Source organism: Panicum virgatum, chromosome 3K (genome assembly GCF_016808335.1).
Source record: "Panicum virgatum strain AP13 chromosome 3K, P.virgatum_v5, whole genome shotgun sequence".
NCBI lineage: Eukaryota > Viridiplantae > Streptophyta > Magnoliopsida > Poales > Poaceae > Panicum > Panicum virgatum.
In genome coordinates this window covers 43,538,730-43,609,907 of record NC_053138.1, presented here as the reverse complement: position 1 = coordinate 43,609,907, position 71,178 = coordinate 43,538,730, and the positions used below count along the sequence as shown (strand labels likewise).

The following is a 71,178-nucleotide window of genomic DNA, read 5'->3' as shown; positions in this document are numbered from 1 at the left end:
CATAAACATATTGTATTTTTCAAAACTTGCACGTTCTTCTGGAGAAAATAATTTTGGCATGCGTCCATCCACTGCTACTGTTGGTGATCGTGGAGTTTGGACATTAGATGGAAATTGATCGATGACATTGCACCATCGATGCATGTAGTCTCTAACTGGAATGGAATCGTCTTCCGGATGGGAGGTTGTTAGGTGTTGATCAAGTCAGCTTGGTAATTTAGACTGAGATTCATCCCAAAGTTTCTTAGCTTTTGATTCTTCCCAGAGCTGCTCAAGTTTATCCGGATTTGACAGTCCTTCCATGAAGAGGTCTAGATCAGTCGACCACTCAATAAGTTCATCATTAGGGATTGGCCCATCAATTCCATCGAGACACTCGATGAATGCTTGATCCTGGTCTGTTGGAACAACTCGCGGATTGCACTCCTCGGTTGCCCACGGGTTGATGAATTCTGATTGATGATCTTCGTTAGGCTTTGTCGAGTTGAGGGTGTCCTCCGCTAGTTTGATGCAGTAGGCAATTTTCTCATTGATGTGATCAAGTCCTGAGAAAATATCACCTGTACACTCTGCTTGGAGACTAATTTTCTCATGATTGGTGTTTAATTTTCTCTTTCGGAGGGCTGACTCCGCGAGTGTTGACGGCCATTATTTCCCATTTTGACCGTCAACTTCTCGGGAATAGATTGACCCTTGCACCATGTTCCATACATATTTTACCTAATCCTAACAAGTTCCACAAGTTTTGGTGGTTTGAGATGTTTTGCAGGATTATGCTCAGAATATGCAAGAAACAACACTAAATGGAGCATCTAAAAGGATGGTGAAACATGGACGACACCATTATAAATATAGTCAAATGCCAAATTTGACATTGCCATGTTGAAGAGCTCGTCGAGATGATCGAATTGGACACTTGGATCACCCACTTTGCAGCGTCTCGAGCTCATATTCGCGTGGAAGCTACGACAACCGACCCTCTTGCGTACACCCGATGCCTCGGCCAAATACCGACCTCCAGCTAGTATAAATAGGCCCCCCATCCTCACTCTCAACACACACCAAAGGAGTTCTCTTTTCTCACTTTTACTTTCTAGAGTAGGTTAGGTAGTTGGGAGTTAGAGTCAAGTAGAGCTTGTCTCGGAATTCCGGAGTCGTCATCGGAAGTCGGGTATAAGCTCTTGTATCTTTTCCTTTGACATTTATCAATATAGTTATCTTCTTTACCTTTTCGAGTCAGCTTTACTTTCCGCATTATTTATCTTCTCAAGTTATCTTGCTTGTGTGCGGAAGTAAGTTCCTCTAGCTTAGGCTTTGTATCTTTCTTGTTTATCGGGTTCTTACCTTACGGGTTTTCTCGCCCGAACTAGGGAACTCAAGTTAGGTCCCTAGGTTGAGGGGGATTTCACTTGCCTGCAACAAGAGAAATCCTAACACCGAGAACGGACGTGGTGTCCGAGCTTAGTGTTAGCTAGAAAGTGTGTTCCACCCCACGGTACCGTTGTGGTAGGCGGCAGGTAATGACAGCCCTGTCCGTCCCTTATAGTCCACCACGTTCGGGTGTTTTCATAGCAGTAGTGCCGACTGCCGTTGGACTCCCTTCTCACCCTAGTCTGAGTCCTTCCCTGAGGCCGCCGAAGTAAGCTCTGAGTTCCCGATAACTAGTTAGAAGCAAGGTTTAGTCTAGAGAGGCTAGCTCGATAGTTTAGAAGTGTTTTAGGAGTCTTTCTCGCTCGTTGTCCTCCCAGCTGCTTACCTCTCTAAGGATTAGAGTCTCCTATGTCAGACGGTCATTTTTGGCCATTATCTTATCTTATCTATCAGGCTTACCCCCACTAAGTTAGTCGGTTCATATTTCTAGTAAAGTTTATCATTCGATTCATCGATACTCTTTACTATAGTGCTTCCCTGAGGAAAATTACGATACCCTGGAATACTCCAAGGTGAAGTGCTACAGCGGTGATTCTGTGCGCTTGCGGAATCTACATTCTATTGAGCATAAGAAACACCAACAAGTATTTCTAGCGCCGTTGCTGGGGAAGCAATTGACTAAAGATATCGTCGAATAGTTTGATAAAAATTTACTAGTTTATCACCGCTAATTTTAGCTGGATTACCATTGCTCTCGGTATCCTTGTGATTTCTGCAGAGCAGTGCAGGGCCAGAATTGATCTATCATATTAATTCAACTCAGATTCAGAAGAATTGGATGAATTATTTGACGCATAGTCGTCCTACCAGAAGGAATTTTCTTAGGATCAAGGTTTGGCAACGCCAGCTTCAATACCCATGGCTCAGAAGACACTCCGTTAGTTCTCAGCCCCGTCCAATAGCCATATCCCTACTGGACTGACCAATGACCAAGGCATTGATAGCCTTGAGATAAAGACTGGTCTTGCCAACATGGTCCAAGCAAGTCCCTTCTGCGGAAAGGCATCAGAGGATGCCAACACTCATCTATAGAATTTTCTGGAAGTGAGTAGCATGATCAACCCAAGGGGCACTACTGTAACACCCGGTTTATAAAAGGACATAAACCGAGCAATCATATACATGCCAGGATCAAGTCACACGTATATACAACAGAATGAACAATATATCACAGCACATATCACATAAAAAGATATAATAAAGCAAGTACGAATGTTATTTATTACATGAATGACAAAAATGCCTAATACAGCGGAAGCGTAAAAACATATACATAAACTCTCGTCGAAGCTGGGCACCACAGGGACGTCGACTGGGAGACGACTGCCTAGAAGTCCTCGTACTCCTGGTAGCTCTGGGTGAACTCCCTCGCGTCGGCAGGAACTGAGCAGCAGTAAAGTATCCCAAAAAGAACAAGAGGAAAAAGAGTAGATGAGGCAAGTGTGAGTACACAACTTGTACTCAACAAGTATAACACAAACTATGAGGCTCTAAGGTTGGCTGACTCAACTGCATTAGCTTTTAATCTTGGCAAAATTTTATTAAAGGTAATTACTACAAGTGGATGAATTACCATAAACCCAGTTACACAGTAATTAATCAAAATTAATTATGATACTACCGAGAACCAAACCGAAACCACCAAGGTAACCCCACTAATCAAAAGGAGGATCCGGGCCGCTCATGACCGTGAGCACGGCTAGTATACCAGTTTTACACTTTGCAGAGGTTGCACATCTTTACCCACAAGTCGTGGGCTACGCTAGTTGTTCATCACACTTCCTTAGGTGAGATGGCTAGCAAGCACACTATGAGGCCGTTACAAAGAATCTAGTTGGTAAGGAGTAACCGCGAGGGTTGGATCGGCAACGATGGGGCCCACCTCACGGGGGTACAAGACACGGAGCACAGACCAAGCCGGAGGAGCAGGGACCATTGAAGCTTACCACCCTTGTCCCGCAGGTAAGTTACTCCAAACAAAAAAGACCTAATTAGTAAGCCAAGACCGTCCCATTCCAGTCTTGTGGTTGCGTGGTTATCCCAGGTTGTCGCTCTAATGACGTACGGTCCTTATGGAGAGTAGCTAGCACAAAACACATTGCGAGCCCCCGAAACCAAGTTTCTAGAAAAACCAATTTTTAAACGAGACGTGAGCCACTCAAGCGGGCCACTCCCAGAATTAAGTTGCATATACCATTAATCAAATTAATTAAAAAGGTCTAAGTGTGTTATAGCGTAGCAACCTAGCACAACTAACCAAAATGCAACTCAAGGGATATATATAAAGTAATAAAGTGGCTAGGAAAGTCCTTATAGGCATACAGTATTAAATGCAATATGAAAATGTATTTAAAAGTGATTGGTGTTGTTCATGTTATACTTGCCTTCCTCAAAGTTCTCCTGGTGCTCAAACTGATCTGAAGATGGTGGCTGCTCCGGATACTGGTACTCCTCCGAAGGATCAACGTCTACTCACGATCGCAACGCCAAAACAAGTCTAGCACATACACATACATGCAAACAAAGGCAAAAGCTAAGAAATAGTATAACAATACATAAAAATAGCAAGCAAAACCAAGCTAGAACTATTCTACGCATTACAACGATCGCGCGGACATAAAGAACGCTTAAAACGGAGCTAGAACGCGAAAACTAGGGCTAAAATAGGGTCCAGGGGTCTATCTGCAAGAAAACTGAAGTTCCAGGGGGTTCTGAGCAAAAACTAAGGGATTAAACATAATTAACGGGTAGATCTAGGGTCTAATGTGCAAAAACAGCAGGTCTGGACCGCGGGTTCTAAAAGAGAAAAGCGCAGGGGCCTAAGTGCTAAAAACAGGGTCAAACTGGAATTTCTTTTGAACTAACCAGGACTGGGGGTTAATTTCAAAGGAGTTCGGGGACTCTTTAGCAAATCTGCCAGGCTGAAGCGGTATGGGTGACTTTCGGCCGTTGGATCGCGATCGGAGGGTTCTGGATGAAGGGGTATGTTTGATCTAATCCTGGGCGCGGGTTCTGGATCGGACGGCTCAGGGCCATCGTGGGCTACGGCGGCGGCGGGGATCGCCGGGAGACTCTTCCCCACGGCGGCGCAGCTCGGGAGTTCACCGGAGTTGGCCGAAGTCGGTCGTTCGGGGGTCAAATCGACCAAGGTTTGGCTCTGGGGTGATCTACGCGATACGCGTAATCTACTGGCGGCCTTGGCTGGGCTCGGGGAGGCCTGCAACAGCGAGCGCGGCGGTGGCGGTGGGTCCGCGCGGCGGAACACGCCGGCGAGCGCGTGCGCGAGCACCTAAGGGGCACTATGGCCTACAACATCTAGCGTAAAAGGGAGAAGAGGTCGGGGTGTGGCTCACCGAGGTTTGGATTGGGCGGAAGCGTGGCGCATATGTGCCGGCGGCGAGGTCGGGCGGTGGCGTGCAGGCGGAGCTCGGACGGAGCTTGAGGAGGAGGTGATGTGGTGGAGCTCCAAGCCTGCTGATCCGCCCAATCGATCCGTGCGGGTCCTGCGGAGGTGCAGAGGGGATCAGGGAGGTTCGGGATCGCCGGAGGCGAGGAAACGGGCGGCGGACCAGGTTACCTTGCGGCGGCGCTCCGAGGAAATCCCGGCGCAGGTGTGGACCGGGGTCAGGGCAGCGAGCTCGGGGAGCTTCCTGGGCTCGAGGCGGAGATGTGACGCGACTCGGGGGAGGCTGTGGTGTGGCGGAGAGGCGAGGCCACGGCGGCGTGGGGCTCTGCTCCGGCGCAGAGGTCGCGGGGTGGTACCGGGGTGCGGAGGTGGCAGCTGCGGGATTGGAGGAGGTCCAGGGTAGTGCGCGGGGGCGTTTAAAGGGAGGAGCCGGGAATCTCGGGGAGGCATGCCATGGAGGGCACGGGCGTGATCCCCGGCGAGACGCTCGGGCGGACGTTGCGCGCTAGAGAAGGAAAGGAGGAAGGAGGGCGATGACAGGTGGGGTTGGCGCGTCAACGGGCGAAGGGCGAACGGGTGAGCGGGCTGAGGAAAGAGAGCGCGTGTGGGCGCCCTGTCTCTGGTAGGTGGACCCGGCTGGTCGGGCAGAAAGGGCGCGCCCGCGTAGGGGTTGCTGCTGTCGCTGGCTTGTGGGCGGATGGGTGTGCGCGCGGAGCGGAGCGTGTGCTGAAGGAGGGCGACGGGCGCTGACTGCTGCTGACCAGTGGGGCGTTGCGCGTCTGCTGCTGCGGCTGCCTGCTGGGCCCGGGCGAAACGGGAAGGGCGCGCGCGCAAGCTGGGCCGAAGCGGGGAGCGGCGCTGGCTGTGCGCGGAGGGCGCGTGCTGGGCCGCGAGCGGGGCCGCGCGCTGGGTTGGGCCGGGGGAAAAGGAAGGGGGTTCGCGGGCTGAGCTCGGGCTGCTGGGATGTATTTGTTTCTTCTCCTTTTCTTCCTCTTGTCTTTTTCAAAACCACTCAAACTAATTGAATTAAAATTCAAATTTGAATTCAAACCCTACCACTCAACCATATAAAACTCATGTACCAGCATGAATGCACAAACAAGTTTGCCCTAAAGTAAATTTTAATTTCTTTATGAAGCAAAAAAAAATTTATAGATGCAAGGCTAAGCGAATTAAATCCTAAAAAATTAAATAAAGCCAATTAAATTTTTATTAAATACTAAAATTTAAATTAGGGTGTTACAAATCCTACCCCATTACAGGAATCTCGTCCCGAGATTCTGGGCTGGCTAGCAAAGAGAAACAAGGATGTGATTAAGTTCTACTCACTCCTGAGTTGGATTCTCATACCCACATGCCTTGAGTTGGAAGTATGTTGAACCTCATGCTCAATTTGCTCTCCTAACGAGGTCTGGACCTTTACAACTCTTTTGGTAGGCTGCATCACAAGTTTGTTTCGAACTGACCAATTTTGACCAAGAATGATGTCGATTCCTGTTGACTCCATTACAATAAGGTCCTCAGGGAAGGTTGCCTCGCCTATCCTCATGCTGACTCGAGGACATATGTAACTGGAGATCTGTTCTTTTCTTGATGATTTGACGACCATTCTCTTCCTCATGGGAAGCTTCAATATCTCATGCTTAGCAGCAAACTGCATGCTGATGAATGAATGTGTAGCATGGGGATCTATCAACACTGAGGCTGGAAATGAGTTGACTAGAAGCATACCAAGAATGACTGGACTATCATCCCGAATGTTTTTTGCTGACACATGGTGAACTCTACCCTGGAGGTACTCTTTTGGTCCCTTCTTCGATTGCTCATGCTTTGTACGATCACTGCACCCTGGTACACCTGCTACTGATCCTGATCATTCTGGGCGCCCTGCTTGGAGCAGTTCCCGGAAATAAGGTGGGTCTCGTCACCACTGGTACGCGGGATTGGTGAAAGGTCCTGGACTGGTGCTACCGGTGACAGGTGATTCTGTGGACAACTTTTGGCATAATGACCTTTTTGTTTGCATTGGTAGCACATGCGGCGGCGGTGAATGGCGCTACTTGGTTGACCTCCCTGTAAACTTAACATCCCATCTTGCATTATTTCTGCTGCTTGCTTTTTTTGGACTCCTTGCGACCGCGTGGGAATACCGATGTTGAAGACGGGGTGCTGGAGGAGGCCAAAGAATCCAACACCATTGCTACACAGGAAGACCCCGTAGAAACCCATAGAACTTCACGGGACTGTCACGATACAACCGCCTTACCGTTTCTAGAGCGGAGAAGGAGGCCGGTGGCCGACGAGCAATTCGGCAAGTTCGTCGTGGTAATCAAGAAGCTTTATGGGAACATACCACTTCTTGATACTATGCAGGTTCCCACGTACGCCAAGTATCTCAAGGATATCCTTGGAAGCAAGAGGGTCCTGCCAACCACCGAGGTCGTGCAGCTTACAGAAGAGTGTAGCACAGCTATACTCAACCCTCTCCTGGAGAAGAAGAAACCAGGATGCCCCACCATCACATGTTCCATCGGAGCTCAATACTTTAAGCATGCTCTTTGCGATCTGCGAGCAAGCATCAGCGTCATGCCGAAGGTAATTTATGATAAACTTAACCATCATGCGCTTGCTCCTACTGCCATGTGTTTGCAGCTAGCAGACCAATCGGTTTGTCATCTCGCGGGGATCGCTAAGGATATTCCGATGAAAATACGGTATTTCTTTGTCCCCGTTGACTTCGTCATTCTCGATATGGAAGTCAACACTAAGATCCCTCTCATATTGGGAAGGCCATTCTTGAGTATGACAACCGCACACATTGATGCAGGAGTTGAAGTAATCCAACTCAACATCAATGGGCAGAAGGAGAGATTCGGCTTCAGACCGAAGGATAAACAATGCTCACAGATCAAAAGTTTCAACCAGAAGGAATCCCTAAAAGAGCTGGAGAAGCCATATACCCCATCCATCTCTACCATGATCGAATTCGTGGAGAATCTTCGAACTCGAGAGGAGATCAAGGTGTATAACCAATGGAACGTGAAGCAAAATATCCAACGTAAGAAATTTCTGGAATTTGGGAAGAAAGAGATCGAAGTAACTCTTCCTACGGCGGAAGAAAGTGTCGCCACCATCTCCATCAGGTGACGACGACCAAACCCAAGGTATGGATAGTCTCTCACGGGACGAGAAACTTGAGCCCTTGCCATGAGGTACGTGGTAGTTATCCATTCCTGCATTTGCATATAGGATAGTTTATCTTTTTGCATAAGTTTTCCCTTTGACATCATGGCATGTTTAAATTCTCGCAAAAAGCATTCTTTCAATTTTACATTGCATACAAAAAAAATCGGCCAAGATGGCACACCTACTGAGCTTCATTCAAGCTTGCGGGGACGCCAATGTATCCAGGTAAGTCATCTGACCTGTCCTTTCATCTTCTATAAAAAAAATAGTTAGTTTGAGTCATTCAAAAAAAGAGAGAGAATAAAATAAAATAAAACAAAACACAAAACACAAAACACAAAAAAATGTTTCATGCTTTGAATAAAACTCCCAGCACATATTTGTGGAAATCTGTGTAGGCTCTTATCATGGATATGATGAATAGTTGCTCTGTCCATGCTTGCAAGTACCTCGTATACAACCTTTTACTCTCCTAGTACTCGAAATGTTGGCTCATGGAAAAATCACTAAAATTCTGGTTTGAGTGGGAGCATGAGCTTGATTTCCAAGTCTAAGTTGTTGTGAGATTTGAGATGGCCCGAATCAGAATAAAACTGCTTTCTCTAGTAGGAAACCTCTCGAAATTTCTCTAAAATAAAACATGGTAAAGATTTCCCCTTTGGTTCACATGTCCTAACCAGAGCCATAATGTTTTCTCATATGAACCGATATAAGCTATCTTGAGTTATTTTGAGCTTTGTCGAATGGTGAGTCCGTTCGAGGAAGGTACTTGTCATCTACCGATCTTTCTCCTTTGCGTACCCATTGTTTTCCTAGCCTCAAAATGTTTGGCATGTCAATTACCTACTATGAGTATTGATATCCACCTTCGCCAGACAATTCCCCTCACAACTAAACCACAAATCTTCACAGTGAGCCTATCCATCTCAATTGGTCGATCCAAGCAATGCTACCTTCCAATAACTCTATCCTCATGGAGTATGGGTCATCTTCTTTTAAAAAAAACTGAAGCAAACAAAAAAAATACAAGACCCATACCTCCACTCAAGAGAGTTCAAATAAGGATCTCAAATAAAAATACTAAATGTTTTCTAAGTGTGAGTCCATTTCCTCCCTCTCCCTTGAACATTTTACCTTCCATAAGATCGGGATTTGATCGAGCACCAACCTCCTGCGAACCACTCTTCGGATTGGCAACACAGGTAACCCTACACTCTTCCTACCCAAAACTCCACATATCAGCCTTAGAATAGGAAAAGGATGGTCAAAATTTCCGACCATGGTGAGGATCATACACCTTGAGTGATTTGAGAGTACCATTGGGGAATCTTAAACCACTTTTCAAAAGCTTGAAAAATGTTCCGAGATGGGAACCTGAATAGGAAGCAGGAAATATTCCGGTAAAGGTTGTTCAGTCTCTCAACCGCCCAAGACGAGGGATGAAATGCCGATAAGCACCATATACCAGAAACCAAGGTATGAGCCAACTTATTCAAAGTACATATGGGTTAGAGTAATATATTGTGCATAAGGTTTCTGCAAGGTATGAGCATTGATGCAACTCCTAATTCACCGAGCCTCAGCTCTAGCTTTGCTCGAGGACGAGCAAAAGTTTAAACTTGGGGGGTGTTGACGGCCATTATTTCCCATTTTGACCATCAACTTCTCGGTAATAAATTGAGCCTTGCACCATGTTCCATACATATTTTACCTAATCCTAACAAATTCCATAAGTTTTGGTGTTTGAGATGTTTTGCAGGATTATGCTCAGAATATGCAAGAAACAACACTAAATGAAGCATCTACAAGGATGGTGAAACATGGATATGAGATGACACCATTATAAACATTGTCAAATGCCAAATTTGACATTGCCATGTTGAAGAGCTCGTCGAGATGATCGAACTGGACACTTGGATCACCCAATTCGGAGTCCGAACGCAAAAGTTATGCAAATCACAAGTTTCGGACTCGTGTTGCGCAGAGGTTGCAGGCCGGCCGGCCCAGCACCTTTGCCAAACACATCTCGCCTTGCCACAAGACCATTAGGGACCCTCCAATGGACCCCTATGAATTGGATATACAAGCAAATACAAAAATTATGACCGAAAGGCCTAGCACATGGATTAAAGGACCCATTTTCAGCACTTGCAGAGATCTTTTGGACCGGAGCACCACTATGGACTTCATACATATGTTGAGCAAGAAGTCGGTGAAATGGAGGGCCGAGATGTGCCAACTCCCGGCCGGCCGGCCGGCCTACAACTTTCAGCGTTGAAGCCAAGCAACCTCCATCGACATCTAGAGAAGATCAGGAGCGTCCACGAGAAGGTCGGCGCCGAACGGAGAGAATCCCAGGCTGGCCGGCCTAAGGGAGGCCGGCCGGCCCCACTTTGCGCGTCTCGAGCTCATCTTCGCGTGGAAGCTACGTCAACCGACCCTCTTGCATACACCCGACGCCTCGGCCAAATACCGACCTCTAGCTAGTATAAATAGGCCCACATCCTCACTCTCAACACACACCAAAGGAGTTCTCTCTTCTCACTTTTACTTTCTAGAGTGGGTTAGGTAGTTTGGAGTTAGAGTCAAGTCGAGCTTGTCTCGGGATTCCGGAGTCGTCATCGGAAGTAGGGTATAAGCTCTTGTATCTTTTCCTTTGACATTTATTAATATAGTTATCTTCTTTACCTTTTCGAGTCAGCCTTACTTTCTGCATTATTTATCTTCTCAAATTATCTTTCTTGTGTGCGGAAGTAAGTTCCTCTAGCTTAGGCTTTCTATCTTTCTTGTTTATCGGGATCATACCTTACGGGTTTTCTCGCTCGGACTAGGGAACTCAAGTTAGGTCCCTAGGTTGAGGGGGGTTTCTCTTGCCTGCAACAAGAGAAATCCTAACACCGAGAACGGACGTGGTGTTCGAGCTTAGTGTTAGCTAGAAAGTGTGTTCCACCCCACGGTACCATTGTGATAGGCGGCAGGTGGTGACAGCCCTGTCCGTCCCTTGTAGTCTACCACGTTCGGGTGTTTTCATAGCAGTAGTGCCGACTGCCGTTGGACTCCCTTCTCACCCCAGTCTGAGTCCTTCCCTGAGGCCGCCGAAGTAAGCTCTAGGTTCCCAATAACTAGTTAGAAGCAAGGTTTAGTCTAGAGAGGCTAGCTCGATAGTTTAGAAGTGTTTTAGGAGTCTTTCTCGCTCGTTGTCCTCCCAGCTGCTTACATCTCTAAGGATTAGAGTCTCCTGTGTCAGACGGTCATTGTTGGCCATTATCTTATCTTATCTATCAGGCTTACCCCCACTAAGTTAGTCAGTTGATATTTCTAGTAAAGTTTGTCATTCGATTCTTCGATACTCTTTACCATAGTGCTTTTCTGAGGAAAATTACGATACCCTAGAATACTCCAAGGTGAAGTGCTACAGCGGTGATTCTGTGCGCTTGCGGAATCTACATTCTATTGAGCATAAGAAACACCAACAGCGAGGTTGATACAACTTGCGGTACTGTCGGAGACACGATCAATCCCACCAAGTAGATCAGAGTTGTTTACTCGAGGGCGCGGAATCACCATCAGATCTTTGAAATAATTCTCAATCATTTTTGTTGAAGCCGTGTTGACTGGTAGCTCTGTTTGAACAATATCCTATTAGCATTCAGACATAGGAGCCTCTCGATCAATGATGGCTTCCTGTCTGGTAATTTCTAGGAGTTTTTTCCATATCTTCTTCCATCTCAGAAAGAGTTTTCGGTGTAGAAGTGTTGAAATCGGGTTGGCTTCAGACTTCATTGACGTGGACTAGGAATTCAATTTCGTCGAGTTGATCCACGAAGTTGTTGATTTCCCGACGTCGCGTGACTTCCGAGGCTTCTGATGCGCTCGGGTCGATCAGATGGCTGTCGAAACCTCCCAAGCCATTAGCAACGAAAACCCAGGATCCCAGGTAGAAGGTGGTGCCTTTAGCAAGCACTGCGTTGTTGTCGAGAGGTGCCATCGAATTCTTTCGATGATCGCTGGGGAACCCCCTACCTGGCGCGCCAGCTGTCGGTATTTAACGACCAAGCTTTCCAAGGTATACCCCGAGGTGATTGATTGTAGGCAGGGACTCACCGGGATCAGATCGCGATGGTGCAAGGAACATAAAGATTTAGATAGGTTCAGGCCGCCGGAGCATAATACCCTACATCCTGTGTGTGGTTTGTATTGTCTTAGGTGTTGTTCCATATTTTGAAGGGGTTCCTGTCCGCTCTTATATAATCCGTGGAGACAAGATTACATGGAGATTTCTAGCCGAGTACTATTAGAGTCTTACTCCAACAAGGTCGAATAGTTTCCTTGTACATCAACTAGTCCAACTACTGTTCGAATAGTTACAAAGAGGTAAGGTATATTCCATGTACTATCCCTTACTCTAGATATTCCACGCCTGTGAGCAGTCCCGCTGCCTTGAGTCTGACAACATGATCTTCGATCTACTGCTGCAGGAGGGGCAGATCAAATTGTCTGCGAATCAAACGATTCTGTCAGCTGCCAAGTTGAAGAATCGCAAGTACAGTAAGTTCTATAACATTGTTTCACATAACTTACAAGTGGAGGATGTTCTGCAAGGAGATTCAATCGACTATTGAACGATGAAGAATCATGTTTGATGTGCCTGGAAAATTAATGAAGATCGACTGTCATCCTTTTCCCACCATCATGGTGGCCGTGAAGGATGAAGATGCCAAAATATGGTGCTTTGCGTACATAAATGCTAATTTCAATTAATTTGTTTTTTATAGTATAAAAAATGAGAATTTTCCAAACCTACAAAATCGCAGTTGCCATTTGCAGCTCTCCAAATATAGTTAAAAAGAGAAATTCCATTTATACCCCTCCAAAGTCCAAAAGAAAAAAAAAACACAACAAAATCCCCATCCTCTCGTCTTCCCCTGTCTTTCTCTCTCCTCCGTCAGTCTGCCCTTTCTCTCTCCCCTCACTACCCCCAAAGCAGCAGCGGCAGCAGCAACAGGGCAGCAGCCACTGCAGCAAGCTCGAAGCAGCGGTCAGCGAGAGCAAATTCCCCAAATCGCCCCTCCCAAATGCGAGTCCTCGCCTGAGGAAGTCACTCCTGACCCCTTCGTGCTCCCCGCCGCCGCTGCCATGTCGCCGCCGGCGGTGGAGACGCCGGAGTGGCTGCGCAACCTGCCCGTGGCGCCGGAGTACCGCCCCACCGCCGCCGAGTTTGCAGACCCCATCGCCTACATCCTCAAGATCGAGGTCGAGGCCTCCCGCTACGGCATCTGCAAGATCGTGCCCCCGCTCGCGGCGCCGCCGCGGGAGGCCACGGTCGAGCGCCTCAGGGCCTCCTTCGCCGCCAATGCGGCCGCCGCCAGCGGCATCGACGGCGCGGCCCCCGCGCCCACCTTCCCGACGCGGCTCCAGCAGGTGGGCTTTTCCACCAAGAATCGCCGCCCCGCGAGTCGCCGTGTCTGGGAGAGCGGCGAGCGCTACACGCTGGAGGCCTTCCGCGCCAAGGCACGCGACATCGACCTCCCAAGGCACGCGGTGCCGCCCAAGCACGCGACGCAGCTCCAGCTGGAGGCGCTTTTCTGGGGCGCCTGCGCCGCTAGGCCGTTCAACGTCGAGTACGGCAACGACATGCCGGGCTCCGGATTCGCGGCGCCGCAGGAGCTGGAGCTGGACCTGGAGGGCGGCGGCGGCGGTGGCGGCGGCGGCAATGCGGCCCTGGCGGCAAGGGACGTCGGGGAGACGGAGTGGAACATGCGGCTGGCCCCCCGCGCGCGGGGCTCGCTGCTGCGGGCGATGGGCCGGGACGTGGCCGGCGTGACAACGCCGATGCTGTACGTGGCGATGCTCTACAGCTGGTTCGCGTGGCACGTGGAGGACCACGAGCTGCACAGCCTCAACTACCTCCACTTCGGCAAGCCCAAGACCTGGTACGGCGTGCCCCGCGACGCCATGCTCGCCTTCGAGGACGCCGTCCGCGTGCACGGCTACGCCGATGAACTCAACGCCATCAGTGCGTGTGCCCCCCTCTTTTGCCCCTTTTACTATTGCTTTGGTTTCTTGCATTCATGCGTAGCATTTCCACACGAGTCTTTTCTGCTTCCTTCTTACTGACAAAGTCAAAACCTTTTTCTCCATGGTACCGTTGTCCATATGACTGCACGTCCAATATGAGGCATTTTGCATTTCCAATACAGCACTGTGCCAAAACAGGTTTCTTCAAAGGGGAAAAAAACTGAAATGGTGTCAGTGACTCCAAATGAGGCATTTTGCATTTCCAATACCGTGTAAATTCTGAAACCAGCGCCCTTTAGCAATGCAAGTTTATGACTCGAGGAAATCATTGCCCTTTAGTAGGGATCAATGTATAAGCTATTTTGGGTACTGGAGGTTGTGTTTGAAGTACTGATGAAGTTGGAAATTAAAAACTGAATTGAGCTGTGGCAAACTTAATCAGCATAGGACACCCTCCTGACAGCATGGAGCCAGGGATGCCAGGGAATGGTTCATAGCAGAGAAGAGTTTGGGGTATGGATGGGGAGACTGGAGCAGCATGTAAGAGGTTTTAAGGAGGGTTATTTTCACAGGAGAAGTAAGCACAGTTTCTTTACATAACTGACCTTTACATTAGAATGACTTGAGTGAATCTTATGACAGAGCATACTGCATGTACAAGGATAAAGTTTGAGGTAGGATCTTATCTGTGACAGTCAGTTTGTTTGGGTCGACTTGTTACGATGGATAAAGTTCCAATCAGTTGGTATTAAGGCAACCTAGCCCTGTATAAAAGCTACAAGTTGCAGATTCAAGCAAAACTGAATTAGTCTTTGTTAGCCTAAAGTTCCAAGTCTCAACCTATAGCTGATCTCTCTTTGTAAATAGGGATTGGAGTTGTGGTTTAAGACTTAGAGTCTAGAATCAAAATGATTAGGCTTAGTAGAACTACACTGAGTATGTGGGACTGGGGGTGCAACTTCAGTGCTACTAGACACGAGGAAGGAGATGTTACTTTGGAAGATCAGGTAGTGCAAGAAGGATGCCTTTCAGAGAGATATGTTGTCCATAGAATCAGAACAGGGTCTATGATGTGGCGCTAAACATTTGGCATTCTCAATAATGAGAAGGTGCCATATAAGCGATACGGTAAGTTCTGTAAAAGGACAATTAGACTTCCAACATTGTATCATACAGAATGTTAACCTACTAAAGGCTGACATGTTTAACGGAAATGCATGTTATGTTGGATTTGTGGACTGAGTTCAAAATGACTATACGCATGCTAGCGTAGGAGTAGTGGTAGCGCCAATTGAAGAAAAACTTAACAAAAGCATTGGTTGAGATGGTTTAGACATATCCAATGGAGACCTCCAGAGGCAATGATGCATAGCGGGATACTAAGGGATGACAATAATATAATGAGAGGCAGGCACTTGCTTCTTAATGAGAGGCAGGGTCAACTGAACCTGACATGGGAGGTGGTGGTAGAAAAGGGACTTGAAAGGGTGGAAGGCAAGCATAGAATTATCCATGGATAGAAGCCCTTGGAAATCAGCTATCCATGTGTCTAAATCATGAACTGGTGCATAGCAGGATCTTAGGGGACAGCAATAATGTAAGGAGAGGCAGGATCGACTGAACCTGACTTGGGAGGAGGTGGTAAAAAGGGACTTAAAGAGTGGAATACACCCAGAGAATTGTTCTTGGATAGAAGCGTGTGGAAAATGATTATCCATCTGTCTAAATCGTGAACCATATCCCCTAAGAATGTTATTATTCATGCCTTTGTACTTTTTGTTTGGCTTCTTTTTCCCTTCTTGTTGGTCACTCATGTTGGGTATTGTCTCTAGCCTATCTCATCTTGTTTGGGACTGACAGACTTTGTTGTTGTTGTTGTTGCATAGTTAATCCCGCTTTCTAATGCCCTAATCCCCTTCAAACATGTTGTCGGCCCTCTTCCCTCCGTTAGCTAACCTATGATTTACAACTAATTCCATCACCTAGGCTCTTGCCATGACATTCTTTCATGTCCTTAACTGACAGATGAAACTAAGTGGCACCCTACCAAACTGGTACTAAAATTTTAGAAAGTGAAATGAGGCAATCAAACATGTTTAAGAATTGCCACGACATTGTTTCATGTCCTTAACTGACAGATGAAACTAAGTGGCACCTTACCAAACTGACACTGAAATTTTAGAAAGTGAAATGAGGCAATCGAACATGTTTAAGAACTTACGGGCATTTTTCTTTTCTGTTCATAAACAACTATTTACTTTGGGCTGGAGCATTTTGATTCAGGAAGAAAGATGTACAGTTTTAGGTTTCTCTGTATGGTAATTGATCGCAGGACTTTTATTTCTTCTTGATATTATGTGGTGGGTTTTCCTTTTTGAAGGAGCATTGTTGATCATAAGCATTCTTGGTTTTGTAAACTTGATGTTTGACTGAACTAATGATTACGCTGTTTGATAGTAACTAGTCTAGGTATTACTTTTATTATGAATGTTCCAATTTTTTTTAACTCAAAAGAGAAATATTCTGATAGCTTATTTATCTCGGTGCAGTGGCCTTTCAAACACTAAATGAGAAGACAACTGTCTTATCTCCTGAAGTGCTTCTTTCTGCTGGAGTTCCTTGCTGCAGGTGTTACTATATTTCTTAACATTATTTTTTGTGGCATTCATTCCTGGCCATTTTTTGAGTACTGGGTATAATGATTGATAGATAATTCTCCAAAGCAGATTGGTACAAAACCCTGGTGAATTTATTATCACGTTCCCTGGAGCTTATCATTCCGGTTTTAGCCATGGTATGCCATCTAACATATCATATTCATATAATTCACTTATTGGGTTAGTATGATCTAACTTGGACTAGCTATCTGTTTGTTCCTGTATGGTTAGTGCAATCCAGTCCTTTCAGTGACTACTGTGAGGAAGAGTTGCAATTTTCTGTTAACCTAAGAAGTAAATTGCTGTCCATGCAATTTGAGGTCTATGATACAATGTGTTTATGGGTGTTTTTTTTGTTAATGTAGGAGAGAATAATGGTTTGTATTCCTCCAAACCCTAGAAGTGTGGGATATAAAGATCCTATACATGGGCTCACATATACACCAACACCTCCCCGCAGTCTGAACTACCGGCGCAGCGGTGTTCAAGACTGGACAACAAGAAAGCCAACCCCCCTCCCCGCAGTCTGAACTACCGGCGCAGTGGTGTTCAGGACTGGACAAGAAGAGAATACAAAGAGAGTACAAATGGCAAATACCCCCGCAGCCACAACTAGCCACCGACTACGTTGAGGCTGGAGCGAAACTCCGAGAAGGTCGAGGAGGGCAGTCCCTTGGTGAAGATGCTAGCAAACTGGGAGGTAGTCGGGACATGGAGTATCCGAACATCACCGATGGCGACTTTGTCGCGCACGAAGTGTAGGTCGATCTCCACATGCTTCGTCCGCTGATGCTGGACGGGGTTGGTGGAAAGGTACACGGCGCTGACGTTGTCGCAGTAGATGAGCGTGCTCTTGGCGAGCGGGCTGTGGAGCTCCGCCAAGAGCTGTCGGAGCCAGGACGCCTCCGCCACGCCGTTAGCGACAGCTCAGTACTCCTCCTCAGCACTAGAGCGGAAGACAACCGGCTGTCGCTTGGACGACCAGGAGACAAGGTTGCCGCCCAGGAAGACGGCGTAGCCGGAAGTGGAGCGGTGAGTGTCCGGGCAGCCAGCCCAGTCAGCGTCAGTGTAGACCACCAGCTCAGAGGTGGGAGAGCGGTGAAGAACCAATCCGAAGCCAACAGTGCCACGGACGTAGCGGAGGAGACGCTTCAGTGCAGCAAGGTGAGACTCCCGGGGATCATGCATGTGAAGACAGACCTGCTGAACAGCATAGGTGAGATCCGGCTGGGTGAAGGTCAGGTACTGCAAGGCACCGGCAAGGCTCCGGTAGGCAGTAGGATCAGTCACGGGATCACCCAAATCAACAGACAGCTTCGCCTGAGTATCGACAGGAGTGGAGCATGGCTTGCAATCAGTCATCCCAGTCCGCTCCAGAATGTCGAGTGCATACTGCCGCTGGTGAAGGAACAGACCAGACAGGCGAGTCTCAACAGTAACGCCCAAGAAATGGTGGAGCTGACCAAGATCCTTCATAGCAAACTCCTGCTGCAGATAGGAGATGACGCGCTCAAGCAACTGCTGACTGGAGGCTGTGAGCACAATATCATCAACATAGAGCAGCAGGTAGGCAGTCTCATCCCCACGGTGGTAGATGAACAGAGAAGTGTCAGCCTTGGCCTCGGTGAATCCCAAAGTCAGCAAGAACGTGACGAACCGAGAGTACCAAGCCCGAGGAACCTGCTTTAGACCATAGAGGGGCTTGTTGAGCTGACAGATCATATCCGGACGACTTGAGTCCACAAATCCCGTTGGCTGAGAGCAGTACACTGTATCTGACAGAGTGCCGTGAAGAAATGCATTCTTCACATCGAGCTGGTGCACAGGCTAGGAGCGAGAGAGCGCAAGCGAGAAGACCGTGCGCACCATAGCGGGCTTCACCACTGGACTGAAGGTCTCATCATAGTCCACACCAGGCCGCTGAGTGAAACCCCGGAGAACCCAGCGAGCCTTTTGGCGCTCCAGTATGCCATCAGCCCGACGCTTGTGCGTCTAGATCCACTTGTCGGTGACCACATTGCAACCAGACGGACGCGGCACGAGGTCCCACGTCTGGTTGGCAAGGAGAGCCGCGTACTCCTCTTCCATCGCGCGACGCCAGTGAGGATCCGCCAGGGCGTCGCGGACAGAGGAGGGTACCGGAGAGACCCGCAGCTCGTCCTTTGTGGCGGAGAAAGTCGCGGCCTGAGACGCCATCCGCCGAGTCACATGGGATGGATATACCGAGGATCCCGATGGACGACTGGCGGGTGGTACACCTCCGGCTCGACTCGAGAGCGAGTCGGCGGAGGCGGAGGCTGCAGCGGCTTCGGTGTAGATGGCGGCGGTGACGACTCCGGTGTAGGCGTCGGAGGAGTCTCCGGAGCCAGAGTCGGCGCCGAACGACGCCGGTACACGTGCACCGGCTGAGCATACCGCAGCGGCGCCGGAGTCGGCGCCGGACGACGCTAATACACATGCACCGGCTGAGTGTACCGCGCAGGTGCAGGGGAAGGCACCAGGGCCGCACGTGGCGCAGCAGGAGACCGGGTCCGCGCGCGGCACGACCGGAGGTCCGGGGGCCGCGCGTGGCGCGACCGTGGGCACCGGGGCCGCGCGTGGCGCAGCAGGGATCACCGGAAGCGGTGCCGGTGTGCCGGAAAAACCTACAGGGAAAAGAAAGACAGGTAAAGGTGGCTGAACCATCGGGTCAGTCGGAAACAGGGACTCCAGCTCGAGGTCAGGAGAAGGTGTGGAGGAGGAGTAGGGAAAATCCGACTCGTTAAAGACGACGTGTTGGAAGATCAGGACGCGATGAGAGATGAGGTCAAAGCATCGGTACTCCTTGTGGTCAGGGGAGTAACCAAGGAACACACACCGAGTCGAGCGGGGCGCCAGCTTGTGAGGAGCAGTGGCGGAGGTGTTAGGGTAACACGCACACCCGAAGACCCGAAGGTGGTCGTAGCGAGGAGGGGTACCGAAGAGAGCGTGGTGTGGAGTGGGAGCATGAGAGACAGTGGACGGAAGACGGTTGAGCAAGTAGGTGGCAGTGTGGAGGCTCTCAGCCCAGAAACGCGGGGGCATAGAGGTCTGGATCAGAAGGGTGCGCACAACGTCATTCGTCGTGCGAATCATCCGCTCAGCCTTGCCGTTCTGAGGAGAGGTATACGGACAAGACATAAGCAGCTGAACACCCCGAGAGATGAAGAAGGAACGGGAGGTGGAGTTATCGAACTCCCGCACGTTGTCACACTGGACGGCCTTAACGGGAAGCCGAACTGAGTGGACACCCAAGCAAAGAAGTAGATGAGGGTGGGGAAGGTCTTAGACTTAGCGCGCAAAGGAAAAGTCCAAAAGTAGTGTGAGAAGTCATCAACCACCACCAAATAGTATTTGTAGCCAGGGAGCCTGAGAACAGGAGAGGTCCACAGGTCACAGTGAACAAGGTCAAAGGCATGCGTCGCATGCGAAGAAGAAGAAGAAAAAGGGAGCCGAACATGCCGACCGAGCTGGCATGCATGGCAGATGAGCTCAGCAGGAGCCCTAGTACCAGGAATATCGGTACTACGACTGAGCTGAGCCAGAACGTCACGGCCAGAGTGACCAAGACGGCGGTGCCAGGTGGTGGAAGACGGCGTCGCGGCAATAGCGGCAGACCAAGACGGCCTGGGCGAAGACGAAGGCGAGAGTGGTGCAGCGGAAGAAGGAAGGCGAAGGGTGTAAAGGGGTCCCGTGCTGTCACACCAAAGTAGCGGACGCCGGGAGGCCGAATTCTTTATAGTGAGGCCAGAAGAATCAAACTCGATGGAATAAGAATTGTCAGCTGTAAACTGACGAATGGAAAGAAGGTTATGAACCATCTGAGGAGCAATAAGGACATTGGGAAGACGAAAAGAGACAGGAGCAGAACTCACGGCGGTGAGAAGAAGACAAGACCCGTCACCAACCATGATAGAAGAAGGACAAGATGTGTGTGGGGTCGGACAGAAGAGAGGATACCGGCATGTGGGGTGGTGTGGAAGGAGGCACCTGAGTCGGCGATCCACTCGGTGCTGACCGGCGGCATCAACCCCATGGCGCTGAGGGACTGCGCTAGTGCGGTCTGGTCCCACCCCCCAGGCCAGGTCGGTTGCTGGCTGGGTGGAGCGGGCGGGGTCCAGAACGGCACGAATAGGGGAGCAGCAGCGGCGAGCATGGCCGCCGGCTGGGGCTGAGGACGAGGGCCCCCCTGACCCTAAAACGGCCACATCGGGATGCGCCCTGGCCATGGGGCGCTGAAGGATGGCCAGAGCGTACTTCCAGGGCTAGGAGCAGGAGTGGGAGCCGGAGTCGGGTCCAGAGTGCCCCGAGCACCACCACCACGTCCCCTCCACTGACGACGCCCTCGGCCTCCCCCACCCCCGGTGTGGCCGGTGAGAGGAGCACCAAGGAGAGGGTCGGGCGAGGACGAAGCGCCGTGCTCGGTGAAGGGGACGGCGGCGGCGGCGCCCTGGGGCAGCCACGCGCCGGTGACGGCAGCCTGCGCGGCGCACGCGGAGGCGAGGGAGGCAGCGGTCCGCGCGGGGTCCCTGGGCGCGACGGCCTGCGCGGCGGCGAGGGAGGAGGCGGCCCGCGCGACTTGCGTGGCGGCGAGGGAGGCGGAAGCCCGCGCGGCGGGCGCGATGGCGGCCCGGCATGCGCAGTGGGCGTGACGGCGTGCGCGGCGGCGGCGCCCAGGGCCTGCCAGCTCGCAGCGGCGGTGGGGGGCCTGGGCCACGCGGCGGCTACAGCGGCCGCGGAGCACTCGCGCTCCCAGAGGAGGGCAGCAGCGCGAACCCGCTCCTTGGCCGCCGCGGCCTTGGACTCCACGGCGAGGAGGGCCGCGGCGAGAGCGGCGTCGTTCGACGCCGGCCAGGGAGGAGGAGCAGCGGCAACGGCGGCGGCAACGGCGGCAGCGGCGGCCTCGGCGCTCCCCCCAGCAGCCACAACCGCGGCGTCCGCGGCGTCCGCGGCGCCCGCGGCAGCCATAGGAGGAGGCAGCGGCCCGTGGGGATCTGGGGAGGGCGGACCAGGGGGTGGCGGCCCATTGGGCGCCGGCCCACGAGGGAGCGGCCCATCCTCCACTCCAGTAGGAGCCGCTGCGTCCGCTCCAGATAGAACGACCGGGACACCCGCAACAACCGCAGTCGCGTCGGGGAGAGTGGAGATGGCGACCAGGGCGGCGGCGCGGCCCTCTGCCGCCGGAGCTCCGGCCCTGGCCGCCCGACCTGTGCCCGCCGCGCCAGCAGCGCCCGCTGGTGGCGGCGTTCGCGGGCGGCAGCGCCCGGCGGCGGTGGATCCGGGGGCGGCGGGAGTAAATCCGGTGGCGGCGGCCCCGAGGGCGGCGGATCCTGCTGGTAGGGAGGCGGCGGCGGGCTGAATGGTGGAGAGAGGAGAGAGAGGAACCCTAGGCTAATGATACCATGTAGGAGAGAATAATGGCTTGTATTCCTCCAAACCCTAGAAGGGTGGGATATAAAGATCCTATACATGGGCCTCTATACATGGGCTCACATATACACCAACGGTTAATTATAGTGGAAAATATTAGTTTCATTTTCTAACTTAAGTCACTCACATTTGCACATGGTACATCAATTTTACAGAAGAGAATCACTCTATATTGTTGAAAAGAATGTAAAAAAGGCTAAGGTGCTATATATTTTATTTCTGCAAGTTGACGTCATCCATTAAAACTACTAGATCTCATTTGAATAGCTTTTTATTCTTGGTTAATAGTGTAAAATAGTAGTTTCAGTTTCTAACGGAAAACACTCATATTTGCATAGCTACTATATTACCCACCCTTCTAGGGTTTGGAGGAATACACACAATTATTCTCTCCAATTGTTCTAAAAGGTAGTCTCTCTAAATTGTTTAAAAGAATGTGATAGGGCTCTAAGTTGTACTATTTCATTTCTGCAAGTTGATGGTATCCATTCAAACTGGCAGATAACTATTCAATTTAATAATTTTTCATTTCGTGTTTGTTCTTCCGAACAGTTAGGAATCGTAGTTCTTGTTTTGGAGTTAAAGATCACTCCTCTGTAAGCAACAATGAATTTATTTGATTATCCATGCTGCACAGGATTTAATTGTGGAGAAGCAACAAATATTGCAACACCTCGCTGGTTGCAAGTAGCTAAGGAAGCTGCGGTCAGGAGGGCTTCCACTAATTGTGGCCCACTGGTGTCTCATTATCAGCTGCTTTACGAGCTAGCGCTATCATTACGTCCAAGGTGTGCCTGCAATAAATATTATCTCAATCGTTGTTGTTATAAAACCTTTTGGCTGTATAAGAACATTGTGGAGGGTAACATCCTATTTATATATTTTGCATAGTAACTCAAAAGCAACTAGACATTTTTCGTACTTCATAATTCAGGATGTATGCATTTTAATTTAATCTATTTAAAACAGACTCATCAGTTTCAGCACAGCCTCTAAAAACTGGATATCAAATAGCAATTTTCTTTGTGTAATTGTTAGAGTTATCATGTTAGTGGAGATGAATTTATTTTTGAAACGAAATTTGCCTTTTATAGGGAGCTTAAGAATTCTCATGATGTGCCAAGAAGCTCTCGTCTAAGGGACAAGAAGAAGAATGAAAGTGAAATAATGATCAAAGAAACGTTTGTTGGAAGTGTGATCGAAAACAACAATTTTCTTAGCATCCTTCTTGATAAGAGTTCATGTGTAATTATCCCGGAGATTGAATTTCCCCTTCCATCCTTTCCCACAATGATGGTACCTGAAGTCACTGTTAAGCAAGCATTGATCGCTGGTCCCTGTAGTAATAGCCAGAAAAAAGATGAAGATATGCTTGCTAGTGCAACCACATCCTCTGTGTGTAATGGAAGAAAGCTCTATGAAACGAAATTTGGAACAGTTAATACTAGTGCTTTCTTATTAAATCCGGAGATTCAGAGTGGAGTGATTGAAAAGGGTAGATCGCATCAAGGAGGTGGGCTCTTAGATCAAGGGCGGTTGCCATGTGTTCAATGTGGCATATTAAGCTATGCGTGTGGAGCCATCATTCAACCTAAAGAAGCAGCAGTCCAATATGTTATTTCTCAGGAGTGCATGTCATCAAGTGCGAAACATGGAGAAATTATGAAATCAGATGATACCTCAAATTGGATAACGATCGTTCCTCCACAAGGTTAGGGAGCCTTGGATCTTACTCATACTATTAATACCCTGTTCTCAACATATCCCTTTAACCTTATATCATTATCCATCCTTCCCTGCTTTACATATTGGTTTTGAATAGTGATAGTGATGGTATTACTTTTTGATCTGCTATATATCACCTGTCTTCTTATTCTTCTGGTCAAATGGTATGTAAAAACAGACATTTCGTACATCAATTGCTATTGCTGTCATGCACTTCTACAATATGAAAGATGGATCTGCCAATTTTTCTAGTTCGATAACCCCTGCCGTAGCAACTTATAATTGGCAGTCATTTTTTTGACATTGACACTGCTGTCAAAATAACATTGACCATCTGCTCTATGTATTCACAAAACTCAATAAGATAGTGTATTGTTAAAGTAGTTTCTTAGACAAAGCTACCAGATACGAATATCATTTTCATATGTCTGATCTTAATATTCATAAAATATTTTTGGTCAAACTTAAAAATTGTTTGGTTGATATATATTTTTGTTGCACCTTATTATGCATATGGTTTTCTTTTCAGGAATGAATTGTAGGGTGAATGGTGTGAATTGTATTACTTGTTTCCAATTTTTTATCTTTTAATTAGTTTAATTTAGTTGTAATCACTTTTCTCTGATGCTTACTCAATAGATTGCAATGGTGTTTCTTTAATATTTTTTAGTGATTTCTTCTTACCTTCTTTGACCGAATGTCATCAGATTGCAATACTCAATATTTTTTAGTGATTTCTTCTTACCTTCTTTGGATGCCACGATGTAAACATAATGTCTTTTTCAACAGGACATTCTTCTGAAACGGATGATTATATGATACACAGTGTGAGTTCAGCCCACATTTCTGATCGGTGTAGACAGCTGTACACCAGCAGCACCCATGGATGCAATTCTGCTCTTGGGCTTTTGGCTTCTGCTTATGACTCATCAGATTCTGATGAAGAAGCAGAAATGCCCAATGAAATAGCAAACATTAGTGCAAACAATGATGCAGAAAATGGAGTCACAAATGTTCAGTCCTCAGGAACATCAATTCAACATCAAAATACAAATTTGCACTTGTCTGAAGAGGAATGTGATCCCAGAGCAACACTATCTCAAATGAAACCAGTAGACGATAAGATTATTGCTATGACTCAGGCTAGTATAGGAACAGATATGACCCGTCTTGCAGACCTGGGAGAGTCACTAATTGCCTATGAGCAGTGGTCTGGGTATGTTGATTTGGATGATGATCAAACTACGTCAGGTGCAAAAACCTATTTAAATACAAGTTTTAGCAGAGCTAAAGGTGCAATGGAACCAGATGCCTTGACTTTGCTGAAGTACAGCAAAGATTCTTGCAGAATGCATGTGTTTTGTCTAGAACATGCTTTGGAGACTTGGACACAACTTCAACAAATTGGTGGCGCTAATATCATGCTTTTGTGCCATCCAGGTATTTCGACTCTTCCCTAGTTTCTGTGAAGTTCCTTGTGCATTTCCTTTCATATTTATCCTTTAGTATTTCTCTTAGTATCCTGTTTACTTGTTATACTGGTCGGTGGCATACATGTTTAATGATTGTGACGATGATGAAATATTGATGTTATTAATATGTGGTGTTAATATCAGTATCAAGAAACCTGAACAATATTGCCATATCGTAATATTGTTGAAGGTGCCATGCATCAAAATTCTCTGTGCTTCCAGATCTTGTTTTGTAATAGTCACATTTATCTTTGTCTGCGGGAATATGGGTTACATATAAAAATAATGTTCCTATTCTTTGAGTTATCGCTGTTAATGCCTTGTTAGAGTGGACAGTCGTGTTTTTCGAGGGATGTCTTAATCCTGCAATCTTTTACAACATGGAATTCCTTCATTGCTAATTCACAATGCATTTGCAGAATACCCTAGAGCAGAGTCGGCTGCAAAAGTTATAGCAGAAGAACTTGGTATGAAGCATGCTTGGAAAGATATCACTTTCAAAAAAGCAACAGATGAAGACATTGGAAGAATTCGATTGGCTCTGCAGGACGAAGATGCTGTACCCACAAGCAGTGACTGGGCAGTAAAAATGGGTATCAACATATATTATAGTGCCAAACAGAGTAAATCTCCACTTTACAGCAAGCAAGTACCATACAATTCCATCATTTACAAGGCATTTGCCCAGGAAAATCCTGACAGAGATGAGGAACGACAGCAATTGCGCACAACAAAGAAAAAGGTGGCTGGATCGTGGTGCGGAAAAGTTTGGATGTCAAACCAAGTTCATCCACTTTTAGCTTGTGAGCGAGAAGAAGAGGATCTTGACTTGGTTTGCAGCAAAGCGATGGTCCCTGTTACTTCCTATGACAGAATACAAGAAGAACCACCAACAAGATCCACTATTCTGATCAACCGAAACCTATCTAAAAGAATATCCAGAAGAAAAGAGGTGGACTCTGTTGAGCAATCTAGATCCAAGAAGAAGAAATACACTACTTCTGATGTAGCTACTTTTGACCAGCCTAGAAATTGTGATGATCATGACAAATATGAAGATGGAGATGAAAGTGAAAGTGAGGATGCACGGAACACTCAGCAACATCAACAATATGAATCACAAAAGATCAACAAGAAATCAAGTTCTAAAAGGCAAAAAGACGATAAAAGAAACAACTTTTATGAGCGACACAGTTACCATGATGACATTGATTACAGGTTTGGTTTAGACTGGGATAACACTCCGCCACAAGGGCTTGATGTTGTAGAAGTGAAATCTGGTGCTCAACTGCAAGGTAGTAAGAAAAAATCTAGCAAGTGCAAGGCAAATGATGATTTATTAAATGTAGAAAAGAAATTGCAAAAGATGGGCAAGAAAGTAAGTACTAATAAGCACAAGAATGATAAGACAAATCAGCAGTTTCAAGGAAATCATAACGAAGATAACAATGTGGATTTGCTTCCTGAAGATAATGGAGATGAAGCTACACAAGAAAGCTGGGATGGAATTCCTAAACACAAAACAAATGATGTGAAAGTAAAATCTAGGGGCAAAATGCATAGTGGTAAGAAAAAGGCCAACAAATGCCAGACAAGTGATGGTTTGGACAATGTGGATTTGCTTCATGAAGATAATGGATATGAAGTCACACAAGAAAGCTTGGATGAAGTTCCGAAACAGAAAACAGATGATGTGAGAGTAAAATCTAGAGGTAAAATGCATGGTGGTAAGAAAAAGGCCAGCAAATGCCAGATAAGTGATGTTTTGGACAATGGAGATAACGAAGCCATTTTTTCTTGTGACACAGCACTGTGTGATAGAGACAAAGCCACAATAGATGACTGGGAAGAAATTCCAAAAGAAAAGGCTGATGATGTGAAAGTGAAATCCAATATGCAAAGTGGTAAGAAAAAAGCCAGTAAACGTCCAGCAAGTGATGGTTTGCGCAATGGAGATAAAGGAGCAAAATTTTCTTGTGATATAGAAGGGTGTGATATGAGCTTCAGCACCCAGCAGGACTTGGCGTTACATAAGCGAGACATTTGTCCTGTAAAAGGATGCAAGAAGAAGTTCTTCTGTCATAAATATTTGCTTCAGCACCGCAAAGTGCACCTGGACGAGAGACCACTCATGTGTTCATTCACAGGCTGCAAGAAGACATTCAAGTGGCCATGGGCGAGGACAGAGCACATGAGGGTGCATACAGGGGTGCGACCATATGCATGCACAGAACCTGGCTGCACTCAGACATTTCGGTTTGTATCGGATTTCAGTCGCCACAAGAGGAAGACTGGTCATTCCAGTGATAAGAAAAAGAAGAACAGTACATAACTTCTAACTGCTTATGTACAAGTACAGGTTTCTTCTCTGACGGCGGTTTGAAGGGGATGCTAATGGAATAATTGCATCAAATTGCATTGATTGTGGAATTAGTTCGCATTAGGAGTCTAATTCATTTCATTGTTAGCCTCTGCATAACAGCCGATTTTCTGTCACTTTAGGTTCAACTGACCTGATGTTGACTGGGATTATTCCATGTCAATTGTATCGTTCTTTCGTTCATCCTGAGAAATTGGGAAGTTTCTGTTGTCAGCAAGGTTAAATTTAGTGTACTTCTGTGGTTCAAAGGCATGTTAATCTGTGATTAATTTCTCCTGAATAACAAAATGGCAAACCAGGGTTAAGAATTATTTGCATGCTATATTGTCACAGCAGCTTTGGTTTGGCAAAAAGAAAATAAAGGTGCTAACTTTGTTGGCCTATATATTATTCTTTCTCTCTCTGCACTCTTAGTTTCCAATACATGTGATGAATTGCATGGTTTTTATGCTAACATATGGATGCGTAGACATCTCCAGGTCCCCAATGTACTCGGTAGAATATGGTATTTGTATTGATAATGTGTTTAATACACGCAGCTCAAAATGTAATTGTATGGTTTTTGATACTTTGGTGCCACATTCCAAATAACCCCACTTTTAAAATTTCTACTGAATCTTGAAGCTGTCTGGAGATTGTGATTGGATTTGGGCAAGATTTGTGGTCCGTTTTGGATTTGGGGAAGATCTGTTGGTCTCGATTCTAGACTTTGCCCAGTCGCTTGTGAGCAAATTGTTTGATTCACTTGTGATTGTTCTCTTTGCATCATGAGCTAAAACTAAACGTTTTTAGATTTCGTTATGTTCTCATGAAATTTACCTGATACTATTCTTTCTCTCTCTTGTTTGTGGGGCAGCGGTTACGAGGCACTCACGCCAAATGCAAACTGAACCGTGTTTGCGCCCTGAAATAGAAGAACCAGAACCCCGAAGGAAGGGACAAAAATCCACGAATCCCCTCCCGAGCACGCTCCACCTGCTTTCTCGGATGCTTCCCGCGTCCGACTGGTGGGCCCGGGCAAGCGACCCGCCCCAGCCCGTTCCACCGGTCTCCGTGCCACCCGGGCTCCTCCCCGTCTGGTCGTCTCCACCGTCACCCGCCGGTCTCCCTTCCTCTGACCGGCGCGTGGGCCCCGCGTCGCCCCCGCGGTCGCACGCTAGTCAGACCCGATGCGCGTCCGTCACATGCGCGCAACTGCGCAGTCCGCCCAGCAGTCGCCCCTTGTCCTCGCATCCCCCTCCCTTTTTCCACCCAGCGCCCCGGACTCCTCAATATCACAAAACCACCCTGGGGGCCACTGTCTGAGCCTTCACGTACCACGTAAAATGCAAATATTGGAACGATGAAGGATGTTTCTCAGAAATACTGGGCGCTGTAAATTTTAAAGCAGCAGGACTTTTTTTTTTTGATCCGTTTCACCGTTTTACCCCTCTCCCGACGCGCTCCGACCCCCTTCCGTCTCTCTCTCTCTCTCTCCTCTCCCCCCCGTCCGCTCTCTCTCTCTCTAGGGTTTTTCCCCACTTCGCTTTGCTTCCCCACCTGCTCTCTCTCTCTCTCGTCCCCATCACCGTCGCCATCACCTCTCTCTCTCTCTCTCCCCTCGGCTCCAATGGCGGACGCCGACGCTAACACCCAGCCCCCCGACGCCGCGGCGTCCCCGATCGCCTCGATCTCCCCCTCCTCCGTCGGCGCCGCGGACGCCGACGCCGACGCGATCGAGAAGCAGCTCGCCGGGCTGGGCATCGCCGTCGCTGGCGGGGGCGGGTTCCCGGGGCCCTCGGGATGGGACGACGTCCCCGTCCCTGTCCCCGTCGCCGTCGGCGGCGGCGATGAAGTCGCCGCCGAGAAGGTGCGGGGGCCACCGCCGGCGCCGGCGGGGGCGGCGGATGGCAAGGTGCGCTTCCCACGCCGGCCCGGGGAGCCGGACTGCAGCTTCTACGTCAAGTTCGGCAGCTGCCGCTTCGGGATCAAGTGCAAATTCAACCACCCGTCGCGGAAGAAGAAAAGCAACAGGGTATGCCCCAGGCCTCTTGGACTTGGACTGGGCCAGTAAATAAAGCTCCATTTTCTTTTTTTTGTGGGTGGGATTTTTGTGGGAGGGGCTTTGATCCGGTTCTGGTGAATGGTGATGGCGATTTGGGGTTTGGTGGTTTGTGCAGGGTGGAGTAAAAGGAGACGAATTTTGCTTTATTTTGTTTTCTTCGTGTGTTTGTGACCTCGCGTTGCTTTCACTGTGTGGATGTGCAGGCGCGAGGGAGTGGGAGCAGCGTGAGCGGGAGCAACAGCAGCAGCAATAAAACATCTTCGCCTGATGATGATCAGGTGATTGACGCTTCTACGCTTGCTGCTACATGTGTGCCAGCTGTCTTTTGTGAATGCATATCTTTCTGTTTTTGGCACCGCGATGATACTGTGGAAGAGATCGGCCTTTTTTTTTGAAAGAAAAGAGATCGGGCTTTTGCAAAAGAGAATAAGAGGGACTCTTTTTTGGTTTGTTGTGTTGCAAATGCATCAATTTTGGTTGCGGTGCTGGGAGTGGGTGAATGCAGCCGTTTGGGGGGAAGCAATTGTAGTATGTTGTGTATAGGTAGTTGTTTGGTAAGGGATCTGGATACATTAAGGTGTTCCGTTTGTTATGGCCAATGCATGTCAAATTCCATTTGTGCTGCTGTATGAGGTGGGCTTTGGGCTGCTTGCACTAAATTCTTCAACTTAGAAGCTAGATTTGCCACCCATTCATTAATTTCTGATGCATAGCAACTAGTATTGAACTCACTGGATAAGCTTTCATTACCCAGTGAGATAAATAAGTGCCTGGAATGGGCTACACATTCTTTCGTGCCACATATTTAGGTGTTTGTACTCCTAAGAGCACCCAGATCCCGCATATCCTAATTGCCATTGGTTTGTTTTGATTGTCTGTAGTTTTAATAATATATTCCCCTTTTTCTGTCAATTATTTCAATGTGATTTGTAAGCCCTTGTGCCCCATAGTTTCTCTTTTATTTTAAATTTTAAATAGGATAATGGAATGTTCATTTATTACTCTCTGCACCCATAGCTTCAATAAACAAATTGAATGATCACCTAAGACCAAAATGACTTGAAAGAGATTCTAGGCCTGAATGAAAAGTTCAATAGCTCTTCCTGTTCTTGATATATTTAACTAAGAAACTTGGGTCTTCCTCAAGTTTTTTTTTTCATTTCAAGATGTACAGGCTAGCCTTGCACTTCACGTCCGTATGTCCCTTTACTATATATCATGGTACTATCATGAAGATCATCCACTTAAATTGTGTGTTCAGTGCCCCCCCTCCTCTCTTCCCATCAAATTGTCTACCGTACCAGAATGTGGAAGAAAGGATTGTGTATCAAATTGAGATCTCACCACGGCAAGGCTGTTTGTTCTTTTTTCCTAATTTGGTTCAGCACCTTCTTGGATATCCGCTATGAGTAGCTTGTTCCCTATGGTTGCATGACTTCCATGTGTTCTAAGAAGCCACAAGAATGTTACTCTTAAGTAATAATTACAAATCGGGGGCTCTTTAGGTTGTTGAAAAGTTGTCAACAAGTTCGAGGTCACCCACTTGAATTTTTGTAAAAAAAAATCACGGCAGAAACATAATATATTGCCTGCCAAATGAAAAGATGCCATTACTACTTATCCATTACTATAATGTACTCCCTCCATTTCAAAATGTAGGTTGTTTTAGCTTTTTTAGATTCACAGTATTTGCTATGTACCTAGATATAATGTATGTCTAGGTGCATAGCAAAATTTATGAACCTAGAAAAAATAACAAAAGACCCTATATTTTGGAACGGAGGAAGTACCTTTTAATTCTTCGTCTTTTTTATTTCTTAGATTAGATGCTTAGATTGTATCTAGGGATGCAATATCCATATCTTTTGGGTCATTGGGTTGACCCAAAATTTGGTAAAATGAACTACAGTGGCATGCCCACCTAACTAATGTAGTGGAGAGAAACAGACTAAAATGGCAAATAAACATAACTAGTTAGCTTGTCTCAAAAAACACATAACTAGTTAGCTGACCCAAAAAACATCATTAGGTTCCCACCTTGCATCTCTAGTTGTATCCAGTAGGTTGCTGTTTGGTATGTTTTCCATTTAATCTTCTTACTATAATATACTTATTCAAAATGTGGACTGTTTATGCACTTCATGATCAGTATTGCATGGAGATATTTGAAGTCACAAATCATAACTTTTAGGCAGAAACTATAATATGTTTTATCTATTTAACTTTTGTCCAGGCTCCTAGAGAAGAATACGAAGGCCTTGTTCCAGATATTTCAGATTCTGTGGTGAGCCACATTTTATTTTCTTTGTACATGATAGTGAGAAAATATAATGCATGCATCCTAAATTTGTGGACAATTAATTATTCCACTTGGGATAAATGTGCACTTGGTGGCTCACTTGGCCATGAAATAGATCCAGGATTATTGTAACTATCAGTGGTCTATGACTGATGATTCCACCTTCCTCCAAATTTTCTTCTTTTATTTCTGACAAATATTGTACGTTATACTGAATTTGATTAGCTTTGAAGAAACTTCAAAGGCATGCCTCCATAATTTGTTACTTCTGAAAAAATAGGATGCTATCTGATGTGTGATCAACTTTAATCATGAATCTTATGGCTTGATTCATCACTTCTAGGACTAGTTATTTGATGCACATTTCATAAGTTTTTTTTTTGTGCTAATTTTGTAATTTTGTGCAGAGCTTTCATGATAAGGGGAGTTCATCTAACTCAGGAAATCATAGGAAGACGTCATATGAGGTCAGTATTTCATGTCAGCTGTGTTTGTTATGGGCATTGACTGCATTGTGCTTGCAGAACTAGTGAAATGTCAGTTGTTTTACCTTCAGTACAAACTTAAATAGATTGCACTTTTTTCCCTCGTTTTTTAACTCCACGTTTGATGTCTACCATATTTAAATTGTTGCAGGTTATTGATATGAAGAAGGGGAGAATGGAGTCAAAGGAAAAGGTTGTCATGGACATTGTCATGTAAACTAATCTTGCGATTTCTTAATATATATAATTATATTTGAAACTTAAATTATCATATCTTATGCTGGCAGATTGCAGAAGAGCTTGAAAAGGGGGTGTATTTCAAGAAGTTAGATGAGACAAATATCACAAACCAGAAGGTTAGGATTTATACACTGAGAGCATACCGTTTTTTTTAAGTATCTATTGTTAAGTTGAGGGATTTTTATAAATCATCTAATGAATGTACTATGACATCCTACATCCCCAGAAACATGTTAATTCATGTTTTAAGCAATCTCCATCCTTGCATGATGCCGTATATGCGTTCCTAACCAAAGTCCATTCCTAATGGAGATTTATGTTCTATTCTATGTTAAACCTTTGTTCTATTGTATCCTGATTGTTCCCTTTACTTCTCTTTTTCATTTTTTAGATTTTGAAGGGTGTCAAGGATAAAAGAAAGGAAACCTTTTCGGAAGGGAGTCCTCAGGAGGAATGCAAGGTTTGTCTGTTGACCTTTCAACCTTTCATAATGTTTTTAAGTTTGTTGATTGAATCGCACTAAAAGCTTTTAAATTTTTTAGTACATTTATGCCCCCCCCCCAAACATATTGTATTGGGGCTGATGATAACTCCCTGATATTATAAGGGCCTGTTTGTTTCCCCTTCGGATTTTAGAATCTAGCTTTTGGATTGGAAAGCTGGATGTAAAAAATTAGATTAAATTCTGATACATGTTTTCACAACCTGGATTTTGAGTGGATTTGGATATCAAAGGTCTACAATATGCCTAACTGTTTGAGAGGTCAAGCGGATAGGGTCGGTCGTAGTGTGGATAATTTTCCATCGAGTTCTGTGGGTAGTTTGGTATTGCGATCGCAGTCCAGATTCTACAATACAAAAAGGCACATTTGAGTGGATTGTTTGATTGAGGCCAAAAGCTGGCTGTTTGTTTATGCTTCTGTGTATAAAAGTTGGATTCCAAAACTTGGAGGGGAAACAAACATGCTCTAAGCCAATGATGTCTTATTTCTTGAAACAAGGGACATCTGGATTCAGATCAAGTGAGTGGATAGTATTCCATCTCTCTGCACATGCATGCCTATCTGAAAAACCAACTTGTTCTCAGGCTGGCCTAGCCTCCAGACTGTTGTAGCTACAGTGGCTTTCAGGAGCTTCCTTGCTTTGTCCATTAGTTGCAGTTGTGTGTACTCTTCTAGTTGCTCATTTTTTCTGTTTTGCACCACTTTGTTGCAAATTTGTTTCTTCTGATCACTGTAGTAAGTGATACTACTCATAGCATAAGCTGATGCACATTGTAAGTGATACTACATTGTATAAAATCTAAGGTATGAGGTAGGGATTAGATTTTTCATTGCAATGATATTTTTCTCCTGTGTATCCTATAACATAATGTACCTTGCAGTACTATTCAACACCAGGTGGATGCAAATTTGGTACAGCTTGCAAGTACCTCCACCGTGAGGGAAGAGAAGGGAAAGCAGAGGTTGAAAAGGTCGAACTGAATTTTCTTGGTCTTCCACTGCGACCAGTAAGTCTTTCATTAATCATTACTTATGCAGCTTATATCCTCTATTACTCTGATTTTTGTTATGTCCTCCCATTCTTATTATACTACTGCAAAGTGCAAAATAATATTCAGATGCAACCATTATTTTCAATTTAGGCACCAAATTAACAAGAAAATTGTGAAAACTATGGATGCATTTACCAACTTAGTTTATCTTTGTATATGGAATTTTCGAAGGCATAAGTTCATGTTAATCTTGCAGGGTGAAAAGGAGTGCCCGTTCTATATGCGCACTGGGAGCTGCAAATTTGCCACTAACTGCAAATTTCACCACCCAGATCCTAGTAATGTCGCTTCAAAAGAACCAGTTTTGGAACATGAGAATGGGGATAATCCACAGCAAAATGTCCAAGGACCCTCTCAGCCAAGTGTTCCGATATGGCCTGAACAGAGAGCATTGAATGAGCAACATGTTCCTTTTCTAGCTCCAGCGCCATCGTACAGTGCAGGAATGATTCCACCTCAAGGAATGTATCCCTCTCCTGACTGGACTGGGTATCACCAGGTAAATGTATTCAATTAAACAATTTGTTTCACTTCAGCTGTGCCATTAATTTAACTGGATGGTATTAGTAATGCTTCTCCTTAAGTTGCTTTTTTTGTTGCTTAAGAACCGAATGTGTTAGTTTATTTTTCTGGTGTATGTTCGCTGTTACTTGGAGTGGTTCTATTTCTGTGCCCATTTATGTTTATTGTACAGTTCTGAGGAATTAGCTGAAAGTTAGAAATTATGTTTAAGGTAGCAAATATCATTTTCGCCTCTTATGTTTAAGAAGGCAAGTACCTGGATTTCTTTGGCTTGGGAAAAGCACAAATGTTGTTTTGACTGAAATTGATTAAATAAGGGTGTGTTTGGATCTGGAGGAATAACTACTCTAGCCTAGCCTGTAGTAGTAAGAAAAGGCTCCCCCTCAGTGGCAAGCCAGCAGTTGCATGGAAGATCATGGGCTTCCCATGTTGAAGCTCTGAGTAACCAAATGAGATGGCCTCGCTTCTCCAGGCTATGCCTATATGAGCTAGCTTGACCTGGCCTAGCTTCCATAGTTTTCTATGTTATCTTGTCCTGTTTGGGTATGATTTCTTCAGTTCAACTACCTAGTAATGTTACTGACATAAAAGAGTACAGCCATTTTGTTTATTTGATTAATTTCCTTTGAGACTCTTTAGTATTATGCCAAGAGAAAAGTGTTGCCAAGTAGCAATATTCTGTTTTTGATTACCGAATCATGTTTTTTTTAGATTAAGGGAAAAACCCGGTCTTGAACATTCACAAGAGAATGTCTACGACCACAAAGGAATACATCTGGCCACCAAACCAGAAGCTTACACGAGTACTTAGACTCAACCAAGGTTCACCAAACCGGTGGGAACCGGTCCGGTTTGACCGGTTACTGGTCAAACCGGTCCGGCCCGGTACCGGTTTGGTCCGGTACCCAACCGGCCAAAATTCAAAATTTAAATTTAAATTCAAAAAATGAAAAATTCCCAAAAAATTCCTAAAAATACTTCAAGGTGCAATGAATCTAATAGTGTCAAATTTTCTCAAAAATTCGTTCATTTAGTATAGTTTGCGGGGATTTAAAGTTAAATCAAAAAAGAAAAAAGAAAAAAATGGGCCGGCCCATTAAAGCCCACCGGTCAAACCGGTCAAACCGGCCGGTAAACCGGTCAAACCGGTCGGTAAACCGGTAAAACCGGCCGGTAAACCGGTTGCACGGGAGCTTTTGAATTTGAATTTGAATTCAAACCGGTCAAACCGACCGGTAAACTGGTAAAACCGGCCGGTAAACCGGTTAAACCGGCCGGTAAACCGGTCGGAACCGGTTGCACGGGATTTTTTGAATTTATTTGAATTTGGATTTGAATTTCAACCGGTTTCCACCGGTTACCGGTCAAACCGGTCCGGTAAACCGCTACCGGAGGGCGGCGGTTTGACCGGACCGGTCGGTTCGGTTAACCCTGGACTCAACTGAGAAACACAAAACACAAGAAAGTAAGCATGAAAGACTAAGCTTCGAGCTTCTTCTACGTTCTTCCTTCAACCTTATTTTGATCCTCAAGCAGTAACAAAATCTCACATCAACTGTCTTCTTAGAAACTCTTGATGTAAGAATCGTCGATGGTGGCCTTCCGCTCACCCTATAATCTAGAAACCGCACCGAGTCGATCTCTACTATGCAAACAGGTCAATCTCCGCCATTGCTCCAAGCTGACCAAGGTGTCGTCATTAAGGACTCCAAGACGACGCCTCAAGAGGAAGCAACATCAAGATACCGCCATTGCCCGAACCAATATGTCGGTTCTAAGGTTTTCACCTGGATCTGTCCTGTTGGTTGATGTTCTCACGGTAATGCCTTCAGCAAGGAAAACAATGCCAACGACACCATCATCACCGGCGGTCCAGGACCATGATAAGCTTTCGCTTGAGAACCTGCAAACCAAGAAGTAATGTACGGACCCTTGCAGCTTCACCATTGTACCCATAGGGCGCCAAGCAGATCCAAAACAGGATGCCAGCAATCGGAGGCAAGGCGCAAGGCAGCGGCCACCGGAAAACGAAAGACCTTCAACTGGAGCTCAGTCCAGATGCGCGGACCATCGCCACCTTGAGCCTTCGAAACCGCGGGCCATCGCCGCCGCCGCCGCTGCAGCTGTGGCAACGAAGCTGAGGAACCGCCGCGCCGCAGGCCACCAGCTCTAGATCGACGGCCCTGCCATGGAGGGATTTGCCGGATCGACCGCCTTGCCCGGACACCGCCACTGAGGGCCGCGCCAGGCCGCCGGCCGCCGGACCCCGGCCGCATCAAGCACGCATCGCAGCCGGGCACCGCCATGGAGGGCCGCGCCAGGCCTCGGGCCGCCGAACCCCGGCCACATCAAGTTCACCTCGTCGTGCCGCCGCGGCCGCCGCGCTCCCCTGCCCGCGCAGCACCGCAGAATGCAACCAGATCCACGCGATTTAGCCTCGCCACCGCCCTCCTAGCAAGCCATGCGGGCTTCCGAAGGCTGGCTCCGGCGGCGGCGCGGCGCCGGCGAAGAAAGGAAGGGGCGGCGGCGGCTAGGGTTTGGCTGCCGCCCCGATTACCGAATCATGTGAGGTGTTGTGTTTCAGTTCAACGATTTTTCGCTAAAACATTTAATAATTTCCCAGTATGCATAATATCGATGCTTTCTCTTGGATAACTGTTTGACATGTGAATATTGGTTTCAGGTTCCTGTGAATCCATATTATCCTCCTGGGGTCCCTTTTCCGCATTTTCCAGCTCCTCATATGAATCACCCGATGTATAAGGCTGCTGATATACCAGGACATCAGCAACTACCTTCTGATGAATATCCAGAGAGACCTGGCCAACCAGAATGCCAGCATTTTGTTAAGAGTGGTTTCTGCAAATACAGGATGAAATGCAGATTTCACCATCCAAGATCGTGCCAGCCTGCACCGCTAACAGGTCTTAGCCCTATCGGCCTGCCTATCAAACCTGTAAGTTCCTATCCTATCCAATCTTCTTATTTTCCCCATTAGGACTAGAGCATTAATTATTGCACCAGGAATTCACTAGTACATGAATCATAGGCCTACCTTATGTGTATCTCGACTTATATGGAGAGGAAAGAAGAAATGACTCCAATATTTTGTTTGGGAACATCTCAGAACAGTTGCATTGCGTGGAAAAAATATTTAAGCATGTTGCAAATGATTATTTGTTACTATCGATAACTTCCACTAGGCCCTGCAAACTAATTAAAATGGGTATCGTTTAATAAAACACCGGCTAAGCTTGTTTTCCTTGTCATTTTGTCAGGACCAACCTGTGTGCACATACTATGGTCGCTTCGGTGTTTGCAAGTATGGCCCAGCTTGCATGTTCAACCACCCCTTCAACTTCGGGCCTCCCATACCGGCAGCAGGGCCACCCCTCCCTGGCCAATACCACCCCACACCTGGAAACTTCACCGTCTAGTGGGCATGGAGACGAGCGATTTATCAGAGGTCGCCGCGAGTGCCTGTAATAACTTCAACCTGTAAAATAGCTGCAAGTGGCTGGCGGTAGAGATCCAGCTTGCAAATCGCAACGAAGTTGCACGAAGCTGGGTACATTGCCTTTGGATTCATGGAAAACTACCTGAACCTGTTGAGACAGTACTGTAAACTTTAAGCTGTACAGCAAGTTACAGTTCGTACATAACTGCCGTTGGGCTTAGAATCCCTGTTTCTGTTTGCATGTTTTGGTAGCATATAAACTGATACAAGGACCTTAGTCAAAATAATTGGTGGTGGGTTGTGGTTTTCAGCTTTTCCGGGGGATCGTGTCCTGCCACTGTGCTTGAGGAGGTGGTAAGTAACCCAACTTCCTCAAGGAGGTAAGGTCCATAATGTGTCGCTAGAGTGATGCGTAAATAGAAGAGAGGAGATTGAAGCATCACTCAGCACACTGCAGAAAGTAGTGCCAACTCCATCTGATGCTTGAAAAAACAAGAGTGAGGCACGTACAACTGCTGGTGCCGGATATTAAACAATGATAAAGTTTATAGTTGGCTTTCGCATTCGGCACCTTTTAAATGCTGCAATTGAAGTAACTCACGGGCAACTCGATAAACGATGTTATTTTATTCTATTACGGGTTCCAGCAGTTAAAATAGCTCCGTGCTTCAACATTCACACGCTGCATCTCTTTTGGATTCAATGCTCATTTTTACCGTGGGGTCCACTTTTTTTTCCCATCACTCTTCACGCTGTGGAGGGCCTTCCCTCCACAATGTGAGCCCTCAAAACCAGATCCTCTGCAGTCGGCCCTTTCGACGTCGCTCTGCAGTCACAGCAATCTGGCCGCGCAAACAGGATCCAACGGTGATGGCTCACTCGCCCAGCCCTCATGCCCGATGGTGGCTCGTTCTGCGGCTGCAGCGCTCCTGCGCGTCTTGGCTGGCTTGGCTGGCTCCTGCACCACGCTGGGCGTCGGCCCAACAGGAACAGAACCCTTTGGCGGCTCGCATCTCCTTCCCCTCCTCTCCTGCTTATTGCTCGCTGCGGGGAGGCGGCCGCAGGCGAGCAGGGATCGAGCGAGGGAGGGCGGTGCGGCGCACAGCAAGTCGGGGGCTGACGGCGAGGTCCGGCGAACTTTGCTTGCTTGCTGCGGCCACGACGGAGGAGGCGGCGGCGCGGCGCAGCTGCGCAGGCTCAAGCACCTTGTGCCCGCGGTGGCCGATGCGCTTGCCAAGCTCAGGACGCCGAGCTCTTTCCCTGTTTGCAGCAATGCCTCTGTTCTGCCTACCTGAAGCAAGTCTCCAAAATTACCACATTATCTTCTCATGCTCCCAGTCGAGATTTATTTGGTGTTGCCTGAAAGAATTTTGCAGTCTCCAAAATGCTCCTGTTTCTGTGTACTGCTTACTGAATCATCTCATATTGACTGCCTACGTTTGATCAGAAGATTCAGAACTATCCAGAGTTGTGACTGCATAAGTTTCAGTCTGAAATTTGCTGCTTCAAGCAGGAGGGGCAGCTTATTTAGGGCCTGTTTGGCAGGGCTTCGGCTCATCCAAAAACAACTCCGGCTCTGGCTCCTCAGATGGAGCGGCTTCTCTGGTGGAGCTGGAGCCGTTTTAGAAAATGTTTGGCAAAATAGTTTCACTTGTTAGATTGATGTGTAAGCCGCGTGAAGCCACGATTTCATGGCTTCACCTTGCCTGTGTAAGCCGCCAATGGCTTCAGGACCGACTTCACACGTGAAGCCGGTTGCCAAACGGCCGTTTGGGAGGGCTTCGCCTGGAGTCGCTCCTGAAGCCCTCCCAAACGGGGCCTTAAGACATTGTTGAATTCTAGTTCTGCTTGGCTAGCTGTTCACGTTTTGTTGTGATTTCAGACATTGTAGAATTCTAGTTCTACTTTGCCCCAGGCTTCTTTGATGAATTCCAACAGTCTACTAAGGGGAGGTGGAAGACAATCAAACCACATAGCAGACTTTGCTGGAAATAATCAAGTCACGAAGAAGAAAAGGTGATTAACTGACCTGTGCGTGATCAGCGCTCCAACCATTGCTCCAAGCTTCTTTGATGAATTCCAACAGTGTACTAAGGGGAGATGGAAGACAATCAAACCACATAGCAGAGTTTGCTGGAAATAATCAAGTCACGAAGAAGAAAAATGAAATTAACCGACCTGTGCTTGATCAATGCTCCAACCAGTCTGATCGCCACCGCGGCGCTGCCCGCGGCTCGTCCTTCAGCTACGCCGCCACCCGCGGTCGTCCTCGCACCAAAAGGTCCTGTTCTTGTTGGGCCGAGGCCCAGCGTGGTGCAGGAGCCAGCCGAGCCAGCCAAGACGCGCAGGAGTGCTGCAGCCGCAAAACGAGCCACCATCGGCCATGAGGGCTGGGCGAGTGAGCCATCATCGTTGGATCCTGTTTGCGCGGCCAGATTGCTGTGACTGCAGAGCGACGTCAAAAGGGCCGACTGCAGAGGATCTGGTTCCGCCTTGAGTGATGGTAGAACAGGAGAGAGAGTTTGGACACCACATCTCATGTGTGGGAGGTGATGCTAATTTGAAGTGATACTTCGAAAATTTGGAGCGGTGCATGAAGTGGCATCGCCGCATCGGTGCCTATTGAATTTAAAACTATTTCATTGATCTAGATAGCTTGTTATTGGTGAACCGAAACGCATAGTAGGAGCCAAAAGAAAAACTAATTTATTTCATATGGATTCCAACAGTCCAGATAGCTTTGATTCTTATATTTTTCTCAAGTTGCAGCTCTGCCAAACTGATGTCTGTTTGCTCACTGTGGGACCCAGCTATTTTGAGGCACCACTAGCTCTGCCAAACTGATGCCAAGCTGTCCGCACATCACCATGGAGTCCACTTTTCTCCTCCAATGGATCGACGATTTCGTTGGCTGATCGGGACTTGACAAACAATAAAAAGAAAAAATATCGTATGAGTGTTGTGTTTTTCTACCACCGGCTAGTGATTTTGATAGATTGCGCATTTAGTGGCGGATGGTGTGCAAAAGGACACAAGGATTATACTGGTTCGGGCCGCTCGAAAGCGTAATACCTTACGTTCAATTCACGGCTGCTCATGTATCTTGCACTGGTTTGTAGTAGGGGTGCACAAACGGTCAAGAGAGGGACGGGCGCGCCCAAGCCTCTGGTGTAAGCGAGTGTGGAAAACTAAGCTATCGTCTGGTCGGGATAGTCGCGGTCTCCTAGAGCTCCTATGATACCTCAGCCAGAGACGATCGTGTGTCTTTGAAAAAAAGGAGTCGACCGTCCTCTCCCCTTTATACGATAAGGAAGGGGACGGAGTATACGAGAGAGAGAGTCTTGCATCCTCTGCTGCTCCGGTCGTTGTGGGCCTGCTCAAGCTTGTCATCGTCGCCGCCCTCCTCCTCCACAATCGGGTTCGTCCCGTCGTGCGGTCTGTGGAGTAGAGAACGTGGAGACGCCTCTGCTGAGGCGCAGCACGCCCCTACCCTACGGCCTACACCGTCATAGGCCATGACTAGGGGGCATGCTCCACTGTTTGCTATGTCTGGGCACATCCTGTCACTTCTTCATTCACGTCGCTGTCAGTCTCCGTGCGACGCAGGCTGTGGTGGGCCCTCCCATTGGTTGGGCGCGTTTCTTCTGCCGAACCATTGGTCGGGCGAAGCGGAGTCCTCTCCTGCCGGTCGGGCGGGGCGGAGCTTCCCCCTGCTGGTCGGGCCTCCCGCAGAGGTCGGACCACTCGTTCTGGCACGATCGTCCTTTAGCCTAACCGAGTTTCTTATTCACTAGTCCCTCGTCTTTGGGTATCTCTAATATTAATACCCGATAATGAGCTTCTCGATCATTGCACTCCCTTTCACAGCTCTTCGGCAATTGTGCCACCAGCTAGCGATGAAACGAGCGCTAATAAAAGAATTTCTACAGTTTCTCTCTGCCACCTCAGCTCAAGCCAAGGACATCGTCGACCGTTGGAGAAGGCCTAATAACTCCATAGTTGATGGCTGTTACCCTAACGACACGTTTGGCTCGGAGGTACTTAGTAACTGATAAAGATCCATGGTGTGTGTAACCTTGGAAGGTATTGTAGAAACACAATTTAAGGTCCTGTTTGATTTAATTTGTAGATTGTTGACTATAGTTTGCTTTTACAATATGCAAGCTGAAACAAACAAGTCCTATAAATTATAAATGGCAATCTGCAATTTATACCTAATCAGTAGGGACTGTGTGAAAAGTGAGTTGAAGCAATATGAGCATGATATTATAACCTACTCTCTCAGTCCCAAATTAGCTTGGGAACATATTAGGTGCAAACCAACCTCTCCGTACAAACTATGAAAACATCAATCTGGGCCATCGGATCAACATCCAAGGGGAGGGCATGAGAGAGTGGGAGGAGAAATTTGCAAAAGTATGATTACCCAATCCAAGGGCGGGTCCAGAATGGAAAATTACACAATCCCCCATACCCCTTGGATGTTGATCCGATGGCCCAGATTGAAGTTTCTATAGTTTGCATGAAGAGGTTGGTTTACACCTAATACGTTCCCAATTAACTTTTGATTGATACTCTCTACATTTCAAATTATAGGTCATTTTAGCATTTCTAGATGCATAAATTTTGTTATGTATCTAAATACCAATGTACAAAATAGCCTGCTATTAGCTTTTTAGGAGATATATCGCTACGCTATACAACATTTGTCTGCTATGTCCGTTAAAGGAGTTTTTACAGGATTTAGCGGTAATAAATGTTCGCTATATCCGCTACAGATGTAGGTTAAAGAGATAATGAATCAATACAACTAGGGTGGACCATAGACAAAGCGGCACGGACACAGTTGGGCAGTCAAGAGACGTGTTGAGTCTATTTTAGAGTGTTAGACCAATTATGCTTCTAATTTTATATGTAATTATTGATTTTTCGCTAAATTACTTAGCTTTCGCTATAGCTCTTTTAGCTTTTTGAAAAGATTTCCACTAAATATCTTAGCCCTCTATTTCTTATATTGCTAAATACATAGCAAAAACTATATATCTCGAAAAATCTAAAACAACCTATAATTTAGAACCGACAGACTATATTTTAGCTACAATTATTGGAGCATAGGTGATCACATGAGCACGAGCAAGGATGGAAACGAGAAGATGGATATCCGAAATATCCTATATCAGTATCCGCTTAACCGTTAATATGGATATGTATCTGTATTAGAATTTAATATAGTAATAAAGTGGATAGACCCGAATCCAATTTTTATTGACCTTTTCTATCCCATTCAACATCCATGTTCGACACTATCTGTATCCGTATTCATAAATCTATGTAAAGGTCACCTCCATTTTTAATAACTATTATTGTATTAATTTTATAATTATTGGGTATCAATATTAGGGATACTCCAAACCAAGAGATCCATGGCTAAGAGCTTTTGATTAGACCAATAGGCAGCATGCCGGATCAACCCACCTGATCCTAATGTAGGGGGCTCTGCCTCGCCCGACCAAAGACTTGGGCCGACCATACACTTGGTGGCCAGGAGCATGGGCGGCCATGCACCAACCTTTCAAAGGGCTCACGGCCCACATCATCCGCTGACCAGCGGGGCGGATGACTGGGAATGGGATGTCCTCTGACATCCCGCACAGTAAAGCGTGCGTTCTACAACGCCTATGAGGCGATAGGCTATAGGGCAAGGCACGTGCGCCCATCGTATGGGAGGCGACCGAGTCTCCCGCTCTGTGAACCGCACGATGGGAGCGGACCAGCAACAGGGCCGGCGGGGTCCGCAAAGAATGAGGACCAAGCGCAGGCCGCGATGGGTGGACCGCCCATCTCGAGGAGTCCAGTGGAGTCGGCGGGAACGCGGAAGACCGCTCTCTCTCTGTGTTTCCTCCTTACACATATAAAAGGAAGAAACCGGCGGTAGAATAGGGGAGATCGAATCCACAACACACGCATACACAGAACACTCGGCTCTCGACAACGGTAGGGACCGGGAGCGAGAACACACCCACGAACGCTTTACCACAAGAGACTTGGGACCCATTTTCTCTCTCGACCGTTTATATCCACCTAATGTAAACTAGTGCAAGATTTAATTTACTTTTAAATATTCTTGTTTTATCTATTTTATGTGTGAAACTACTTTTACAATTTTTTATTTATATATTAATAAAAATTATTCATATTTTTAGAGTTATATCAATTTTTATTTTTATATATTTATTTATTAAAATATTTGTTGATAAATATGTTATTTTAAACTAGTTATCTTTTTATATTATTAAACTTTAGTTTCTACATGCATAACAATTTTGTATTCTACAACTATCAATAATAAAATAGTTAAACTTTATCCTATATATCAAGTAAATATCCTAATACAATTCCGACTTCGAGGTATCAGTTTTGCATTCATATTTGAGAATATCCAAATTTGTATTCATATTTGAATTAAAATATAATAAAAATGATGTCCGAACCCATCCCTTTTGATCCCTAGAAGTATGTTGTTTCCAGCCAACAAGCTAAGTTTGCGTGCCGCCATCATCCAGAAGCACCCTACGTACTTGTAGGATCTAGCTTCCAATTGACCATCCCTTTCTCTGTTGCTGTTGGTATCGGTCTCCTCTTCCCTGATGCAAGCATGTCGCCGGGATCCTGTCCAGATACCGTACCCATGGACCCTTGCGGACACCTGCTTTCGAGGTTCCGGCTCCCCAGATAGCCTAACCTACTAGCCAAGAACCTATAGCCAAGTTCGTTTGGTATTTTGGTATGGGTCTCGCGTGTAGCCTGATGTTCTAGTGGCAACATTTAATGCAATTTCCAGCTGGTTAGTTGTCACGATACATGGAACTGAATCCGTTGCAAGAGTGCAAAAGTTTGGTTGCTTGTGCGGATTTCACGTGAAGTATTCTAACTTTGTATGATGATGAAATCATATAGCACCATTTGTATAACTGCCCTCATTTTCACCTCAAATTGCACGTTTACCTTTCTTTTTTAAACTTTGCATGTTCGCCCTCTTTTTTTTAATCCGAGTTATCAATTTACCCCTATTTTGTAAACGGAAGCTAACAGTGTTAAGAGAAGGGTGGAAAGACATATATGCCCTTGGCATGGATACCCCTATAATCAACCTGAATTAGCACTTTCAAAACTATTTACGGAATATAGAAGCAAATAGCAACAAATATTTCAAGCAATGGAAGAATCCTTCGTGCGACGATAGCCCATGCTACGGTGTGAAGCTAATTACATTAGCGACGAACACTCTCTCGTTTAGCCAACCATTTTCTCTAGCTTGCTGCATCTTCCGATCCACACCACATCGCGTAGCAGCAGGAATTGCAATGTTCGTCAAGCAAGAGCATTTCAATTTCCAAAATGCTCTCCCTTTCCTTCTGGACATTTCACTTGGCCGTCCCGGTTGCTTAGAGCCTTTAGTCCCGGTTTTGAAACAGGGGATTACCAGTCCGGGACCAAAGTTCCAGATCTTTAGTGTACGTATAATATAATGCAAAAAAATTATTCTGCACGCAAGATTTGAACCCATGATCTTCTACCACGCGCAAAACTTCATTGCTACTCCACCGACACAATACTATGATTATGGATGGGATGGCTTCCATTTAAACTAAGCCGTAAATGACAGTCTCGGTTGAAGCCACTAACCAAGACTAAAAACCCTTTTGGTTCATGTTGGAGCCACCAACTGAGACTAAAGGGTCATCTTTTAGTCCCGATTAGTGTTACCACCTAAGATTAAATGTTTAGGACCTTTGGTCCCAGTTGGAGCCACCGGAACTAAAAGTCACCCTTTAGTCCCAGTTGGAGCTAAAATGTGACTTTTAGTCTCGGTTAGTGGCTCCAACCGGTACTAAAGCTCCCGGCCGCTCTTTATCTGTTGGATCTGCCCTTTAGCTGTTGGACCCGCGACAAAAGGCTCTATTAGTCCCAGGTCCAACGACGGATGAGACAAATGTGGAGGATCAAAGCCCCGTGTTAACGATAACCTGTCGAGCCGCTCCCACGCAGCAGCGAGATTCGGGAGCGCCAGTCGCCCACGACGCGAGTCACGGCTGTGCGCTGCCTTAGCGCGTCCACCGCCCACGAGGCGAGTTGCGGCCATGCGCCGCTTGACGGCAAACGGCAGCCGTGGACCACCCCCTCTGCCTGCAACGCGAGCCGCAGCCACGCGCTGCTCGTGAGGCGAGCGACAGCCGAGGCCCGACGCTGACTGGAGCCGCGGCAACGCCGCCCCGTCTCCGCGTGGTTGTTGCTCTACCATCCGCCAGCCGCCGTTAGAGCAGTGGGTCATGGCTCTAGTTGTCTTTTTATATTTTAATATAATATTTAAATTTTTTTGCTCAAAATTGTATAAGATTAGAGTCTAGCTTAGGGTCGGGCCCTTAAATTTTTTAGGTTAAAATTTATGACCCTTTACCACCCCTAGCCGCTGCTAACCACCAGCGGTGAGAGAGAGAATTGGTAGGAGATGGGTCACGAGATGCTTGCATGGGGGGACGATGCTTTGGATAATGCAAGGGCAAAAACATCATTTCGTACCATTTATTTCTTCTAATTTTTGTGCTACCGAGTTTACTATGGGTAAAAACTAGTTCACGACGTTGAGAAGTAGGGGCGGACAGACTATTCAGATTTAAAAAATAGGAACAAACATGCAAAGTTTCAAAAAAAGAGTGTCGGGTATCAATATTAGGGATACCCAAAGGCCGGGCATTAGCGGGTCAGCGACCCATCAGAAGAAAGGCGATTAGCCCCAGCCAAGCAATTTGACCCTAATGGAAGGGGTCCGCCTCGTCTGACCGATGATAGAGGCTTCACTCCTCCCGACTAGTGGGAAAGGCTCCGCCTTGCCCGACTATTGATCTGTTAAAGCGAGTGCGCCCGACCGACGGACAGGCCCACCATGACTCGGGCGCATGGAGACTAACAAGTGGCATGGGACGGTAAGACGTGCCATGACATAGCGAACAGTGGTGTGCCCTCATCGTGGCCTACGCCATAGTAGGCATAGGGTAGGTGCATGTCGCACCACAGCAAGGACAACCCCGCGTTCTTCGCTCCGCAGACCGCGCGACGGAACAAGTCCGCTCGCAGGGAGGAGGACGGCGATGACAGGCCCGAAGGGGCCCACAATGATGGGAGCAGCGGGACTCTCTGTCTCTACTGTATTCCGTCCCCTCCCTTGGCGTATAAAAGTGAGGAGACGGGCCCCGCGTAGGAGAGACTCCACTCTCCTGAGAACACTTCCACACAATCAACATGTTCTTCTGGCCTGGACACCGCGGGGCTCTGCCCAACTAGAGGCCCCGGGCTGTTCCAACCAGATGATAGATTAGCTCACGCTCGAACTCACACCAGAGACTTGGGACGCCCGTCCCTCTCTCGACTGTTTGTACACCCTTATTGCAATGATGTATGATATATGAGCTGCCGGGAACTGAACGCAGGGTATTACGTTTCTTAGCGATTCGAACCAGTATAATTCTTGTTTCTTATTGCATACCATCCGTCCTCAAACGCGCAATCCACAAGAATCATTAGCCAGTGATAAAAAACACCGACAAGAGGTAAACATGCAGTTGAAGTACAGAATGAGGGCAGTTATGCATTTTGGCCATCATATAAAATGATGTAGCGATATCATCTATTTTGTTGCTTCTTTACAGTTGACATCACAGTTCTGCTAAACGGGTTAATGGAATTCTTTTGCATTTCAATTTGTTTTTATTTAAGTTACTCAATACGTTCTAAATTATAGATTATTTTAGCTTTTCTAGATACATAGTTTTTGCTATGCACATAGCCGATATACACCTATATCTAGATACAAAGCAATATACATCTAGAAATGCTAAAATGACTTATAGAGGGAGTAAATATCAACCTAATATGAATCCAACTCATGTAGCTAAATACAAACTTAAAGGGAAATTCCAAAAACATCTCATATGTCACTTGAAGTTGAGATTAAGTTATTTTGTGACAAGTGTCCATCCTTGCATAATTTGATTGCAAAAATACCAATCCACTAATAAGCGCATGCTTAACCAGTTAATGTTGTTTTCGTCGAATTGGAACAAAGATTGTAGTATTTATCAAAGTTACATATTTCAAAGTATAATTCCATTTTTTTTTTGAAAATTTCACCAAAAGAAATGAAGTCTAAACATTGTTGAATTGAGACTTTGCTACAATCTTCTCATAGCAACATGATGAATGGAGGCATAAATTGGTGATTCTTAGGTGCACATCCAATCCTCTTTAATTCAAATATTTGTACTACTTCAAGTGAGATTCTATTTTTGAAAGAGTAGTACATTAAAGAGGGTTGGAGGTGCACCTAAGGGTTACCAATTAGCATCTCTAATAATGAATAAGCCTAATCCAAGCCCTAGAATAGAACATGCTTGATTGCTCCAGTATTGCCATTATTGGTTCTATATCAGTGATTTTTGGCAAGAGAGGTACATAACTGTTTGGAAGTGGGAAGTTAAGCAAAATGCATGTGTTATGGGTGGAGTCTCAAACTGTTTTTTATTTGAAAGATGGAGTATCAAATTGTAACTGACATATATTTACAATTGGTTCAACTTATACCTTTTTTAACGAACCAGGCAAGAGAGCCGTCGATTATATTAAAAGAAGAAGAAACAACGTCCAGATTGAGCACCACAACAACCAGCAACGGCACCACCACCGGCCAAAGGACCGCACAACTCCTCTCTAACTCGACTACATACGAACCCAAGAATCATCTCATACTCGATTCGAGTCATGAGGTTGAAAATACATCATATTTAGTTTGGGATAAAGTATTTTTTTTCAGCCATCCAACTCTCACTTAAGTTCGATTTTGGTCATCTAACTCCAAAATCGAGTATTTTTTACCATAAAACTATCAAAACCATTTATATTTGACCATCAGATGGTTTTGCTGGGTGGTTTGGTGACGTGGATGCCACGTGATGGTGGTTTTGCTGACATGGATGTCAAATGGCGATGGGCCCATTGTCAGCCCTCCTCTCTCTTCTCTCCTCTCCTCTCCCTACGCCGGCCGCCGTCCTCCCCCCACGCCTCTCCTACTCGCCCGGGCGGCCGTGCTGGCCTGCGACGGAGCTCGCCCGGTTAGGCCCCGGTGAGCTGGCAGCGCAGCCGGCCCGGCGAGCTGGAGCTCTGCTGCAGGCCAGCGCCGCCGGGGATGCAAGCTACAGCTTTATCGCGGGCCAGCGCGGTTGGCCAGGCAAGTTGCAGCTCCACCGCGGACTAGCGCGGCTGCCCGGGTGAGCTCGATCTTTGTCATGGGTCAGCACGGCCAGCCGGGCGAGCTGGAGAGGCGGGGGGTGGGGATGGGAGAGGACGGCGGCTGGCGCAGGGAGAGGAGAGGGAGAGGAGAGAAGAGAGAGGACTGATAGGTGGGCCCAACTTCCATATGATGTCCATGTCAGCAAAACCAATACCCATGTGGTACCCGCATCACCCAAACCACCTAGCAAAACCATCCGATGGCCAAATATGAATGATTTTGATAGTTTGATGGTCAAGCATACCCTGTTTTGAAGTTGGATGATCAAAATCGAACTCGAATGATAATTAGATGGTAAAAAATGAAGTTTACCCTTTAGTTTGGGCACTACCCTCCAACATCTAACAACCCATACATGACCATGAGCTCCATGGTTACTTGGCCCACTGCTAGAAAAACGCACATTCGTCCGCGGCCGTTAGTACCAGTCACGGTTTCGGCCGGTACTAACGTGCAAATTTAGTACCGGGTCAAAGAAACAGTGCCCATGGGAGCCGTTTAGTACCGGCTGGTGGATCCAGCCGGCACTAAAGTACCGGCTAGTGACAATTTAGTACCGGCTGGAGCCACCAGACGGTACTAAATTGGCGCCAGGAAATTTAGTACCGGCTAGTGGCTCCAGCCGGTACTAAATGGGGAGCTTTAGTACCAGCTGTAGCCACCAGCCGGTACTAATGCTCCCACTATAAATTAGGGCTTCTTCCTCCCCGAGCAGAGACAGCGCCCATTTCACCAGAGAGCTAGCTCGAGCTCAGTTTCTTCTCTCATATTAGAGTTGCGCCGCCATTATTTGATCCATTTTTTGTGTGATTTGGACTCATTCAAGTGCGCCAAAGGTTTGCAACTTCATCCTCTCTTCATTGATAGTCTTTATTCTTCATTTTATGCTCTATAGTTAGAGAAATTTGTGACTTTTAGAAATAGTGAGGATGAGTATGATTTCTTTGATTTATGCAATGATTTGAGATATATAGAACCGATGACTTGAATGTGAGAGTAGGTTTATTGGCTAGGTTGAATATGAAAAATTTATAGACATATTGTTCAATCAATTTCTATATATTACAAATCACCATAGCACATTTTTTATTTTTAGATTCAGATGAGCATGTGGATAGTAGAAATTTTTAGAATGAGTGTAGACAAAACATGTGATTGTAGTAGATATAACCATAATGTGGATAGTTAATTTTTTTATAATGAACTAATGAAAGAATTATAATAGATTTTTTAATTATGAATTGATTATTTTGACACTCTAGTGATGTATTTATTCAGACTCACATTGAAACTATCTATAAGCTAAAAAAATCTTTATTTCGAAACAAGTATACGTCGTTAATCTCCATCCAATAGTGATGACACTACCTTTCGGGGAAACACTATGCGCTATATGGACGTCGCGAATCGGTTGGTTGCATCACCAGCACTTCCAATTGATACGAAGATAGCATTTGACGCAGTCAGCGTGGCCGTTGTTGCACTGAGAGCATATCAACGAGCACGCTGCCTGTGCCTAGTGCTGTGTTCCTATTATCCGGAAATGTTGGTGCTGCGACTGACCGATTGGTGACATCTTTGTACCGCACCGTGTCCCCCCGAAAGGCATTGTCATCACCGCAGGGTCGAGGTTACCGACATATAAATTTTCCAAAATAAAGTTTTTTTTCTTCTAGATGGTTTCTGGATATTGAAAAGAGTGTTCTCCTGGAACTTAAGGGTGTCAAAATAATTAGGAGTTATAGAGATTTATTTCAATTAATTAGAGATTTCTCTCAATTAATTTATTTAGGTTTTTTTGATTGAGAATTAATGTGATTTTGCATTATTCAAGTGGCATGGTTAATTAGTTTGGTATTTGTTATGCATTTAGTTGCATTATTTTGGCACTCTAATGATGTATTTATTCGGGCTCATATGGAAACCATCGAGAAGTTTAAAAAATATATGTTTCGGATCATGAATATGTCGTTAACCTTGATCCTGTAGTGAAAACACTGCTATTCGGGGCTAGCATCGATATGCACGATACGGTGCGGTATATATGAGGACGCGATGAAGGAGTACGATCTTGGTCTCAATTATGAAATCCACACCTTTTGAGCCAGTTAAGAATGAAATTATCCGGACCAAGGCCGTACTCCTTCATCTGGTCCTATTGTACCGCACTGTGTCGTGGATGTCAATAGTAGCCCCGAATGTCAGTGTTATCACTGCAGGGTCAAGGTTGACGACATAGACATGTTTCGAAACAAATATTTTTTCTTCTCGATGGTTTTAGATAAAGTGAGCCTGAAACAAAGCCGCGAACATTGATTGCGCATCCCTTATGGCGTGGAACGACGTGTTCGCGTTGAACTGAAGAGTGTCAAAATAATTATAGTTTATAATTTATGTTTTCATTTTTATTCTAATAATTTGTTCAGATTTTTTTCATTTTTTTCAAGTGGCATGGTTAATTAGTTTGGTATTTGTTATGCATTTAGTTGCATTATTTTGTCACTGTAATGATGTATTTATTCGGGCTCATATTGAAACCATCGAGAAGTTTAAAAAATGTATGTTTCGGATCATGAATATGTCGTTAACCTTGATCCTTCGGTGAAAACTCTGCTATTTGGGGCTAGCATCAATATCCACGATGCGGTGCGGTATATATGAGGACGCGATGAAGGAGTACGGTCTTGGTCCCAATAATGAAATCCTTCATCGGGTCCTATTGTACCGCACTGTGTCGTGGATGTCAATACTAGCCCCGAATGTCAGTGTCATCACTGCAGGGTCAAGGTTAACGACATAGACATGTTTCGAAACAAACATTTTTTCTTCTCGATGGTTTTAGAGAAAGTGAGCCTAAAACAAAGCCGCGAACATTGATTGCGCATCCCTTATGGCGTGGAACAACGTGTTCGCATTGAACTGAAGAGTGTCAAAATAATTATGGTTTACAATTTATGTTTTCATTTTAAGAAAGCTTGAGTTCCACCCTGCAGAGCGTGTTGGTCTTGTTAGCGGTTGTATTCGTCGTTTGATGAAGAAAGCTTTTTATATATTCTCCCTTGGCAAAGAAAGCTGTAAATTTTGTCGTGATTGCATGGTACTGATGATGATCGTGAGTTGATGGCTCTATATAATGCAAGATGTGAAGAGTCGGGGCTAGCAGAATATGACCGTTCCGTGTCAAGACTTCGCGAGGCAGTTCACGAGGCATTGTTCCAAAGATCTCATGATGAGTAGTTTGTATTAGGTAGCTAGCATGTAGTGTAATGTATATATTAATTTGGACTTCTATTTATCATGTTCTATAATTTAAGCATGTAGTGTAATGTATCTGTTAATTTGGACTTCTATTAATTTTGTATTTCAATGTTAAATTCGCAAAAATGGCTTTTGTATTTCATTATGTTATGTGCCAATTTAAATGATATGAAAACAAGTAAAATAATATTGTTACTTAATTCAAAAATATAGATCGATGGACCGACAATGGATGTACGGCGACCGGTGCACCATGACTTGGATTAATGGTCGAAAGTCTTTTCTCGATGCGGCGGAAGCCCACAAGTCATCGAAAGGTTTATGTGTTGTCCGTGCCGCGTTTGCCAAAATAAAAAGGAATACTCTAAGAGGAGCACTCTACACGCCCACATTTATGAAAAGGGTTTCATGGATAACTATACTCTTTGGACCAAGCACGGTGAACCTGGAGTTGTGATGCAAGATGGTGAAGAAGATGATGATCATAATATTGCAGACTGGGCTCATCTATATGAAGCGGGAGCCTTTGAAGATGAACCCATGGACGATGCTGAAGAAATGTACGAGGCTGGAGAAAATGCAGCAGAAGACCAACCACCTGATGAATTAGGTCAGGTTCTAGTGGATTCACAAAGAGACTGTGAAACTTTAAAGGAGTTAAAGAAGTTTGAGAAGAGGTTGGAGGATCACAAAAAATTATTGTATCCAGATTGCAAGCAGGGGCTTAAAAAGTTGGGTACCACACTTGAAATGCTGCAGTGGAAGGCAGCTAATGGTGTCACCGATAAGGGATTTGAGGAGCTACTTGGAATCGTAAAGAACATGCTTCCAGAGGGAAATGAACTGCCCTCTACAACATACGAAGCAAAGAAGGTTGTTTGCCCTCTTGGATTGGAGGTACAGAAAATTCACGTATGTCCTAACGATTGTATTCTCTATCGAGGCGAAGAATATGAGCAACTGGATGCTTGTCCTGTCTGTGATGCAAAACGGTACAAGATCAGGCAAAATGATCCTGGTGAGGTCGACGGGGAGCCCGTCAAGAAAAAAGTTCCCGCTAAGGAGATGTGGTATTTCCCAGTAATACCACGTTTGAAGCACTTTTTCAGAAATAAATCCAATGCTAAATTGATGCGGTGGCACAAAGAAGAGCGTAAGCAAGATCAGATGCTGAGACACCCTGCGGATGGGTCCCAGTGGAGAAACGTGGATAGAGATTTCCCAGATTTTGATAACGACCCAAGGAACATAAGGTTCGGTTTAATTACGGACGGAATGAATCCATTCGGCGAGTGGGGCAGCAGTCACAATACATGGCCTGTGACCCTCTGTATGTTCAATCTTCCTTCTTGGCTATGCATGAAGCGGGAGTACATGATGATTCCGGTGCTTATCCAAGGCCCAAAACAACCGGGCAATGATATTGACATGTACCTAAGACCGTTGGTTGATGAACTTTTGCTGCTGTGGAAGGAGGACGGTGTACGTGTTTGGGACGAGTACAAACAGGAGAATTTTGACCTGCGAGCATTGCTTTTTGTTACCATCAATGATTGGCCTGCACTTAGCAATCTGTCCGGATAGTCGAATAAGGGATACCAGGCATGCACTCATTGTCTAGAAGAAACCGACAGCTTGTATCTAAAAAATTGTAGGAAAGTCGTGTACATGGGTCATCGTCGATTCCTTCCCCTCAACCACCCCTTAAGAAGAAAAGGAAAACATTTCAAAGGGAACCGAAAACTCGTGCTAAGCCTATATTCTGAAATGGGAAGCGTGTTTTCTCGATGGTGAAGGATGTCCATGTCGTGTTTGGAAAGGGCCGTGGAAGCAAACAAGTTCCGAATGATGAAAACGGCCATGCCCCAATGTGGAAGAAGAAGTCCATACTATGGGAGCTCCCATATTGGGATGTCCTGGAGGTCCGCAACGCAATCAATGTGATGCACTTGATGAAGAATCTTTGCGTGAACCTGCTAGGATTCCTTGGTACGTATGGCCAGTCAAAAGATACACTAGAAGTAAGACGTGATTTGAAAGAAACAAAACAACGAGAAGACCTACGTCCTGAGAAGACAGAAAATGGACAGCACTACTTACGTCCTGCTAGCTACACTCTCAGCAAAGAGGAGAAGGAAAGCATGTTTCATTGCTTGAACAGTATGAAGGTACCGTCCGGTTACTCCTCGAATATGCAGGGAAGAATTAATATGAAAGAGAAAAAGTTCACAAACCTAAAGTCTCATGATTGCCACGTTTTGATGACCAAATTGCTTCCAGTCGCGTTGAGGGGTATTCTACCAGAAAATGTAAGATTAGCAGTGGTGAAGCTATGTGCCTTTTTTAATGAAATTTCGCAGAAGGCAATCGATCCAAATAAGCTCACAAGGCTACAGAATGATGTGGTCCAATGTCTTGTCAGTTTTGAGATGCTCTTTCCACCTTCATTCTTTAATATTATGACCCACCTCCTGGTTCATATTGTGAAAGAGATAAACATTTTAGGCCATGTATTCCTACACAATATGTTCCCTTTCGAGAGATACATGGCAGTCTTAAAGAAGTACGTTCGGAATCGTTCTCGGCCAGAAGGATGTATCGCCAAGGGCTATGGAACAGAGGAGGTCATTGAGTTTTGTGTTGATTTTATTGATGAACTTAGTCCAATTGGGGTCCCCATGTCACGCTATGATGGGCGATTGGAAGGAAAGGGCACACTAGGTAAGAAATCTAATATGCACATCCCTGAAAGTGAAATCTGCAAAGCAAATTTCACCATTCTACAGAATTCATCCCTCGTGGCCCCATATTTGGATGAGCACATCAATATTGTCCGATATGAAAACATAGGGAAGTCTGAGGCATGGATTACACGTCATCACATAGATAGCTTTACGGTTTGGCTGAGAAGAAAACTCATAGGTGACAACACGATTGATGTACAACTAGAGTGGCTTGCTAGGGGACCATCGGCCACAATCATGCAATACCAAGGATACGAGATCAATGGATATACGTTTTACACAAGAGCCCAAGATGAAAAGAGCACGAACCAAAATAGTGGTATGCGTATTGATGCAATAGGCCATGATGGAAATAAGGACAGCTACTTTAGTGTCATAGAGGAAATATGGGAGCTTGACTATGGCCCCTTGAAGATTCCTTTGTTTCGATGCCAATGGGTGAACCGAGCAGGTGGCGGTGTAACGATAGACCGGTATGGAATGACAATAGTGGACTACAAAAAGATTGGATATAAAGACGAACCATTCATCCTCGCCAAGGATGTGACGCAAGTTTTCTATGTGAAGGACATGGCAAGCAAACCTAAGAAAAATCAAGACAAGTCCGACGACGAGCCAAAATGCCACATAGTTCTTCCAGGAAAAAGAAAAATCATTGGAGTTGAAGACATTTCGGACAAGTCAGAAGACTTTGATCAGTTTTACGACCGTCCTCCATTCTCTGTCGATGTTGACCCTAGCATCCTGTTGTCCAAAGAGGACGCTCCTTACTTACGCCTCGATCATGATAAAGGGACATTCGTAAAAAGAAAGGTTGTCAACGTTCCATTAAACAATGATGTGTAATCATTATGTTATACTTTCATGTTCATGTAACCAAGTGATTGATGTAATATATGGTGTATGAAATAACTTATATTTTAATTTTTATGCATTTGTATAATAGTTTGCACAGAAAACACAATTGAAACAGATATAAAAAATTTGGACTCAATATGATAAATTAAGTGCATACACATTAAATATACCCAACATAGTGACCTATAATACAGAAATATAATTTTGCATGGTGAAAACAACATATATTTGTATTTATAATTAATTTATTATGAATAAACAATATGTAAAACACTAAAAAAAACACTAAAGAGCCAGATGGGGCAGATTAGTACCGGTCCGTGTCAACACCCGATACTAAAGGCCCACAATGAAAATTTCCCGCCAGATGGGCCTCTTTAGTACCGGGCCTTCCCACTGCCCGGTACTAAACGAGCCAGTTTAGTACCGGTCCGTGTATGCGGCCGGTACTAAACTGCCCCGGTGCCAGTTTAGTACCGGGCGTAGACACGGACCGGTACTAAACTGGAAATCCTATATACATGCCAACACTTGATTTCGATCTCCAGTTCTTCATTCTCGTCGTCGTCGTCCCGGCCCGCTGCGCCGCTGCTCCTCCTCCGCGCCATCGACGTCGCCCCGCCTCCGCGCCGCTCCTCCTCGGTGCCGTGGGTTCGCCTCCGCGGAGGACGCCACTCCTCCCCTGCGTGGCGCGCATTCCTCCCCGCGCGCAGCTCCGCCCCGCCGGCGCCGCCGCCCCCCGGCCTCCCGACGCCCGCACCCAGATCCTCCTCGGTGCCGCCCTCCTCCTCCCGTGCAGGCGCGCCTCGGCGCCCCGGATCCGCCGCCTCTACCCGCCGAGCTCGCGCGCGCCTGCCTTGTCGTCCTCGCCCCCAGCCGGCTTGCCGCTGTCGTCCTCGTCGCCGTCGGCCCGGCCGCCGCGCCCTCCTCCTTCGTGCGCCTCCGCCTCGACATCCGCACCACCGCCCGGCCGCTGCGCCCTCCTCCTCCACTACCGCCTCGATCCGCGCCGCCGGCCGCCGCCACGCCGGACATATCGCCGGCCGTAAGCCCTGGAATAAGCTGACGTCACCTTTTTTTATTTTTTAGGTATTTCTATAAAATTGTTGAAAAATTTAGAAAAAATAGTATAAAAACTTAGAGAAATGGTATAAAAACTTAGAGAAATGGTAGAAAAATCTTGGAAAGCTTTAGTAATTCTATAAATGGTAGAAAAATTGGTTTTGTTAGAAAATTTGACGAAAATGTTAGAAAAACTTAGAAACCTTTAGTAATTCTATAAATGGTAGAAAAATTTGTGCGAAAAATTATGAAAGTAGTAGAAAATAGTAGGAAATCTTAGAAATTGGTTATCAAAATGTAAAAGGTTCCATGGCACTTTTTTTACAGGAAAAATTATGGAAATTATGAAAATAGCTGAAAATGTATATGAAAATTATGGAAAATGTAGAGAATTATAAATATAGCAGAAAATAGTATTATGGTTGTAGAAAAATTATAGAAAAAATAGAAAATTATTTGCTTAGGTATATTGTAGAGAACTATGTCTTTATATCTAGTAGTAATTATGGATATTGTACAAAAATCTTGTATATTGTAGAAAATTTCATGTCTTTACGGGCTTCGCATTTATTGTTTTATTTGGTATTGTTGAATTGTATATTTTATGAAATATATATGATGTAAATTTTGTCTTGTACAACTTTATCTATTGAATTTGTAATTTTCTTTGTAAATTTTAGGTTGCTATATTATAAATAGGTGAAATCAGTAGAAAATAGTAGAAAATATTAGAAATTGGTGAAAATAGTACGAAAATAGTTGAAAATCTTAGAAAATTCTGGGCACATTTTATAAAATTCCACTGGACATTTTATAAAATTATTGCTTAGATTTATTGTACAGAAGTATGTCTTTATATCTTGTAGTAATTATGGATATTGTACAAAAAACTTGTATATTGTAGAAAACTTCATGTCTTTACGGGCTTCACATTTATAATTTTATTTGGTATTGTTGAATTGTGTGTGTTATGAAATGTATATGATGTAAATTTTGTCTTTTACAGCTTTATCTATTGAATTTCTAAGATGTAAATTCAGGGCATATTTTATAAAATTCCAAGGCACATTGTATATAAGATGTATATGATGTAAATTTTAGAAATTTTGTTCATGTATGCGTTGTGCGGCTTTATCGAAGGTGCACTTGTAATTTTTTTATACATTGTCAATTAGTACAAAATTGTATATCAAACATATGTTGATTCACATAGGAAACGAAATGGAACCCTTTCGCCGTGATGACGGCGAGGCCTTTCTTGCGGACATAATTGGTACGGGCACGCACCACAACGAAGAGGATGCTGCCGAGGACGATGGCAGCCAATACCTTAACAATACTGGCGATGGCGATGATAACCAGACAGAACAAACGACTGTGCAAGATGATAGCGCAGAGGTATATACAATTCGTGCTTATATATATAAACATACGTATTAATTCTGTATGTAAGTACAATGCGTACTAAATACATATTTTTTAGGCATCCGGATCGACTAAGAAACCAAAACGGAAACGAGGGTCGAAGAAAATCATGGAGGGGCACACTATTATCACTTCATTGCATCCTGATGGTGAACCAAAGTCTCCGAAGGGTGTGAAGACGACGGTGGTGAATCAATGTGGATGTTATGTCAGGGACCACATTCCCATTAGCTTCAAGCTATGGAAGAAAAGTAAAGCCACAGATATCGATGCTGACGTCGTTCCCGAGACCGAGAAACAAATGTTATGGGCAGATGTCAAATGGCACTTCACCTTTCCGGAGGACAAAGAACAGCTATTTAAGGATTGGGTCATGAAGAAGATGGCTATTGCTTTTCAGACGTTCAAGAAAAATTTGAACAAAGATTATGTTAAAAAGGGACTCACGCCAGACTTCGAGAAAAACTTCAAGAATCAACGTCCTTATTGGGAGGCATTCGTGCAGTACAAGTCGTCCGAGGATAGCGAGAAGAAGACAGCCCAAGTCAAGGAGAATGCGAGCAAAAAGAAGCACTTCCATCATCTTGGGCAAGGAGGATATGCGTCGGCGATTCCGAAATGGCAGAAGATGGAAGATGATCTCGTTGCCAGAGGAATCGTACCGACAACTTTCAACTGGCCATTGCGAGCAAAACATTACTTCTACGCTCATGGAGGCTCATTGAATATGGAAGATGGGTCGTTCGTCACTAGCGATGTCATAAGGGAAGCGGCCGACAGGCTCAATGTGGCACTAAAGGCCGTGTCCGAAGGTAGCTTCAAGTCAGACAGAGAAAAAGATGAGCTGACGTACGCTCTTGGCACACCGGAACACACAGGACGTGTGCGAGGCATGTGCGTAGTTCCATGGAAGCATGGCTTCAGTGGCGACATAGAGACATATCGAAGCCGACAGAGAAGAAAGGCTGAAGTAGCAGAGAAGGTGCGTGCCCTAGAAGAACGGGTTGCTTGATCGAAGGTGCACTTACAGCTAGCCAATAGGAGCCACCAGAAGCCAGATCAACGGCTCAGCTGGAGACTAGCCCCGTCGGCTCGCAGCGTCGTAGCAGCGTCGCTTCAATGGAACACCTAGCCGTAGATCGAGAGGAAACGGTTGCGGAACATTACCCTGTGGACGACATCGCCGTGAGGACCCCCTGTGAGCTTCTATTTCCGCTAAGGAAAAAAACTGAAAGTAGTCGCTCACGGGGTTGCTGAAGTCTCTGTTCAAGGCGGGACAATCCATGGCATGACGATTCCAGAAGGATATGCTAGAGTCATGGTTGACCGTGTCGAGAAAGGATGGGAAGACCTCGACCTCGAGATCCCTGGAGGCGATGGAGAAGAGGAACTAGGACAGGCCCTCCACACTTGGATCTGTTCGAAAAAATAGTACATAAAAATTACAGGAAGGGATCCTAGCCCGTCTCCGAGGTCACCGCCAGCTGCTCAAGGGTCTCCGAGGCCCAGTGTGGATCCACCGTCACCGCCCGCAGCCCAGGACCCCAGCGTTAGTCCATCGCCGTCACCGGCCGCTTCCGGGGAGCCTAGTGTTAGTCCGCCTCCGCCATCTCCTCGCACCGCAAAGAAGAAGAAATCTGCTTGGGTGCCGCCACCGCCACCTCCAAGATATAAGAAGACCCGATAACGAAAGAAGAAAGAGAAGCCCGCGCTAGAGAAGTCAGGTTACGAAACGACTCCAGAGGAATTGGATGCTTGGGGTGCAAGAAGACGTGCGCAAGCAGTTGAAGCCAAAGAAGCCTCCGCCAAATGAACCAGTGGATCCGGCACCGAAGAAATTCTATCTATCCATGATGTGCCAACCAAAGCCTCCATTGATGTCGGACTACGACCGCTCGATTACAAAATCATGGGAGAAGAAGAGTAATCGGAGGTACAACCAAGTCCCCCAGCTCGGCGAACAACCCAAACAAAGCGTACCCCCTCTAGTAGTGCTTTCAAAAGAGGATGAAGCTACTGCTGAGGAAACGGACCTCACAAAAGCTCAGCTCCTAGGTCAGGAAAAAATCCCGGTTCACCAAGGGGCAGGAAGGAAGCCATTTGTACTGGGGGAACCTCTGATGTGGCCAGAGTTGATTGACACCCTACCAACAAGAATGCGTGAGTTACATCAGTGGTACTTAAAAGCATGTGCAGAGGGGGTATATAATGCTAGCTGCTCGAATTAAACATACCCATTTTTATCGGGGAATGGATGACATTTGGATTGATTTTGACCATTTTTTGTTTCTATTCCATCAAGACGCCCTAGATAAGTCCCTCGTCAGTGGTTGGTCTATGTAAGTGTTTTCTGTCAATTGTATACTCTAGCTCTACTAAGTCGTTTAGATTTCTCATTCCCTCCTTTTATTTGTAATCGTGCAGGATGAAAATGCAAGAATGCCGGAAGAGCGAGATTTACAATGTTGGCTTCATAGATCCGAATGTTGTACATGAGGAGTGTGTACACAAATATCCTAATCGGACCGAGAATAATTTAGTCATGTCCTTGGAAGGGCAGCACGATCGCACATTCATTCTGTTGCCGTATAACTTCAAGTGAGTCCTTTCACTTTTTGAGTCACTTCAACTAGCCAATAAGTGTATATATCTAACATTTCTTGTATCCATATGTATGTATCAACAGTTCCACTGGATCCTACTTGTGATCGAAATTGATCGGTCCCGAGTTACTGTGTGGGACTCCTTGAATAAGCCACCAGAATTATATCAAAATCTCGTAGACATCATGCAAAGGGCATGGTCTTGGTTCCTCAAAACACAATTAGGAGTCGCGTCAACACCGACTGAGCTTGAATTCAACTATAACAAGCCGGTACGAATATCGCACATCTACTTTCATTTATTCAAACATCATGAATATTTCATAACATGTATATAGTGTTTGAGACAGCAACAAGGAACCAACCTCTGCGGATACTACGTATGTGTGCACATGCACTTTTTTTTGCAGAGAAACCAAGAGGGTGACACAAGAAAACTTCGAAGTACGTATAACATTAGTAACAATTTCTTGTATCTAATTCCATGCAGGTACTAAATTAAACTATTGGTGTTTATTTGTTGTTGACAGATTTGGAGACTGAAAGAGAACCTCATCGAACCGGAAAGAATCAGGGCAATTCAAAGAAGCACTCTGTGGATTCCTGTTGGATGAGGTGATAAATCCAAATGGTGAATTTTATTCCGATCCAATGATAAGTGTGACTCGAGCTGATAAACTCAACAAACACCGCAAGAAGGATGCCGGTGCCGATGACGATGCAGATGATTAGAATTATTAAAGAATTTGTCGGAAAAAACTTATGAGAATTCATACTTGTAAATATTATTGTCTTTTATCCATGTATGTATATAATTTCTAACATTTCTTTTATCCATGTATGTATATGTATATAAATTTTTTATTTACTTTGCTCCATATACAAATACGAATTCTAGATACGAGTACGAGTACGAATACACAAACCGCTGCGAGTACGACTTCTAATACTAATTAATTGAAATTGAAAGGAAAAGAGAACAAATATAAAGCATCAAAAAGAAAAAAAATCATTTAGTACCAGTTGGTATTAACAACCGGTACTAAACTGCTCGGCCTAGCTGCTGGCGTGGCCAGCAGTTTAGTACCGGTTGGTGTTACCAACCGGTGCTAAACGGGTCGTTTAGTACCGGGCCAGCTGACCGGTACTAAGTGCGCGTGCACTTAGTACCGGATGAGCGGTACCGGTCGGGAAACCGGTACAAAGGGGGTTCCCGACCGGTACTAATGAGAGATTTTCTAGCAGTGACCGCTTTTGTATGCTGTGTTGTTGTGCATAATGGATGCATTGGAAGGATAACATGCATCTTGGGATGGCCAGTCGACAATCATATGGTTTGATGCAATGATGCTCCGTCAGATGACGAACTTCTAATAAGAGAAGTAAAGCCCATAGTCACGCTCGAATACACAACCTGGCATTAGTATGCGGGAAAGTTAAGAATATGGATCATTTTTTAGGCACGGTACAGATGCATACGCTCACATACACGCACGCACACTCACTTCTATAAAACTCGCACACAATGCTACCCTATGAGCACCTCCAAGAATCTGAGCCGGCAGATTCTTAAAATTGACGAAGTAATCATAGGGCACAGGCGCCTCACTTTCAAAAATCATGTTGTTTACCACTAAATAATAGCACTAGCTAAATCTTAATTTTTTTTTAAAAAATACAAACACGCGTGCTGAGTTAGGGACTCAAATCCCGTTAGGCAGATTCCGGTATAAGAAATGTTAAAATCTGATTGGGCAGGTTCTACCATAAAAAACTTTAAACCTTTGCATGGATTACTCCTTGTCACATCAGATGGAACGAAAACATCAAGCACCACCGTATATACTACCTCAGTCCCAACATATAACAACCTTTTGTTTTTGAAGTTAGATATTTTCATTTTTGACTAATAATATTTTAAAAAATTAAGAGTAAATTGCATCCACCATACAACAACTTGTCAGGTGGGTATAAATTGATTCAACAACTTATAAAATACTCAATTTAGTACAATAACTTGACATGTGAGCGCAGATTCGTCCAACAACTTATAAAGTGCCCAATTTAATGCGATAACTTAGCAAATAAGTGCATTCACAGTCCAAATATTACACAACAATGTAACTAACGCAAGGTCTCAATAAATAGTATATTCATGTTAGGACAAATTATTAAGTACGGTTTGACCATTAATTTTCCTGTTGCACCTGTGTGGCAATGTATTTGGTTAAGATAAGAACCCTCAGTATTTAAAAATTAATGTTATGTCTTTACATTAAATATTTTTTTATAGTGACTTAATTTTGATTAAAACTATTTAATTTGATATTCAATATTAAAAAAATCACCCTCACCTTTTCCGGTTTGTTTGATTACATGCACTGTTAAGCTAAAAAAAGATAATATGTTGATATAAACTATTGGTAACTTTTAGAAGCTTGGTACATATATTTTTTAAAGCCTCCTATATTTGTTAGAAAGGAAAAATGAGCTAAATAAACATAAACAAACATGAACATTGTTGAATACATGAGCAGAAGCATAGAAGAAACCTAAGGTTTCAGGGTCTCTCTTATCGACTTTAGTGTTCGAGTGATGCTAATGGTGTAATTCTTACATTTGATTGATTTGAACTAATAAAAAATTGTACATAGTTGAAAAACAACAATCGGATCACCATCAATAATTTTCATTTATAAAATTTAAGAATTATTAATGTTCATCTACTTTTTTGCTTAATATGTTGCTATTGTAATGGTGGTTAAATAATATATTATTTTTAATTTATTTTGAGAATAAAATTATCGGTGTCCATTGCGATACGAAAATCTATAGTCAAATAATACATTCTGATGTGAGTATACTCTTTATTGTGATGAAATTAGCAAATACATTGTCGTGTAATGTTTGGAATGTGAATGCACCAATTTACCAAGTTATTGTACTAAATTAAGCATCTTTTAAGTTGTTAGATTAATCTGCACCACCTGTCAAATTATTGTACTAAATTGAGCACTTTATAAGTTGTTGGACTAATTTACACCCACCTGCCAAGTTGTTGTATGGTGAGTGCAATTTATTTAAAAATTAATTACTTCTAAATAGAAAAGATTACATTTTGTGATAGTTGGTTTCGTGGTCAGAGCCATGCACATGAATGGTGCAACGGCGCGAGCATAGACTCTGAGACGCAGCGTCACGTCACGGGGCATCCGGTTCCGTTCCGTTGCTGCTAACCGCGATGCACAACGGCACCCCCAACGGGGCCCCATCCCCCTCTCGAGTGAGTCTCCACGCTTTCCCATTTCCCTCGGACGGACTGCGACGCACGGCGCCGGGATCCCGTCCCGGTACGCGCAGCGCAGCGAACCGGGGCCCCCCGCCCGCCCGCCCGCAAGCCCGACCGGCGGAAGCTTTCGAGCCGTCGATGCCACCCATTTTCCAACTCCCACCCAGGAGACGGGGAGAAGTGGGACGACGTCCGTTGTGACGGCGACGTCGGGAGAGAGAGACCTCCCCGTTCATCGATTCCAGCATCTCCTCCGGATTGGCGGCCCGGCAGCGGACTCCCTTTTCCACCACTATAAAAATCCGCCCGCGACGGAGAAAAAATTGGCAGGCAGCGAGTGGGAAATTGGCCGCAGCCGGGGCACGACCTGACCAAGAGGGAGCCAAAGAACCTGTCAGAGGGGGGAAGGGTGAGGGGAGGAGGGGATCAGGCACCGGCGGAGCGGCCATGTCGTCGTCGTGGAACTCGGTCGGGCTGGAGGTGCTGTACCAGGTGCTGGGCTGGGTCGCCTTCTTCGCCTGGTCCTTCAGCTTCTACCCGCAGGTCCTCCTCAACTACCGGCGCAAGAGGTCAGCACCGTCCTGCTCCTGCCCCTGGTTCCGCTCCTCATTTCTTGGGCTGGGTGGGGGTTCGATTTCCCGTGCTCGTGCCTCCATTTGGGGCCCCTTATTTGACTAGTGGAGTAGTGTGGCCCTTGCGAATCTCTATTGGTTCAATTCTTTCGGTATACTGTTCATCTGGTTTCTCTGCGAGCTGCCGAGAGCGGTTAGTAAGGGGCTGGGCAGTCCCAACTGCCTGTCTACAAATTTCGAAACACACACTTAGAGCAGTGAGCAATTCTCCGCTGCGGGGAATTCCCTGGAATTCTGGTATCTGTCACATGGCTCCAGCGGCGCGGTTAGATTGGGAGGTGGGTGTGCATTTCTGGGTACGCAGATGATAAAGGATTGTGCTGAATGAACCTATTCAGAATTGGTGGGGCGTTTGGTAATTGGTAGATAAACAGTTTGGCTTGGTTTGTGTTTGAAACTAGGTGGAATGAGCACAGGTGTATATCCAATTTGCCTTCATATTATGTGACCTTCTCTCCAACACACTACTATCTTTTAAGTAGGTGGAAGGTTCCTCATCTGGCCAGCAAATAATAGACAGTAGAAGACGGGCCAGTACGATATATCTTGTAACATGCACCATCAGTTCCAGCCTTTCTTTTCTTATCGTTGATTAGTGTACATTTTGGTTACAGTTGAATCCTCTTCAATTAAGAGCTGAAAACATGTGTGCTTACTATTATTTTATTAACTTGGTTCTTAATTTGTCCGTGTTCTGGTTGTCCTGCTTTTGAGACAGTTAGGGAAAAACAATTACTTTGCCATTACCAGTGTTCTCGTCACCCAACTTTGGCCTTTTGGCTGCCTTCTTCAATCTACACCTTAAACGCATGCCACAGCATCTGTTTGTAATGTCCAATGTCAGAATTTGTATCCTGATTTGTAGTGTGTAAATTTCCAAGTTGTTGCTTTGACCTCAAACAGTTAATCATCTTCTGAATTTCCGGTCCAAGTATGCTTTTCTTAATGGAAGTTCCTTGGTCTATGGCTAATTTCATGTCAATCTATTGCAGTGTTGTGGGTCTGAACTTTGATTTTCTGGTGTTGAACTTGACAAAGCACTCGTCTTACCTCATATACAATGCGTCTCTGTTCTTCAGCCCGTTTATCCAGAGACAGTACCATGACAAATATGGTGACAAAGAGGTTTGTCCTGCTTTTTTCCCTTTCTGTGCTATCTATTCCGATATGAATGTCACATATTAAATTCAGATTTATATAGTTCATATTGGAAATGAGTAAGCTAATGATGATTGGTTGCTTCTTTGAGCATTTGCATCATGTGCAATCAGAACATTTGTTGGGCATGTAAAACCATCAGTATATCAACATTTTAATGTTCTGTGCTCGGATCTTGCGGTATTGATTGACAAAAATGTATCGTCATATGCTTTTGTTTTAATGATTTCAAATTAACTACTCTTTTAAGCTGGTTTGGTAGTTTTCAAGATTGTACTTCATATACCTGACGTTTCCCTCGATAGTGTCAACTGCAGCAGTTATGTAAGCTGCTGATCCATGTCAGGCAAGCACACCTTTTTTGTGTAGTGCACATGACTGTTGGGACCACAGTTTTAACATTTCATACTAATGCTGAACTGGGTTAGTACTGGCATGAATTGGAACTTGGAGCGATGCTGCTGCGTTAGATGCAGACGCGTGTCAAGGAAATGTGAAGATTTTATCTAGAAAGATAATTCTTGCGTAAGCACTTGGTTTACAGCTGCATGGTGAAGTTAAAAATTTGAAGACCATACCTTATAAACTGTTGCCAAACGAAGTTATAAAATTATGGGTAGTGTTGTACTGTTGTTATATCAGTTTTGCTGATAGTTGTTATTACATAACTTCTAAGAACAGACATTGTATATCCATGTCCATTTTCAGGTTGTACCAGTACATTTTTCTTGATGTCGGTGCCTACTTGGCATTGTTCTTTATTATAGGTATAAACTATGATGCTTTTTTTTTGTGTAGATGATTCCTGTTGCTGCAAATGATGTTGCTTTTTCACTACATGCGGTTGCATTGACAGCCTTCACTGTTTTCCAAGTATTTATATATGAGGTTAGTTTACTATCTTGTTGACCATGAAGGTATCTTCTAGCTACTGAATCCTAATTGTCTTGAATTTTCGAACTCGTAATATACAGCGAGGAATGCAGAAAGTCTCCAAAGTTTGCATATCAATTACTGCTATTGTCTGGACTGCAGCTATTGTTTGCCTAATTATTGCTTGGCCAAAAAGTGACTGGCTTTGGCTTATTGATGTGTTCAAGTAAGTTTTCTTTTTCCTCATTATTTGAAAATCCTATTAGCTTTACTTGTGGAGACAGTCGGCTATGATCAGTAAGGGTAGTAGCTAATTAAACTTGATCCTCTTTGTAAATGTGGCACTCATAACATTCCTTGTGAATTTCAGTTCAATACAAGTTGGTATGACAGCAATCAAGTATATTCCTCAGGTACTAATAATTATTAACAACACTTTACTTATTCAATAGGTTGTCTCTGGATGTGTACATATATATTTGGAACTAGTGATATCATAAAAACATGTCATCTATAGCTGATAATAGGTACTGGATCATATGATAGCTAATAAAATTATGTTATCGTGAAAGTGTTTTTGAAGAAAAAATCTACACAACTTGTTTTATTTCCAATGAAAGATATCCAAAAGGACATAAATGGTCAACATCTACTCTGTGACAGGACAACAGTATAGCTTTCTAGAAAATGTTGTTTGATTCTATAAACAAGGGAAGCTGTTTTTGAGTCCTTATTCAAAGAAATTTGAAAACAGTTTTGGAGTCTGTCAGCTGTCATGCATCAGACGCTTTTGGTGCATGCATCAGACGCCTAGAAGTGTTTAGATCCAAGGAACTGATATTGAATTTACTGAAGTTTATCTGATCAAATTTGCACATAGATATATTAATTGCTTAATGTTATTCTTTCTTGGCTTAGGCCATCATGAACTTCAGGCGGAAGAGCACAATTGGTTGGAGCATTGGCAACATTTTACTTGATCTGACGGGAGGTGTGCTCAATTTTGGTCAAATGGGTGTACAGTCTATAGATCAACGTAAGATTATTCCTTTAGTTTGCTGCATGGATATTGTTGGAAGTATCAGTTTCCTTTAGTTCTCACTGAACAAATTATGCTGCAGATACGCTGGTAAATTTCTATGGAAATATTGGGAAAACTCTACTTTCATTGGTGAGCATGACTCCTAATATTAACATTATTGCTCGAGGACCTATCAATTTTTTTAACAACACATTCTTATCTACATAGAAATTTCCCTTGCTGCTTGTAGAACTTGACTAAGTAAACTATGCTATTCGGTTTTTGTAGGAGACGGTTTTCTTCGATGTTCTATTCATAATTCAGCACTATGTGCTCTACCCTGTCAAGAAGGATGAGTATGGTAAGGCAATCATTTCTGAAAGGGTAGCCCCTCTTATCAGGCCGTCTGACAAGCCTGAAGAAGATAATGTATGATGTAGCAATAGCTATATTGCACAATTTGCGTCATATGCTGTGTAGTCACAGTCCATGGCTACATTGAATCATCTGTTCAAACGAAAGATAGCTGATGCATTTTTATTGTATATTGCAAACTAACTTTTGTATATATTTGCTTATGCTAGCATGATACTTGTACCAGTTTGACAGACGTCATGTCTGTACTTTTGTGTAAATGGTTCATTATTTACAAACGATTTTTATTTTCCTTTTCTTTGACAGTATCTTACGTGGAGCATATATTTTTTTGGTTGTTCTGTTTGTAGCTGTCATTTGCAAAATAATTAGCATAATTTATTCTGGCTATCAAATGCAATGGGCATATTTTAAACTAGAAAGTTTTGAAATCTGCGAACCAGCTCCTTGACTATATTTGATTCTTCCATGAATTCTTGCTCATAACACTTGAATTTAAGATTCGTTTTTTTTATAACAAATTTAAGATTCGTTTTGATCGTGTTGTTTCAAACACGTATGGCATGGTTTGAGTTTACCTTACAAAGAAAAATATGGCACTGTTTACTGACTGCTTGTTTTGATTACCCCAAGTGTTCTGCACGGGAACAGCTCACTTTATTTGTGTTCGGATACGCTGGTAGGCACTCGAGGATATTTGGCGAATAATCATTAGATACTAATAACGCGCTATGTTAAAATGGCTCGTGAGTGCTTTTGTGGTCCAGACAACAAATAGCGTATCAATTGTATTTCTTAAACTAAGCAAAGTATGAATCTCATTTGACATTTAACCAGCTCGTATTTATTAGAACAGGGTAAACATGATTTTTGAACCCTGCTGTTGTTTCCAATCAAACCGTTTTCATTTCTGTTCTTAGCAGACGATTTCCCTGTGCTTCCTATCGAAGTAAAACATGTTGCGGCCCAATAGGACCAAATGGAGGATATAAACCATTCTTGGCCCGCAAGTACACACTATGGTGGGCTGCGTAATCAGCTGATGAAATCGATGAAGATGAAGATGGTGTATTGGTGTGAAGGATCCTCCTCACATGGACTGGTAGGAAGAATACATTTGTTTCAGAAGAAAAATAAAAATTGAAGAAGACACCAAGGGGTATACAGTTATTCAGTGGTATATCGTGGATTTATCCCAAGGATGTATCGAGAGAAATTAAGTGATATAGAATCTAGTTACTGTGTGCTATTAGGATTAGTCTATGCTAAGAAAAAAGTTTGTCCCTTATGACATGAGGATTGAAGAAAAAAAAACTGATTCAATCTTCTCTGGAACCTTCAATTCTTCTCCAGAATCTCAGTTTTTTTTTGTGTGTGTGGATGGGTGGGTGGGGGTGGGGGTGTGGGGGGGGGGGGGGGGGGGGGTCTGGAATCTCAATGGTCCAACTGCATTAGAAATTCCATAACATTTTTAGGCCCATCACACGCTTCTATTCCATAGACTAATATCTCCATTTTCGGAAGCGAACTCCTTATAGAGGCCCGCCTCAATTAATAAATCGAACCCAATGAAAATCCATATGAACCTGGTTGCTGAGAATAGTATATAAATGAATCAAAATCCTAACCCACTTACATCCCCCTCTCCCATCCGCACTTCTCATTCCTCCACTCTCTCTCTCTCCCTTCCTCCCCTCACGCACAACAGCATGAGGACGCGTGGTCGTGGCTCGTGCCCTGCTTCACACGAGCGGTGGCCAGCGTATGAAGGCGCCAAGCGTGTAGCCTACGGGCACCGTACCCGCAGACCGCGCTGCTCCCGCGAGCGCTAGGCGGTGGCGGGCCAGAGCTGCTACGCACACGGCCGGCGGCGCAAAGGCTCCGGCCTGCAGCGAGCGGCATGAGGTGGCGGCGTCGGGGCTCGTAGAGGCTCTGGCAGGCGGCGCACGCCATGAGGAGGCTGCTATACATAGTAACCCGCGGGAATAGGCGGCGCTGGCGGGCACGGCTTCCACTCTATGTCACGGGCAGTGGTCGGATCCAGCGGCGGCGGCTACGGGGCCAGATCCAGCGGCAGGTGACGGGACGCAGCGGCGGGGGAGGTTGCTCGGCGGCTGCGTGTGGTGTGGGCGGTGTAGATTTGGCGAAGCGGGCTCGGTGGCACGTGGCCGCGGTCGCCCTTCCCTCCCCTCCTCTGCATGGCATGAAAGG

The 71,178-nt window shown here is 45.3% G+C and overlaps 3 protein-coding genes across 6 annotated transcripts; all 3 read left to right on the top strand.

The window, feature by feature from the left end:
• Positions 1 to 12,972: 12,972 nt before the first annotated feature.
• LOC120699246 (lysine-specific demethylase JMJ705-like) lies at positions 12,973 to 28,045 on the top strand. Of its 2 annotated transcripts, none has more exons than XM_039983163.1 (7): positions 12,973 to 14,039; positions 16,591 to 16,669; positions 16,768 to 16,835; positions 22,784 to 22,934; positions 23,241 to 23,857; positions 24,661 to 25,311; positions 25,763 to 28,045. In XM_039983163.1, the coding sequence occupies exons 1-7, from the start codon at positions 13,160 to 13,162 to the stop codon at positions 27,673 to 27,675; spliced, it is 4,359 nt and encodes a 1,452-aa protein (XP_039839097.1). In that variant the 5' UTR covers positions 12,973 to 13,159; the 3' UTR covers positions 27,676 to 28,045. The 2 variants fall into 2 exon arrangements, with proteins under 2 accessions (XP_039839097.1, XP_039839098.1); XM_039983164.1 differs by lacking the exon at positions 12,973 to 14,039 and adding an exon at positions 14,180 to 14,618 and having other exon boundaries at positions 25,763 to 28,043.
• A 1,141-nt stretch (positions 28,046 to 29,186) lies between these two features.
• LOC120699244 (zinc finger CCCH domain-containing protein 65-like) lies at positions 29,187 to 38,640 on the top strand. Its single transcript, XM_039983162.1, has 11 exons — positions 29,187 to 29,737; positions 29,971 to 30,045; positions 32,001 to 32,051; positions 32,474 to 32,533; positions 32,703 to 32,744; positions 32,839 to 32,907; positions 33,183 to 33,251; positions 34,176 to 34,301; positions 34,543 to 34,845; positions 37,552 to 37,824; positions 38,147 to 38,640. Exons 1-11 carry the CDS (start codon positions 29,333 to 29,335, stop codon positions 38,303 to 38,305), a joined length of 1,632 nt encoding a protein of 543 aa, XP_039839096.1. The 5' UTR covers positions 29,187 to 29,332; the 3' UTR covers positions 38,306 to 38,640.
• A 26,478-nt stretch (positions 38,641 to 65,118) lies between these two features.
• On the top strand, positions 65,119 to 70,295 carry LOC120699243 (cystinosin homolog). Of its 3 annotated transcripts, none has more exons than XM_039983161.1 (9): positions 65,127 to 65,477; positions 66,533 to 66,665; positions 67,497 to 67,586; positions 67,673 to 67,797; positions 67,942 to 67,984; positions 68,490 to 68,607; positions 68,693 to 68,742; positions 68,881 to 68,953; positions 69,891 to 70,295. In XM_039983161.1, exons 1-9 carry the CDS (start codon positions 65,356 to 65,358, stop codon positions 69,938 to 69,940), a joined length of 804 nt encoding a protein of 267 aa, XP_039839095.1. In that variant the 5' UTR covers positions 65,127 to 65,355; the 3' UTR covers positions 69,941 to 70,295. The 3 variants fall into 3 exon arrangements, with proteins under 3 accessions (XP_039839093.1, XP_039839095.1, XP_039839094.1); XM_039983160.1 differs by having other exon boundaries at positions 69,888 to 70,290; XM_039983159.1 differs by lacking the exon at positions 69,891 to 70,295 and having other exon boundaries at positions 65,119 to 65,477; positions 68,881 to 69,303.
• Positions 70,296 to 71,178: the final 883 nt, after the last annotated feature.

Bases quoted from the DNA above. Each gene is read 5' to 3' on its own strand.
- LOC120699246 (XM_039983163.1), top strand. From the start codon at position 13,160: ATGTCGCCGCCGGCGGTGGAGACGCCGGAGTGGCTGCGCAACCTGCCC. The intron at 16,836-22,783 runs GTATGCCATCTA...CATGCTGCACAG, and splicing joins TCATTCCGGTTTTAGCCATG to GATTTAATTGTGGAGAAGCA. The intron at 22,935-23,240 runs GTGTGCCTGCAA...TGCCTTTTATAG, and splicing joins GCGCTATCATTACGTCCAAG to GGAGCTTAAGAATTCTCATG.
- LOC120699244 (XM_039983162.1), top strand. From the start codon at position 29,333: ATGGCGGACGCCGACGCTAACACCCAGCCCCCCGACGCCGCGGCGTCC. The intron at 29,738-29,970 runs GTATGCCCCAGG...GTGGATGTGCAG, and splicing joins GGAAGAAGAAAAGCAACAGG to GCGCGAGGGAGTGGGAGCAG. The intron at 32,534-32,702 runs GTCAGTATTTCA...AAATTGTTGCAG, and splicing joins ATAGGAAGACGTCATATGAG to GTTATTGATATGAAGAAGGG.
- LOC120699243 (XM_039983159.1), top strand. From the start codon at position 65,356: ATGTCGTCGTCGTGGAACTCGGTCGGGCTGGAGGTGCTGTACCAGGTG. The intron at 67,798-67,941 runs GTAAGTTTTCTT...TGTGAATTTCAG, and splicing joins TGGCTTATTGATGTGTTCAA to TTCAATACAAGTTGGTATGA. The intron at 68,743-68,880 runs GTGAGCATGACT...CGGTTTTTGTAG, and splicing joins GGAAAACTCTACTTTCATTG to GAGACGGTTTTCTTCGATGT.